The sequence below is a fragment of the Rhinatrema bivittatum genome, chromosome 2 (assembly GCF_901001135.1).
Source record: "Rhinatrema bivittatum chromosome 2, aRhiBiv1.1, whole genome shotgun sequence".
Taxonomy (NCBI): Eukaryota; Metazoa; Chordata; class Amphibia; order Gymnophiona; family Rhinatrematidae; genus Rhinatrema; species Rhinatrema bivittatum.
In genome coordinates this window covers 184,821,227-184,893,315 of record NC_042616.1, presented here as the reverse complement: position 1 = coordinate 184,893,315, position 72,089 = coordinate 184,821,227, and positions in this window count along the sequence as shown.

The following is a 72,089-nucleotide window of genomic DNA, read 5'->3' as shown; positions in this document are numbered from 1 at the left end:
AAAGAGCTGAGACATTTCTTTCTAAGAACTAACAAGGTCATTTATCAAAATGTGCTATGACATTATTGTGGGTGTTGGGGCCCTAATGCCTGTGATAATGCCATAACGCATGAGATATTTATTGCAATGTGCAGGGCAAATGCAAATTTTTTTAATTTATTCAAAGGGGTGGGAGCAATGAAAATGAGGGGCATTATCTCACTGTGTGATAGTGTAATGCATGCTATCTAATGTAATGTATGTAATGCAAGGCTGGAAATAACTGCACCATTTTTCCTGGTGTTAAGCTGTGTGATATGCCTGAAGTGTAATTTGTGATAAATATTGCAAATTCTGTTTTTGACATTTTCAGGCAGGGAGAAGAGAGGAGGGAATAGGGAAGGGGGGGGGGGAGAGGGAGGGGGAGAGGGAGAGAGACTCTGGGATACCCCTCATAGTACTCAACTCTTTATACCACTAAAGGAGGGAGAGCTAATAACGTGAGGTGAGGTGGTAGTCTAGGGTTTTGGGAACAGTTTTACATGCACAGTGAGATGTATGAACAGCACAATACACATCAGTGAAGATCTGACATGATTTGCAGTGAGGAAAGTCACACAAAGATCAGATTTCTAGAATGTTCTCTCGCCCTAGTTTGATAGTATCCTGGTAGAGAGTCCATCAAGCTAGAGTGAGAGAACATTGTAGAAATCTGATCTTTGTGTGACTTTCCTCACTCCAAATCATGTCAAATCTTCACTGATGTGTACTGTGCTGTTCGCACATCTCACTGTGCATGTAAAAGTGGCCCCTAAACCCTAGACCACCACCAAAACCTCACCTTGAATTACTAACTGGCACCCCTATAGTGCCGGCTAGTAATTCAGCTGGCACTATAGGAGTGTAACGGCTCTCTCCGTCTCTCTCTCTTCTTCACAACTTGTGAAGTACAAATATTACAGTGCACAATAACTTTAACACACAGTGCAATAAATTACCTATGCAAAGCACATGGTGTGATCTGACCAGCCAAACTAGGTGGAAAATGAATGCTATAGGCTGTAAAATAAACCTTTTGTAATGCTATTATTTTTTCCTATCATTTTGGTTCTGATATGAATGCCCATCCCTATTGACCACATAGCTAGAACTCAATAGTTTAATGGAATCACTACTTCCACTATAACCTGATAGCTCAGTGGAAAGGACTGTGCACTGCCATGTTCAGAGACTCTGGGGGGCGGGCGGAGGCGGGTGAAGGAATCTCAGTCATGGCTCAATGGTGACATCTAGTGGCTAGACATGCTCCACATTAAATGGGCTCAGGAGGCAGATGCAGCTGTTGTGGTGGCTCGCCAGAATTGTGTATGTGTGGGGGCAGGGGGTAGCAGGGGGAACAATGGGGATTGGGAGGTTGGGAGATATTAAAATAGAGAAAATTCTCAGATAGTTTTCAATGAATGCTTATGGTTTGGTAGCAAAATAGATCCTGGTTCTGATTGAACTGGTCTGGAAGCCAAAAATAGCTGCAGGAAACTGCTGGGGGCAAATATATATATATATATATATATATATATATATATATATATATATATATATATATATATATATATATATATATATATATATATATATACATATATCATATTACTCTTGATAGCTTCAACATTGTAGACCCTTATGTCACAGCTTGATGTATAAACTGTTTCATTTAATACACAGAAACTCCATTTACCAATTGGCAGTATACCGTAGTTTAAAAAAAAGTGTCATAATGCGGAGAAGAGTAGTTATGTTTTTAATCGTCTCAAGCTGTGCCCTGGTTACTGACTACAATACAAAAATAAAATGCTTGAAAACTAAGTTAAAAGTAATTAACGGTATGCATTCTTTTTAATTGAAAAAGAGAATGCAGTTCTGGTTCAGCAAACATGGCTCAGTAATGTAAAATTGCAGATTTTTTTTTTCCCCAGGAAAATCTCGGAGTATCAGGCAGAATCATTGGGGAATGCAGCTGGTCTCCTACAAGGTTTGAGATATTGGTAATGAGAAACAAAATCTTTGTTTTTCAACACTGAATTTTCTTTTAATTCAGATTAGATCATTGTGTCTCACTTATTTCTATAATGAGAATGTAAAATGTATGTGTGGTATGGGTCACTGCACTGGTTTCTTCTCTGTACATCCATCAAATAACCATAGATTTGTACTTTGTTAAGGTGATTGTTCCCCTGATCAGTGTTTAAATAGTACACTAGCACATGATTTAAAAAAGAAAAGGTACCTTTTATATTACGGCATCTACTTCTCTTTTTTTGTTCTTCTACCCGCCTCTCCAAAAAGAAAGAGCCATGCATGAAGGTCACCACTGAAGATTCATAAACCATTGTGAATAATGTCAGAACTATAATTTAATTAGTGGCCCATCTGTCACTTTCTGTTTGACGAGCACTAAATGTCCAATTATCATTTAATATCTGCTCTAATCAGTTCTGGCAAATTTTGCAGGCACAGAAGAGATGACATTAATAGATGAAAGGGAGGCTACTCTTCTGCACTATTAGAGAGAGACAGTGCAGTCCAGACATCTCAGGAGCAGAAAAGGTAGGAATTCATTGTAACTAGAGAAAACAAAAAAGGCATTTGAATGTTTGTGTCTTTCTCTCGCACTTTCTATATACATCTGCATAAATTGCTATGTACCTTTGTAAATGGCTTTAAAGACATAGGTTTCATATCAATCTATATAGATAGAAAGATAGATAGATAGAAAGATAGATAGACGGATAGACAGACAGACAGATAGATAGAAAGATAGATAGATAGATGTACATTAAAGAGAACCCTTAAATAGGGTAAGTAACACCACTAATGTTTTAAAAGATTTGACAAATGCTTAATGTGCAAGCTTTATTATTCAATGGCAAAGAATATCAAAACTATTCAAAATATAAAGTTGGTACAATAACACACACATATACTTATCACCTGCCCTAGTCAATCATTCTTCATTCACACCACTTCTAAAAACTCTCTTTGGTGTTATGCATTTATAGCATGTATAAAATCCACATAAAACATTGTTAAAATATATACAGAGTGCCTGTAATGAAGCAATAAAACACTTGCAATAGAGCTGGACTTCAAGAAAGATACTTTATGAATTGCAAATGAGTCACATGGATGACAGCTTCATTAAAAAGGCGATACCGTTGAACCACAATCCACAAGAAAGGATACTTTGCAATTGTTTCACAAGAATGTTGTCCCAATGATTTTCTGTATCCTGTGTAGTCTCTGTTATACTTCTGCTATATCCTGCATTCTCTCTGTTCCTACAAAGGCCTCTGTTTCGCCGTGCAGGCTTTTTCAGGGGAAAATATGGTTCATAATTATTCTTGCGTTGGTACCATGGATTGCATTTAGTGAAGAGAAATCAATCTCTTGTTGTTGATTCTACTTTATATTTCGATTTGCCAATTCAGTGTCTCAAGACGTCAACAGTTGTTAAATAACAGCTTGCTAAATGCAGCATAATCAACTGTGAATTTCCAATGTCTTCTTAGTGTGTTGGAAGCCTTTTCATGTTTCTTTGCTGGACGTGCATATATGGAGCAGACTTCAATGCCTCCTTGTAGTACAAATGCAGTGATGTTAGTGTCACATCAGGGCAATTTTCAAAGCTAGTTACACAAGTAAATCGTAGTTTATGCACATAAATGATCTGACTGAAAATTGCCTCCCTCAGTGCAGATGCATTGTTTGTGTAGTGTTAATTGCATTCAGAGGAGAGGTCCCAAAGGGCATATTTATGTTGGGAGAGGAAAATAGCATGTGTACATTGCTTTTTCACATTATTGTCCATGAAAACATACCCACTCATAAAGAAGGTGAAAATGTCTGTGGGTACATTTTACACACGACAACTTTCAGAGTATACGTGCACTTTTTCTTTGAAATATGGTGCAAAATCTGCAGGTAAAAAATGACATATTTATTTATATTCCACTTTTTCAGGTGCTTCAAATACTTGAAGTAAAGAATTTTCCTTATCCCCAATGGGCTCACAATCTAACAAGGTCATTTTCAAAATGCATTAGGGCATTATTGTGCATGTTAAGGCCCTAATGCCTGCAATAATGCAGTAACACATACGATAAATATCACATCGCAAAATGCATATGCACATTTAAAATTAGTATTTGAGTGGGAGGCGTAAGTAGAAATGAGGATCAGTTAACATGAAGTGTAATAAAGTAACATACACTATCGTGGGACTTAACACTTGAAATAACTACACCTTTTTCTGTGTGTTATTGGCCAAAACAGTATTTATTGCAAATGCTAGTTCATGAGAGCGAGCGAGCGAGCGAGCGAGAGAGAGAGAGAGCAAGAGAGAGAGAGAGAGAGCAAAAGAGAGAGAGAGAGAGAGAGAGAGAGTGCCTCTGTGGAGGCTCACTTATCTTTGAACTTTTTATACCATTCTAAGAGGGGGCATTATGAACTTGGGGTGAGGTTTGGGGGCTGGGGTAGTTTTGGGGGATAGTTTTACATGCACAGTCATATGTACGAACAGCACAGTAATCATCAGTGAAGATTTAATGCGATTTTGAGTGATGAAAGGTAAAAGAAGAGTAGATTTGTACCATTTAGTTTCTACCTAGCTTAATTACAGCTAGGTAGAGTGGATAAAGCTAGGTAGAGAGGTCATGGTACAAATCTACTCTTCTTTCACCTTTCATCACTCCAAATCACATTAAATCTTCACTGATGGTAACTGTGCTGTTCGTACATATGACTGTGCATGTAAAACTGCCTTGAAAACCCATCTCACCCCACAAACCTCACCCCCGAGTTAAATGTGCCCCCTCTTACAGTGATGTAAATAGTTAACTTTTAGTGAGCCCCTACAGAGATTCTCTCTCTCTCTCTCTATCTCTCTCATACACTCTCTCTCTCTAAAAAAAACACCTTTTCAGCAATGTGAAAATAACAGGCAGTGTAATAATGGTATTGCATATTACAGTACATACCTATGTGATGCAGTATCAGAAAATTAGCCTAACCATATCCCTTTTTTTTAAATCACAGGTGCTATTTTCACCATATTTATAGCAAAATGATGAATCTAAGTCTGTTTCTACCTGAGGCAGTACAGAATGTAGTGATTTGCCAAGATCTCAAGGAACAGCAACATGATTTGAACTCTGATTTCTCTAGTTCAAAGTCCACTGCTCTAGGATGCTCCTCCACTCTGTATATACAAAGGGCATTTACACTTTTAACCTGTGAGATTCTGCAATCTTTTAAATATGTAAAGTGCTATGCCATAAGTTTTACCCTGTGCTTATTAAATCAATGTAAATCTAATATGGCCCTAGAAGCAGCATGATTGGAAATTAAAAGAAAAAAAAAAAAAGAATTCCATACATAGTAGCTATTTGCCAAAATCCCCTGTGTGAACCAGTTCAAGGTGAAAGAACCAGTTAGTATAAGGATCATTGCCCTTCCCCCATCTCCACCAGAAAAAAAAAAAAAAATATATATATATATGGGATCTCATGCTCTGATCCCCTTTATCCCCCTGTGCCAAACATGTAAGGAGCCATATGCCTCAATCCCTTCACTCCAGAAGATAAAAAAAAAAAGGTCATACAAACTCAGATTCCAACTCCTACTCCCCCCCAGAGACAAGAAAAGGTCTGTCAAGGACTCAGATCACCACTGCCCTCTCCCATGTGGCAACGTACTGTGAGAGTTTAGTCAAATTCATTTTAAAAAAGCTTTGGAAGGACAACTCCCTCCTGCACTGATCGTCTCCTGCCCTATCTCAGATAATGTAGCAGGGACCTTATGGGGTGATAAGGAGTAGAGGATATGGCGGACAAGGAAGTCCCCTAGTTTTGGATGAAGGGATGGGAGGAGCTAGGCCTCTCTGCACTTTTTCTTGTCTTCTGTGAGAGAGCGGGAGCAGGATTGGACCTTTGCCAGACCTTTTCTGCTGGGAATTAAGTGAGAGGGAAATTGATGTTTCTAAGGCTCTTTCTTCGGTTCTAGGCCAGGGAAGGGGAGGGAGCTGGAGGGGACAGAATCTTGAATTGTCTTTTCTTGTCTTCCAGAGGAGGGTGAGAGCAGACTTGGGGTTTCACCAAACGTTTTCCAGGGGTTAGGGTACAAAAGGGGAAAGGGATTAGGGAATGCCAGGCCCTTTTTGTCTTCCAGAAGGTGAAAGAAGAGAATGGGATCCATTGTGGAACTGGTGCCCTTTTATTATATGTGCAGGGATCCTGTGCAAATTTGCCCTCCATAAAAGGGTAAGTTAGTATGAAGGACTGGAAGACTTTCTGTGTACAGTAAAAATTTAATAACTGGTCTGAGGCAGGTGTAAAATTTTAATCCTTTACCAAACCATGAAAAATAGCATGTGTTGGAACATACCATGGGTCTAATTTGCATATTGTACTCCCTCATTTACATACAAGTAATGGAGAATATTTTTGCTTACCCATTAATGTACTGAGAGATAGTTTAATATGCACATTAAGGTTTAGTGGGCAATTTTCAGTCCCAGCTTTTACGCCTGTCGGTCGCAGATGGCTGCGACCACTCTTGCTCACCTCCTTTACTTCAGTGACTCCGTGGGTAGGCTGGCAGCCTCTGCCAGCTGCCAACGGCCTGCCTACCACTCCCAGGCCTTCCAGGGTGGCACGGATGCCACTGACCATCATCTTGCCATCGGAAATCCTTAGGAGTGTGCGCGCGCACACTGGCCAGTCTTAAAGCCGTCATGGCAGGAACCTCGGGGGCGTCCCCTCCGGATGATGTCATCTCTCCAGGACATTTAAGCCTGCTTGTCCTGCCTACCGACAACTTGGCAAAGAGAACCCTTCTTCCTAAATCCACCTCATTCTCAGAGGACCTGTGTTCCAGTTCCTGCTTCCAGGCATAGACGTCTTGGGTACCAGCTCCTCGAGGGCTCTCTCCTCGTCTTGGCTATCTGCTCCTCAGAGGGCCTATCGCCTGCCTGCTCCATTCCCCGGAGCTTCCCTGGAACCTTAGCTACTCTTTCTGGGAGTTCCCTGCTCCGGGGACTACTTCCTGTTCTCCCGAGGATTCCTCTGGTGTACCCCGCTTCGCGGACCACTACCATCTTTACTGAGGACCTCACCGGTGCTCCTTGCTCTGCTGATCACTTTCATCTCTACTCTCCGGTGTACCCCGCTTCACGGACCATTACCATCTCTACTAAGGACATCATCAGTGTACCCTGCTCTGCGGACCACTACTGACTCAGCTGAGGACTTTCTTCTGTGTACCCCGCTCTGCGGGCCACTACCGTCTCTAATGAAGACATCATCTGTGTACCTCATTCTGCGGGTCATCATCTACTCTATGGAGGTATCCACTTGGAGGTATTCTCCTATCCACAGACCCTGTGTCTCTGGGTCTGTAAGACCTTCTCTCTGACACCCCCTGCTCCACGGGTTGTGTCACTCTTTCTCTTTAATAAAGACTCTAGACTGATACTGTGTCTGATGTTACTGAGACCTCGCCTCCCAACGGTGAGGCTCACAGGGCTCCTCCCTGTGTGCAGTACCATCTTTCATCTCGGCCCAGGGCCCACACACTAACTAATCATAACACCAGCTCAGATACTGCAAGCTCATTTTGAAAGAGAAGCACCTTTAAAGTTTTTCTTTTAAAATGTCTTGCCTTCAGGGAGAAATATTAAGAATCTCTGACAGGAGGAGAACCATTTTTGGCTAAGACTATGTGAAACATTGACTGAAAAAGCGATAACTCCATGATGTGGGGATAGGGTTGGGATTAAGGTACAGTAATGGTTTGTACAGGGAAACAAAAAGCCCATGCATTTTCAGAGAATACAGGTACCAGATAACTTGAAATATTTTTCTCACTAATGTGTTGTGTGTCTAACATGTTAGGCATTTCTATGGTTAAGATTAGTATAGTGAGAAGTTAGGTTGCGTTTAAACAATGACATTCCTTATTCTGTAATAATCTGGGCTTCTGCACCCTTTGTTAGACTTTTACTATAGCCACTGCATATTATGGACTTTAGTAATATGGAATCTATTCAATATTTGGGTACTTAACAGGTACTTGTAACTTGGATTGGCCATTGTTGGAAACGGGATGCTGGGCTTGATGGACCCTTGGTCTGACCCAGTATGGCAACATCTTATGCTCTTATGTGCATAGGGGACTACAGGTATATTAGTACCTGCAGAGTTTGCAAGTGCAAGGGCAAACTCCCTGCTGGGAAGTATACTTAGGAAGTTAAAAATTAACTTTTCATAGATACTTTTTTGGGGCAAACTTTCTTTGGGGGGAGAGGGCTTGGGTGAGGGGGGATCAGGCTGCCAGGTCCAAGCTTGGTCTGATTTGGGTGGGCAATTGGGCTGCCAGACCCTCTCCTCTTCTCCTTTTTTTATTTTTTTCCTGAGGCTGCTTAACCAACTATATTTACTTTTATTTATTTTTATATACCGACATTCGTGTACACACATCACATTGGTTTACAGTTGCTATCAAATGTACAAATTAAGAACATTTGCATTTCCAAAGAATAAAATAGTTGGAAATACATAAAATTCAAATAAAACTATAAAATAATTAAAATAACAATTCTAAAAAAAGTCTTTAAAAGTAGTAGGAAGAGATTTTCTTTAGGCCTGCTCTTGGGGTCAACTAGAGTTAGCTGAAAAACATATTTATTTATTTATTTATTTATTTAACACTTTTTTTATACCGGCATTCGTAGGACACATCATGTCGGTTTACAAGTAACTGAGAAAGGAAATTACAATGAACAAGGGAGGGGCTAACTGGGTAATATGCAAAATACAAAGGAAGAGAGTCAACAGCAGCATTACAAATTTTTGCATTCAAGTTAGGGTTAAATATGCAAAAGAACTTATAAACAAATTAAACGAGGCATGTACACTTGAGAAAATAGCATATGAGGGCTTATTTACAGTATGAGGAGGCAAGTGCACATATGTACAGTTAAAAGCTGACTCTATATATTGGAGTTATCCAGATAAAGTTCCTGGCTAACTGATCTCTACCCCAGAATGTTTCTGAAGCACCCCTGCTTATTCAGCTAAATTATAGCCAAATAATAACTTATCTGGCTAAATTTTAGCCAGTGACATTGAAAAGTTGGCATTTAGTCATACACTTACATAAGTCATATGGCTAAATGCCTTCACATATTAATATCACCATCTATTTCTGTCCTAATAGTTCACCCATATGTTTCAGTACATATTTGTAATAAAGGAATATGCATTGGAGATGCTGCTGAATGAAAGGAGAGTTAGCTGTCTACAATCTGGTGGGTTGCTGGATAAGAGGCAGCATGGATTCACAAGAGGAAGGTCCTGTCAGACAAATCTGATTGAATTTTTTGATAGGGTGGCTAGAGAATTGGATTGAGGAAGAGCGCTCGAAGTGGTCTAATTGGATTTCAGCAAAGCTTTTGATACAGTCTCGCATAGGAGGCTTGCAAATAAAATGAGTAGCTTGGGAGTGAGTGCCAAGGTGGTAGCATGGATTACAATCTGATTGACCAATAGAAAATAGCGTGTAACGGTAAATGGGACCTAGTCTGAAGAGAGAGCCATGTTAAGCAGAATGCCACAGGGATCAGTGTTTGGACCAGTTTGTTCAATATCTTTGTGAACGACATTGCGGGAAGGTTAGAAGGTAAAGTATGTCTATTTACGGATGTTACTAAGATCTGCAACAGAATGAACATGCCTGAAGGAGTAGAGAGAATAAAAAGAGATTTAAGAAAGCTTGAAGAGTGGTCAAATATCTGGCAGCTGGGAGTCAATGCCAAGAAGTGCAGAATCATGCATCTAGGATGCAGTGAACCAAAAGAGCTGTATGTGATGAGGGGGGGGGGGGGGGGGGGCAGGTAAAGACTGATGTGTACAGACCAAGAAAGACATATTGGGGTGATAGTGGCTGGGGATCTGAAGATGGCAAAGCAATAGCTAAAGCCAGAAGAATGCTGGGCTGCATAGAGAGAGGAATAACAGTAAGAAAAAGGAGGTGATGATGCCCTTGTACAGGTCTTTAATGAGGCCTCACATGGAGAATTATGCTCAGTTCTGGAGCTCATATCTCAAAAATGATAGAGACAGGATGGAGGTGGTCCAAAGAAGAGTGACGAAAATGGTGTGGGGTGTGTATCAGAAGATCTATGAGGAGAGGCTGAAGGATCTGAATACGTATACCCTGGAAGAGAGAAGGTGTAGGGGAGATATGATTCAGATCTTCAGATACCTAAAAGGTTTCAGTGATATATGGACTTCAAACCTTTTCCATTGGAAAGAAAACAATAGAACTAGGGGTCATAAAAAGAAACTCCAGGAGGAATGACTTAGAACCAATGTCAGGAAATATTTCTTCATAGTGAGAGTGGTGAAGGTTTGGAGTGCCTTTCCAGAGATGTTGGTGAAGAAGATAACAGTTAAAATATTCAAAAGAGCATGGGATAAACACTATATAGGCTAGAGGACAGAAATGAAATAGTGTGCAGAGGGGTAACTTGCTGGTACAGTGGTTACTACCCTTAGAAGAAGGTGTGGAGATTACTGCCCTTAACCAATAAGCTTTGAGGCTTTTAACGAAACTGCTTAGATGGCAGAGGTGAAAGAAGAATTGGATTTAGACAACAACAGAGGGCCCCAGCTTCCATGGTCTGGAAGACTGATATGCAGACGTAAGGGAAAACGTACAGGGCTGTTTCCTTGGCAATGTCTTAAAGGAAATGAAGAAAGTGCATGGGGGTAACTTGCTGGTGTGATGGCTACCACCCTTAATCAATAAGTGTTCATACTTTTGATGCAACATTGATCTCTGCTGCAAAGGCAGGGGAAAAGGGGTATTGGATTCAGACAGCAATAAAGACCCTGACTTTTACGGTCTAGAGAACTGATAAGCATGGGGGAAACTTGCAGAGATCAGCAGTTACTACCCTTAACAGAGTTGTGCTGGGAGGTGGACTCTTGGCCTAGTGCAGGATTGGTAGACAACCTGGTTGGACCTAGAGAGCACCTACCACCAGGAGGCGGAGCAAAAGAGGAGACAGAGGCTAGCTGGAGCTTCACCACTAGCTACCAGGGTTCCCTCAGGTTGAGCCTTTGATTACTCGGGCTGCCTGGTCATAGGTGGGCCTCACAGGATCTCCTTGAGAAAAAGTTCAGAGGTGTGCCCACCATGATCAAGGGGCGCGGTTGATGTTCAGGCTAGAAGTCTGGGGTGCCAGAGAAGGCCAGAAGAGAGTCTCTGAATGTGTGGCAAGGATCAAGGCCAGAGTCAAGGTAGTGTAGTCAGCTAAAGCAGGGGTCAATACTAGTGGTCAGTCTGTGGAGAGTCAGCCAAAGCAGGGGTCAATCCCAGTGGTCAGTCTATGGGTAGTCAGCCAAAGCAGGGGTCAGGTTCCAGGCAGCAGTCAGACGTGGTGAGAGGTCAGGCAGAGGTCAGTTCCAGACAGCCTACAGACATGGTCAGTGATCAGGCAGAGGTCGGTTCCAGTCAGCGTGCAGACATGGTCGAGGAAACAGGCAAAGGTCAAATCCAGGCTGCGATCAATGTAGTCAAGAACAGGCAGAGGTCAGTACCGAGAAGACAGTCCGAGAAGTACTACCTGGGGAGACGAAGGAACAGAAGGGTGCTGCAACAGAAGGACGCTGGAACAGGATTGGAACAAGGCTGGAACGAGTCTGGAACAAAGACTGGAAACGCAGAGGCAAACTAGAAATCATCAAGTGATCGACCCTATTGCCAAGGCAAGGAAGTACAGGCAGATACTTCCTTTTATACTGCATTCACTTAGGGCATGCTGCAGAGCTGGGATATGCCCCTGGCCCTTTAAGAGGTTGGGCGGTCCGCGCACACGTGCCTAGGGGCGGGGCTGATGCCACAGAGGACGCCAAGTCCCACCGTGAGGCCTGTCTGGAGGTGGAAGGCCCGGCGACTGCTACCACAGGATGCCGGGGCCTGACTGTGCTCACTGCTGCAGCTGGGGAGGGCGACCTGGGACCCGTGGAGGGCTTTGGGAGGTGAGCAGGCCTGGACACGGGCCGAGTGCAGACGGGACACACAACAGTACCCTCCCTTATAGGCCTCCCCCTCCTCAAGCGAGGCTTGTCTGGGTGCACCCTATGGATGGCCTATTCTGTGAGGGCTGTGAGGGCTCCTAGGAGTTTTCTTCGGCCCCATACCCTTCCCAGGAGAGAAGATATTCCCAGCGGCCTCATTGCTGACGGATGTTTAGGACCTCTCTTACCTGAAGGGTGTTGTCGGGTTCAGTGGAGACCTGTGGAGGAGGAGGATCTCTGCGAGAAGGCCATGAGAGCACTAGAGGTTTTAACAATGAAATGTGGAAGGTATTGTGGATACCCATGGATCGTGATAAATGGAGTTGGTAAGTTATTGCTCCAACACGACAGTGGATTAGGAATAGCCCAATATACTTTGGTGCTAGTCGATGAGAAGGAAGCCACAGTCTGATGTGTTTTGTACTTAACCATACCTTTTGACCGGGTCGGAAGTGTGGGGCTGACTGCCAATGAGGTCAGCAATTCTTCTAGAACATTCAGCAGCTTGGGTCAGACACTCCTTTACTTGGTTCCAAACATTGCAGATGGTCTGTGCAGTGAACTGCGCTGCTGGCGAAGGCACAGACAGTGGTACAGGCAAGGGTAGTCATGGTTGACGTCCAAACATCACCGAAAATGGGGAGACGTCCGTGGCGGCAGCAACATGCGTGTTGTGTGACAACTCGGCCCATGGTAGCAAGTCGACCCAATTGTCCTGTTGGTCATTTACATAAGGCCTTAGGAAGGTTTTCAGGGTACGATTAGTTCTTTCAGCTTGGCCGTTAGCCTGAGGGTGGTAAGCCGAGGTGAAACTTAAGTTGATATTGAATTTCTGGCATAATGATCGCCAGTATTTTGCAGTGAACTGTGGGCCTTGGTCTGACACTATTTCTTTTGGCAGGCCATGTAGGCGGAATATATGTCTCAGGAACAGTTTGGTGAGTTTGTGAGCCGATGGAAGGCTCTGCAGAGGAATGAAGTGTTCCATCTTAGAGAAGCGGTAGATGATGACCCAGATGACGGTGTTATCTTGAGACGGATGTAGGTCAGTGATAAAATCGGTTGATATGCCGGACCAGGGTTTGGTGGGTGCTGGAAGTGGTTGGAGAAGTCCCCATGGCCAACCCATAGGGGGCTTTTGTTGTGCACAGACAGGACATGAATCAACATAATTGCGGGAATCTGTTACCATGCTAGGCCACCAGTAGAAGTGTATTAACATTTCCAGGGTTCTGGCTCGACCAGGATATCCAGCTAGCTTTAAGTCATGGGCCCAGTGGCGAACATGTTCATGTAGTCGGCGTGGAATGACTGTTTTTACGTGGTGGTAACAGCAAGGGACACACAGGCTGAATCAATAATGTGTCTTGGGATGTCTGGTGTGTCCTCTGGCTTGAGGGAGGTTGGTCGGTAGCACAGCTTGAAACTGAATCTCGCAAAGAATAATGCCCATCGGGCTTGTCTAGGATTTAATAATTGTGCCTCTTTTAGGTGCTCCAGATTCTTGTGATCTGTGAATATAGTAAATTTGTGTTGGGCACCTTCTAGCCATGGGCACCACTCCTGGAGTACTAGTTTGAGGGCTAAGAGTTCACAGTCTCCAATTGTGTAATTTTGTTCTGCAGGTGAAAATTTGTGGGAATAGAAAGAGCACGGTACCAATGTACCTTTGGAGGAGTACTTACTCAACACCGCCCCAGCTCCGATGGTAGGTGCATTGACCTCAACAACAAAAGGGCAGTTTGGGTCAGGGTGTTATAAACAGGGACCAGAAAAAAAAGGTTCTTTTAATGCATGGAATGCAGCTTGAGCCTTGGGACTCCAAACCTGGAGATTGGTTCCTTTCTTGGTCATCGCAGTGAGTGGAGCAGCTAATGTGGATTAGTTGGTGATAAAACTCCTGTAGTAATTCGTGAATCCAAGGAATCTTTGTAAGGCACGGAGGCCTACTGGCTGGGGCCAGTCACGAATCCCTTGAAGCTTTTCAGGATCCATTGTAAATCCTTGATTGGAAATTATATATCCCAGGAAGGGTAGACAATTTTGCTCAAAGATGCATTTCTCTAGTTTTGCGTAAAGGTGATTCTCTTGGAGGCATTGAAGAACAGTTCTGACATGGGAGCGATGGGACTTCAGGTCTTTTGAGAATATCAAGATGTCATCTAGGTACACCACTATGAATGAATAAAGTAGATCTCGGAGGATTTCATTCATCAGGAACACCGTGGGGGCATTGCAAAGGCCAAAAGGCATCACTATGTACTCATAGTGGCCACCCTGGTGTTGAACGCAATCTTCCATATGTCCTCAGGCTGGATGCGTATGAGGTTGTACGCTCCTCATAGATCAAGTTTTGTGAAGATCTGGGCCCCTTGTAGAAGCGAGAGTGGATAGGTTCTACTTTTGGGAGGTGTGGTGTCAGGTAGAAGTTTGATAGGACAATTATACTTTCAGAGTGGAGGTAGTGTGTCTGCCTTTTGTTTCAAAAAGACATCCTCAAAGTCAGAGTACTGAGCCGGTAGGCCAGCGATGGTTGTAATCTTCAGGATGGTCATTGCTGGGAATACTTGTTTTCAGCAGTGTTTCTGGCATTGCGGGTCCCACTGGACCAGCTGGAGGGATTGCCAGTCAAATTGGGGTCCATGTGTTTGAAGCCAAAGAAGGCCCAGTATGACAGGGTGTGTGGAGTGTTTCAAGACATACAAGGATATTTGTTCCTCATGGAGGGTTCCCACAGTGAGGCAGAAGGCCAACGTGCGATGCGTGATGCGTCCGCGGAAATATTCCCCTTGAATAGATGCGATGCGTAGATGCACCTCTTGGAGTTGCACAGGAATTTTCAAAAGGTTGATGATTTCATCCATAATGAAACTGCCACATGCTCCAGTATCAATCAGAGCAGTGGTGGTGAAGGAATGGGATTCAATAGTAAGGGAGATTGGAAGTAATGGGGGCCGGTGACAGTAGTGCCCAAGCTCGGGTCCCCCTCCAGGCTTAGGCCTTGATGTTTTCCAGACAGACCAGACAGGACTGTCTCAGGTGTCCGGAAGCACTACAGTAAAGACAGAGGCCCTGCTTCTTCCGCCGAAGACGCTCTTCAGGAGACAACCTCCCACAGTTGACTTTCATAGGTTCCTCGGTAAAAGGAGGTGGTGCCGGTAGACCCTTCAACTGAGGGCTTGGGGCATGTGCTGGGAGTTAGCAGGAGGCCGGGATGCTTTCACTTCATAGTGCCGTTGCTGGAGGCGATGGTCAATTTTCCCAGCGAGGGAAATCAGGTCCTCTAGAGACATAGGAATCTTATGGACAGCGAGCTCATCTTTGAGAGCGGGAGATAGACCTTCTAGATAGAGTGCCCCGAGGCAGTCCTCTTGCCATCCCAGTTCCATGGCCAGTATCCGGAACGCTACCGTAAACTCAGAGAGAGATCTTGAGCCTTGACGGAGGTGGAGAAGGCAATGACCCGCAACCACCTGACAACCAGGATCGTCAAATGTCACTTGAAGGCAGTGATGAACTGGGACAGTTGTGTGAGGATGGGGTCAGAACACTCCCAAAGTGGAGAAGCCCATGCCAGGGCCTTCCCCTCTAGACGTGATTTTCGTTGATTCTTTCAGGAACAAGGATGGCTGAAGGGTAAATTGCATGAAGCACAGGTTGAGGAAGCCTCAGCAGAGACGTGGATCCCTATTGAAATGAGGAGGAGCTGGCAGCACCAGTGATGCTCTCAGTAGCAGGGTAGAAGTCAGGCCTGGGGGATTAGCCCTTACTGCATCCTGCATTTGAGAGTGGAGTTCTACTGATGCTAGAGTCTCTATGGCTCGTCGTTGCCCTTGGATAGTTGTGGCCAGACCCAGAATGGTCCATATGGCGGGACACTCTGCCAAGTCCATGGCCTTGGCAACCTGTTGCGGCGGGAGGTGGTCTCTTGGCCTAGTGCAGGATTGGTAGGCTCCCTGTTTGGACCCAGAGAGTGCCTGCCACCAGGAGGCGGAGCACAAGAGGAGACAGAGGCTAGCTGGAGCTTCACCACTAGCTAGCGGGGTTCCCTCAGGTTGAGCCCTTGGTTACCCGGGCTACCTGGTCTTAGGTGGGCCTTGCAGGATCTCCTTGAGAGAAAGTTCAGAGGTGTGCCCACCATGATCAAGGGTGCGCGGTCGATGTTCAGGCTAGAAATCCGGGATGCCAGATAAGGCCAGATGAGAGTCTCTGAATGTATGGCAAAGATCAAGGCCAGAGTCAAGGTAGCATAGTCAGCCAAAGCAGGGGTCAATACCAGTGGTCAATCCATGGGTAGTCAGCCAAAGCAGGGGTCAGGTTCCAGGCAGCAGTCTGACGTGGTCAGTGGTCAGGCAGAGGTTAGTTCCAGGCAGCGTGCGGACGTGGTCAGTGATCAGGCAGAAGTCAGTTCCAGGCAGCGTGTAGACGTGGTGGAGGAAACAGGCAAAGGTCAAATCCAGGCGGTGATCAACGTAGTCAAGAACAGGCAGAGGTCAGTACCGAGAAGACAGTCTGAGAGGTACTCCTTAGGGAGACGAAGGAACAGGAGGACGCAGGAACAGAAGGATGCTGGAACAGAAGAGCACCGGAACAGAAGGGCGCTCGAACAGGAATGGAACAAAGACTGGAAACGCAGAGGCAAACTAGAAATCACCAAGTAATCGACCCGATTGCCAAGGCAAGGAAGTGCAGGCAGACACTTCCTTTTCTACAGCGTTCACTTAGGGCATGCCACGGAGCTAGGATCTACCCCTGGCCCTTTAAGTGGCTGGGCGGTCTGGGTGAGTACGCCTAGGGGCAGGGCTGATGCCACGGAGGATGCCGAGCCCCGCCGTGAGGCCTGGTTGGAGGTGGAAGGCCCGGTGACTGCCACTGCGAGACGCCAGGGCCTGACTGTGCTCGCTGCTGCAGCTGAGGAGGACTACCCAGCACCCGTGGCGGGCTTAGGGAGGTGATCAGGCCTGGACGCGGGCCGAGTGCAGATGGGACGCACAACAAACATAAGGCATGGAATTACTACTCTTAACCAATAAGCCTTGATGCTTTTGATAAAAAAAAACTGCAACATTGCTCTCTGCTTGAAAGGAGGGGGTGGAGGTAGAAGGAAGAGGAATTTGGATTCAGAGACAACCAACATGAGCCATGACTTTTTTTACAGACTGGGGTACTGATGTGCAGACATTAAGGAAAAAAAAACACAGGTCTGCTTCTACGGCCAAGTCCATAAGCAAAGCACATCAAGCAGCATTGACTGATACATGGGGGTAACCTGTACAGCGTGACAGATACTGCCATGGAAGCTTGCTAGGCAGACTGGACAGACTATTGGTCCTTTTCTGCTGACATTTCTATGTTTCTATAAGAAAAATAACTATTGAAAATGAAAGTGTTGTTAAACAGATAGAAAATAAATAGGGCAAAAAAAGTGACAGAAACGCCAAAACCAGTGAGCATAAAGAAAAAATAAAACAGTATGATTGACTGTATCAACGAAGGCAGACAGGATGAAAATAACAAGAATAGTAGATAGCTGGGAGGTGAGAGGTGAAGATAGTTAAAAAAAAACAGAGCTGCAAAGCTTCTGTACAGTAGGGATGTGCAGAGGAAAAATGTTCATTATAATTCTTTTATTCATTTCATACATCACAATCATTCCTTTGGTTCATTTCAGATGAAAATATAATGTGTTTATTTGTTCTATTCATTCATTACTTTCCCATTAAAGTCATTGGGAGGAAGCACTGCAGCTAATTTTGGTTTCCCATACAGAAATGTTCTAATCTTTTCATATGAAAGCTGTGGTAAGTCATCATCATAAGTTTGAAGGGCACTGCAATATACCAAGACTATATCAACATGGCACCAAAAGTGGCATAAATAGCCCAAGGAATTATAATGGAGAAAACAGTATCAACAATGGAAAGAGTTCTCCAAAGCAACATGAAAGGAGAAAAGCAGCAGAAAGGGTAGCCAAAATACCTCAAGGCTCCATCAAAGGGGCAAAAGACACCAACAACAGTGGTATGAATGCCCCCCAAGGCAACTCAAGAGGGGCAAAATGGCACAAAGCATGGCACGAACATCTTAAGGCACAATGAAAAACTTCAAAACACCAAAAGCGGCAGGAAGAGCCCCAAGGCACCAATAGAGAGTTGAAGCAGCAGAAAGAATGGCATGAAGACCACAAAGCACCATGAGAAGTGCAAAGCAGCCACATTCAGTGGCAAGAACACGCTAAAATTCCAAATGAGGGACAAAGAGCCTCAACCAAATTGGTACAAAACCCTGGACAGGGAGAAGCCAGAGGAAATCCCTGGGGGAAGTCTGATGTAGTTTCTGTATGGCATCATTCAATACTACTACTACTACTACTTAACACTTCTATAGAATTACTCAACATATGTAACACTATACAAACAACATCTAAGAGAAAGTCCCTGCTAAGAAGAGCTTATAATCTAATCAAGACAAGCATACGGGGAAAAAGAGACTTTGGGAATTTCATTTATTTAGGCAATGGTTTATTTATTTATTTTACAATTCTTGCATACCACTTAATCAATGAGGGTTAGCCTAAGTGGTTCACATAAAAACATATATAATAAGTCACAGACTAATATAAATAAACTAAAGTAAAAACAATCAAAAAACAATGGAATACATTAAAAATAGAATAGGGATGGGAATGGTAGGAGAGAAAAGGGGAGGTGGGAGGTGGGAGATGGGAGGGTTTGATTTGCAGTGGATGTTTATATGCAATTGTAAATAGATAAGTCTTTAACTGTTACTTAAAATCTTTAGTGCTTGTTAGGAGTCTGAGATGGTCAGGGAGAGAGTTCCATATGGAGGGGACTGCTACAGAAAAAGTGTGATGTCCACTGAGGTCAAATCCGGATATTCATACAGTGGGAACTTCAAGCAAGCATTAGTTTGTGGAGCAAAGCTGTCTGGAAGATTGATATAACTGAAGAAAAGTACATTGCCAAATTGCTGAGGGATTGTAAATGAGATTGTGGATGATACAAGGGATTTTATCGTTTATACACAAAGAAACAGGGAGCCAATGTAGAGAGAAAAAGACAGGCATGATGTGGTCTCTGATTCTTGCTCCAGAGAGAATTTGAGCTGCAGCGTTCTGCACTAGCTGTAAAGGGTGAAGAGAAGAATCAGGTAAACCTTAGAATAAGGTGTTACAGTAGTCAAGACCAATAAATATCAAAGCTTGGAGAACTAAACAGAAGTCCTTATGAAATAGGAAAGGTTTTAGGCATTTTAAGATGAAGCTTATAGAAAGAAGTTTTTGCCACAGATGAAGTATGATGAGTCATAGAAAGTTCATAATCAGGAACACCACCTAAGTTACGTGCTTTGGTGGAGATGGCAATGGAATAGCTATCAAAAGTAAGATGGGATGGGGGGCGACAGGATGACAGAGGGATAGTAGAGAGGTGCAAGCTTTCAGTTTTTGGTTAAAACTTAATGAAGCTGTAAGTGGGACAATCAGGGCTTAAATTTGGAAAGTTGCCTAAAAATGTGGGTTTTTAGATGGGGCTTAAATAAGGCAAGAATGGGACCATGATGCACCAGCTCAGGATGTCTATTCCAAGCATATGGTACAGCCAAATGGAAAGCTTGGAGTTGGGAACTGGTAGTAGAGGAGAAGGGCATACACAGCAGTGACTTCCTGATGAGTAGAGAGCATAAGGAGGGGTACAGAAAGAGATAAGAAAGGAGAAGAGAAGGAAGAGGCTGGTAGTTCAGGCTTGGATAATTCTTCCGCTTTTCTGTGGTATAATCTCAATCCTGTCAGGATCATTTGCCTCCTCCACACTTTTACTGGAGGCTAAGATGTTGCTGCTGACTAGAAGGCCCACATTCTCTTCAGCCACTAGATGTTCAGTATTCAGGGAATCCAGGACACTAATTTTTTTCTAATCAGTGTTTGCAAATACTTCTGCTGCCAAATCCAAGAGGGCATGAAACTGTTAAAGGTAACTGGGTAAGGTCTGTATAAAGCATCAGATTGCCATGGAAAGACCTAGAGTCGGTAAGTACCATAAGGGAAAGAAATTTGGAAAGAGCTTCAAAAAGAGCTGGAGCAGTAGTGGGGAACAACCCAAAGGTACTAAGAATAGATTGGAGTAGCAGCAGTGTTGTAATCCGGAAGTGGATCCTTGGGCCGACCGACGATGGAGGACGGTCGCGAGGCAGACACACGCTGCTGGAGCTGAATCTTCACCTGGAAACCCGTGACCCCCCCAGAGGAGCTGTTGGGGTCCAGATCGCTAGGACTTAGGCGGCTTCGCCCTGGAAGTCCGCGGTCCCCCCAGGAGGAGCCTGTAGGGACCCGGACCGCTGGGACTTAGGAGATAAGGCGCTGTGGAAGAAGACCAGGAGCGGAGTAGAAGCTGGACTGGCCACCAGAGGCAGCGAAGACAGACGGACCGAGGTCTGGGCAGGCAGCAGAATATGGAGCAATGAGACAAGTCGGAGTCAGTTCAGGTAAGCAGGCAGGCAGGTATACTGGCAGGCAGGCAGGCAGGCTGGCAGGCAGTGGCAGGCAGGCAGGTAGACTGGCAGGCAGGCAGGCAGGCTGGCAGGCAGGCAGGTAGACTGGCAGGCAGGCAGGCAAACTGGCAGGCAGGCAGGTAGACTGGCAGGCAGGCAGACTGAGCAGGAACAGCAACTTTCTAGGTGACCGCGTTGCAAGGCAAGGGAACCTAGCAGACGCCGGGTTTACAACCCCCCAGCATCTGAGGTCACAGAAGGGGTCTGATGTCACAGAAGGAGGCGTGTCTGGCTGACGTCACAACAGTACCCCCCCTCTTACGCCCCCTCCTCAAGGGTCCGGGTTTATTGGGATAGTCGTGATGAAACTGGGTTCACAGGGACTTGTCAAGTATATTTCGAGCAGGTTCCCAAGAGTCCTCCTCAGATCCGCACCCCTCCCAAGCCAGGACATATTCCCAACGACGGTTGTGGAAGCGCATATCCAATACTTCTCATACCTGATACGTGGCTTCTTCGTTAGAGGGGGCCGGTACCGTATCAGCACTGGGTTGATGGAAGCGGGAAACTACCACAGGCTTCAACAGGGAGACGTGAAAAACATTGTGAATGCGAAAGGAGGAGGGAAGCCGGAGCCTGTAGGACACCAAGCCAATCCGTTCTGCCACCCGGAAAGGTCCACAATATCTGGAGGCTAATTTCTGTGAGGATGCAGGCAAGTTGAGGTTCTTGGTACTTAACCACACTTTGGTACCGGGCAGAAAAACCGGTGCCGGGCGCCGATGGCAATTGGTAACCCTTCGTGCTTTGATAGCAGCATGAGAGAGTCGTTGATGAATAACCTTCCACCACTGGTAAAGCTGGAGAGCCGATGTTTGCGCTGCAGGTGAGGGAACGGCCACAGGAATTGGTACTGGTGGTCTAAGGTTCGACCGAAGACCGACTGAAAGGGTGATAGCCCTGTAACCGAATGTGTGTGGTTATTGTATGCAAACTCGGCCCATGGTAGAAGGAAGACCCAGTTATCCCTTCTTTCGGAAATGAAGCTGTGGAGGAATGACTTTTTCCTCAAAGATAGTATTGCGGGATAAAGCGTCTGCCCGCACGTTCTTCGAGGCAGGCCGATATTTGAGGACGAAGTCGAATCGACTGAAAAATAATGACCAGCGAGCCTGCCTGGGATTGAGCCGTTGGGCTTGAGTGAGAAATTCCAAATTTTTATGGTCAGTATAAACAGTGACCGGGTGTTGAGCCCCCTCCAGCCATTGCCTCCATTCTTCAAAAGCTAACTTGATAGCTAACAATTCTTTGTCACCTATTCCATAGTTGGCCTCGGCAGGAGTGAATTTCTTTGAGAAATAAGAGCATGGTAGAAGGTGTCCAGTACTGGAGCATTGAGAGAGCACCGCTCCAACGGCGACACTGGAGGCATCAACTTCGACAATGAAAGGGCGCGATGGGTCGGGATGTCGCAAACAGATGTCCAGTAGAAAGGCCTCTTTCAAGTCCTTGAATGCTTTACAGGCCTCAGTGGACCAGTGTCGAGTATCCGCGCCCTTCTTAGTTAGGGCGGTCAGAGGAGCAACTAGTTGCGAATACCGTGGTATGAAGTGCCTGTAGAAATTCGCGAATCCTAAGATTCGCTGCAGTGCTTTTAGGCCCACGGGTTGGGGCCATTCCCTGATTGCAGATATCTTATTAGGGTCCGTGAAAAACCCCGTGGCAGAGATAACATACCCCAGAAAAGGTAAAGTGTCCTGTTCAAATAAGCACTTCTCAAGCTTTGCATAGAGATGATGATCGCGCAGGATCTGAAGTACTTGCCGGACGTGGTGCCAGTGGGAGTCCAGGTCTCGGGAAAAAACGAGGACATCGTCCAAATATACAATTACGCAGGAATATAGTAGTTCTCGAAGTATTTCGTTCATCAGATGTTGGAACACAGCAGGCGCATTACACAAGCCGAATGGCATGACCAAATACTCGTAATGTCCGTCCCGGGTGTTAAAAGCAGTCTTCCATTCATCCCCGGGACGGATCCGAACCAGGTTGTAGGCGCCTCTTAAGTCCAACTTGGAAAATACTTGTGCTCCCTGGAGTCTATCCAATAGTTCAGGAATTAGAGGTAACGGGTAGCGATTCTTTTTAGTAATGGCGTTCAACCCTCGGTAATCGATGCACGGCCTCAAAGTCCCATCTTTTTTGGCTACAAAGAAAAAGCCTGCCCCTGCAGGTGACTTAGAAGGGCGGATGAACCCCTTGGCGAGATTCTCGGTGATGTAGTCCGACATTGCTCGAGTCTCTGGCTGAGAGAGGGGGGTACACTCTTCCCCGAGGCGGAATTGCGCCGGGAAGCAGATCAATTGCGCATTCGAAGGGACGGTGTTGAGGCAAAAGTTCCGCTTTTTCTTTGGAAAACAAGTCGGCAAAGTCCGCATACTGAGACGGAAGCAGAGATCCAGTGTGAGCCAAAGGAATCTGATGAACCACACCTGATTTGATGCAGGACTGAAAGCAACGGGAGCTCCATTGGGTAATCTGCAAATCATCCCATTGAATCACCGGCGAATGTTGCTGAAGCCATGGTAGTCCGAGAACCACTGGGTGTACAGACTTTTCTAGGATCAGAAGTGAAATATTTTCTGAATGTAATAGCCCTGTCTGAAGGGTGATTGGGACCGTAGTAGTAGAAATACTTCCGGGTAAAGGAGTACCCCGAATTGAGGTAACCCGTAACGGTGGCTCCCGAGGTTGAGTGGCCAAACAGAGTTGTTGCACGAGTTTGCGGGTAATGAAGTTCCCTCCGGCGCCCGAGTCGATGAGGGCTCTCGTGTCAAAGGTACCCCCCGGGAACTTTAGAGTTATAGGAACTGTACATTGAGGAGTAGCGTTGAGGCAGCCTAGGAGACGCTCCTCCCTTACTCCTAGGCGCGAGAGTTTTCCGCTCGCTCCTTGCACTGCGAAAGGAAGTGTCCCTTTCCTCCGCAATAAAGGCATAGCCCTAGGTTGCGACGGCGTCGTTTCTCCTCTGGAGTCAAAGAGGCCCTTCCCAGTTGCATAGGCTCTTCCATGGAAGGTTCAGAAGGAGTACTGGTACTCCGGGGACTCGAAGGAAGTGGTCTCGAAAAGACCGGGGCCAGAGGAGCCATACGTCGAGGAGGTCGTCCTTCCTTCGCCCTTTGCTGCAGACAGCGATCAATGCATCCTGCGAGGTCAACCAGTGCGTTGAGATCCTCCGGAAGGTCCCGGGCGGCCAGTTCGTTTTTTATCCTGGCTGCTAGACCCTCCAAGAAGATTCCTCGGAGAGCGTCGTTGCGCCACCCTACCTCCAAAGGAAGCGTGCGGAACTCCAGAGCATAATCCGCCAGAGTCCGAGTTCCTTGTCGAAGCTGGAGCAACTCCGAGGTTGCCAAGGTTTGGCGCGCAGGCTCGTCAAAAGCCGCCTTGAAATTCTCTACAAAACTAATCAGATTGCTGAGGATGGCGTCGTTCTTTTCCCACATGGGTGATGCCCAGTTCAGGGCCTTATGGTCCAATAGGGAGAATATATATGCCACCTTGACGGCATCCGTCAGGAATTGATTGGGCAATAAAGCGAACCACACGAAGCACTGGTTCAAGAATCCCCTACATGCCTTGGGGTCCCCGGCGTAACGTGAGGGTGCCAGAAGTTGGGTAGAAGCGTGGAAAGGTACCACTGGTGGTGGTGGTAGTGGTGCGGACACAGGTACAGGAGGTTCCGCATCCATCCGAATAGCCAATCGCTCCACAGTGGCTGCCAAGGAGTCTAGGACTTGTTGCTGGTGCACCAGGCATTGAGCGAGTCCCGGAATGGCCTGAAGACCAGTGAGGTATGCCGGATCCATGGCCTTGCAAACTGTTGTAATCTGGAAGTGGATCCTTGGGCCGACTGACGATGGAGGACGGTCGGGAGGCAGACACACGCTGCTGGAGCTGAATCTTCACCTGGAAACCCGTGACCCCCCCAGAGGAGCTGTTGGGGTCCGGATCGCTAGGACTTAGGCGGCTTCGCCCTAGAAGTCCGCGGTCCCCCCAGGAGGAGCCTGTAGGGACCCGGACCACTGGGACTTAGGAGATAAGGCACTGTGGAAGAAGACCAGGAGCGGAGTAGAAGCTGGACTGGCCACCAGAGGCAGCAAAGACAGATGGACCGAGGTCTGGGCAGGCAGCAGAATACGGAGCGATGAGACAAGTCGGAGTCAGTTCAGGTAAGCAGGCAGGCAGGTAGACTGGCAGGCAGGCAGGCAGGCAGGCTGGCAGGCAGGCTGACTGGCAGGCAGGCAGGTAGACTGGCAGGCAGGCAGGCAGGCTGGCAGGCAGGCAGGCTGACTGGCAGGCAGGCAGGTAGACTGGCAGGCAGGCAGACTGAGCAGGAACAGCAACTTTCTAGGTGACCGCGTTGCAAGGCAAGGGAACCTAGCAGACGCCGGGTTTACAACCCCCCAGCATCTGAGGTCACAGAAGGGGTCTGACGTCACAGAAGGAGGCGTGTCCGGCTGACGTCACAACAAGCAGTGCTAGAATTTGAAATTACAAATAGAAGGTGCATAGCAATGTAGCAAGAAGAGTGGCATCAATGCCCTAATATATAGAGCAAGGGCATGGCAGGAAGATGAATGGCACTAAAAATCCAATGCACCAAGTTAGGGAAAGCAGAACTAGGAATAGCATAAATACTAGGGATGTGAATCATTTTTTGACGATTTAAAAAAATTGTCCGATATTTTTTAAATCGTCAAAAATCGTTAGAGTGCGCGATACAATAGAAATTCCCCCGATTTGTGAAAAATCATTAATGGGTTAGTGTCCACTAACGGGAGTTATTTGGGGGGAGGGCGGGAAAACCGGCACACCAAAACAACCCCTAAACCCACCCCGACCCTTTAAAACTAAACCCTTACCTTCCCCCACTCTCCTGAACCCCCCCAAAATGTTTTACGAGTACCTGGTGGTCCTGTGGAAGCACTGGGACTGATCTCCTGCTCTCGGGCCATCAGCGCCATTTTGGCTGCCACTACTAAAAATGGCGCCGATGGCCCGATTAAAAAAAAACCCACCGACCCTTTAAAAATGACCCCTTTGCTTCCCCCACCCTCCCGAACCCCCCCCCCCCCAAAAAAAAAAAACGTTTTAAAATTATCTGCTGGTCCAGTGGGGGCACGGGGCGTGATCTCCCGCTCTCGGGCTGTCGGCTGCCGCTAATCAAAATGGTGCAGATGGCCCTTTGCACTTACCATGTGACAGGGTATCCGTGCCATTGGCCGGATCCTGTCACATGGTAGGAGCACTGGATGGCCGGCGCCATCTTATGCTCCTACCATGTGACAGGGGCTGACCAATGGCACTGGTAGCCCCTGTAAGGGCAAAGGCTATCGGCGCCATTTTGAATACTGGCAGCTGACGGTCCGAGTGCAGGAGGTCGCTCCCGGACCCCTGCTGGACCACCAGGGGCTTTTGGCAAGTCTTGGGGGTCCCTCCTGACCCCCACAAGACTTGCCAAAAGTCCAGCGGGGGTCCGGGAGCAACCTCCTGCACTCAGACCGTCGGCTGCCAGTATTCAAAATGGCACCGATAGCCTTTGCCCTTACTATGTCACAGGGGCTACCGGTGCCATTGGTCAGCCCCTGTCACATGGTAAGAGCACAAGATGGTGCCATCCAGTGCTCCTACCATGTGACAGGATCCGGCCAATGGCACGGATACCCTGTCACATGGTAAGGGCAAAGTGCCATCAGCGCCATTTTGATTAGTGGCAGCTGACAGCCCGGGAGCGGGACAACGGCCCGGAGTGCGAGATCACTCCCGGGACCCCCACTGGACCACCAGGTACCTGTAAAAAGTTTTTGGGGGGGTCTGGAGTGTGGGGGAAGCTAAGGGTTTAGCTTTAAAGGGTCGGAGTGGGTTTTTTGTTTATTGGCTGGGGCGCAGCCGATAAAACCGTGATTGGGCCCGATGGAAAAAACCCCACATGTGAATCAGAACCGGAATCCGAACCGATTCCGGTTCCGATTCACATCTCTAATAAATATAGCTCAGGGGTCTATTGAGTGGTGCAGCAAGTATGTGAAGCATTGGGATGCCATGGCAAAACCAAAAATCAGCAGATACTGTAAGGAAAGGGAATTTGGAAAGAACCTCAAACAGCCAGAACAGAGGCAGAGCCAACCAAAGGTACTAAGAATGGATTGGAATAGCAGGAACAGTAGTGGCACTGGTGAATAAAATCACAAATGTTAGGTACCGAGAAATGCAACAAAAAGAATGGCACTTCTTAGCAAGCAGATTTACAATGCTAGGCAGTGGTATACTGTCTACTGGCTAGCAATGGCTATGTAGGATACTATAGCTATATAGTATAATATTACACCCAGCTGCTTTTACACTGTATGAAAAACTGTCTCAAAAACCCAGTGTATATGTGCTGACTCCTTTTGCACATACAGAAACTGTGAGATTGAAAAGGAACAGACAAGGCTCAGGCTGGTATTCACTGCTAACCACCTCTGATGCTAATAGTAGCTGAAGAGTAGAAGACAGGACTACAGTGTAGAGCAGGTGTGGGCAATTCCAGTCCTCGAGGGCTGCAAACCAGTTGGGTTTTCAGGATATCCTTAATGAATATGCATGAGAGAGACCTGCATACACACTGCCTCAGTTGTATGCAAACAGCCCAAGCCAGCAAAAAAGCAGCAAATGCAGCAACAACAGTAGAATGAATATCCAAAGGCACCACAAAGTAGCAAAACTGTACCCATAGTGGCAGTGTTCTCTAAGGCACAATGAGAGCCAGGAACAGGCCATGCAGTAACAGTGGCAGATTTATATAATATGGAGGATAACCATAAAGATGTGGGAAGGGATAAGAAACGTTTTTAAATCTTTTTTTTTTTTTTGCATTTTATTTTGGGGACAAAACACCAGAGTATATCAAAAAAAGAAGTAGGGTGAGGGAACTAGAAATGGATACAAACAACAAACACCAAAGAGGCATCAAAACCCCAAGTTGTAGCACCAGGGTTATGTCAGCAAGGCAGAATGGAAGCAAGTCACCAAGGTGCTATCAGCCTGCTTGCCACTCACTTGAAAATGATGGGAAACCCAGCAAAGGCAGATTGATTTTCTAGAAGACCAATTTTTCAACAATTCTGGCATCAGCTTTGAATGATGAAGGCTCATGATGTTCCATGACATTGAGAAGATACATTCACAGGAATATACATTCACAGGGTACATTTATTGGTGGGCAGAAATGAGAATCCTGAGATACTTTGTCCAGGTCTGGCCAAACCGCTGATTTCTGTGCCCAAAATGCCAGCAGAATTGTGGCCATATCCTCAATGGACTCTGTTAGATAGAATATCACATAAATTTATGCTGGGGTTTCCTTTGCAGGGGTATGGCAAGGGCATCTGTTACCAGCTGCTCCAGCTATGGCCTACGTCAAGAGGGAGAGTTCCATTGGGCAACATTGCTGTGGCATATTTGAAGGGGGGAAGTAATAGATGACAGGAGGATGCTAATGTTTACAATACTGTCTGGTGTGGCCACTCTTTCTTGCACTATATCCCTACTGCATCTCTACTTCTGATATTCCTCTTCATGAACCCTAGCTTTCAGTATCCTTCATGTAAGTAAGACAGTGGGACCAGAGAGTAAGACTCCCTTTTACCCCTGGGATACAAACCATGACAAGCATGTAAGAACTGTTTTCTCTTAGAGCTTTCCATCCATCTTGCACCTGCTGCTGCAATGAGTTTAAAAACTACAGCATCTCTGCTAATTATCCTTCAGAATATTTACTATGTGGATGACCTCGCCCAGAGTGCTGCTTTTGGAACTCAGATATTACATGGCATCTTTTAAGGGCTTTAGGGCTTGTATCAGCTGCAAGGAAAGATCCTTATTTATCTTCATTTCCAGAAACAGGTCATAAATGGCTGTCTGCTGCTGCACTATCCTCTGCAGCATCAGATAGGTGGAATTCCACCAATATCTTGAATCAGCCACTTATGAGTAATCTCAACTTCTTCCTGTTTCTCACAAAGATGCTACCCACCCTTCACTCTACAATGAAAATGCCACACTATTTTCTTGCACCTCTCAGGTCCTTCAGTACTGAAATATCTTGTTACTTGGGCCCAGGCCCAGGGCATCCCTTACTGCCAGTTGTGGTAAGAAAGGCATCAGATCCCCTAATAGCTCCTTTTGTCCACTGCTCTTATCATATTTGTACCATTGTCTGTCATAAGTACAGCTTCTGCCTCTCCAGTCAAACAGCTAGTCCTCTAGAAACTTTCGTATTGCTGCTAGGATATTGCATGAGTTGTGGGTGGTATCTATCACCTGGATAGAAAACACACAAGAGCTGCTGCCTGTCTGTGCCTCAGCTAGCTCCCTCCAGTGTGCTGTCAGGAAAAGGTAGGCATGCATAGTATTCACACTGGTCCAGATATTGCTGGAGAAGGGCATTCTACTTCCCTCTGCCTTGGTCCACTGAACCGCCATGCAATTATGGCACTGATTGTACAGGGTGGAGATAACCTGCCTACTGAATATAGTCCTGGAGGACACTTTGTAATTGAGGGCTAAGAGATGAAGTAGACATAAAAAAAACAATTTCTCCACTATCTGTAGGAGCTAGTCATTCAGGGCAATCATTTCCCCAATGCATCTCATATGATGTCTGCCTCTTGCCCTGAGACAGTGATATATAACATCATCCCATCTGCTCTATGGCAGCTTTCCACTTCAGACATGTAGCTGGGTGCTGCTAGCCTGCTACCTGACTAGTGGAAGGGCCATGGGGTAAACTTGGAAAAAAGTCTTCTCCTTTTCAACTTTTGCTATTGCTTCTGCTTTGAGTAGCAGAGAGGGTCCCCAGGTGAGTACTTCCACCCTTTCCTGATTCCAGTACTAGGGTGTGGTATCTATGTAGCTGATACTCTATGCTAGCATTTGTCAGATACCTCAGTACCTTACCTCAATAGATGGCCTTACTATGATGAATGCATTGAGAAAAACACGGGTCCTCCCCATACGATGGATTTCCACTATACTCTCCTCTCTGGATCCTTGAAGGCTACTGTTTCTGGCAAGGGCATTGAAGTTAACGGTTCACTCTGAGGGATATGGCCAGAAGCATCACCCACACTCTCTAATTATGCTGCCTGTTCTTGCTGGATGTTGCTCTCAGTACCATCAGTATCATCTACTTCCCCAAACTCCTCACTGGACGCTAAGACACTAGTAACTAGAAGTCTAAAATCCTACTTGGCTACTAGCTCTTCAATATCCTCTGATTCAGGAAATTCAAGACACAATTCTTCCTCAGAATCATTTTTTGAAAATTCTACCTCCATTACCTCAGAAGCAGTAACCATGGATGTTTATGCTGCTGGTTTTGTATATTGCACTTCTACTACCCCATTCCTTGCCTTTGTCCTACTAATGCCAGCCTTAGATGGCTTTTACCTTTTACCCCAGTTTCAAAACAAGAGGGAGAGAAACAGGTTGTGGTGGCACATATTCTCCCAATTTTAAATTGTTATGGTTTGAGTCAACTTCCACTCCTGACTTTTTGAGGTGAAAAAAGTTTTTTTAAGATTAGGGGCAGGATTCTTTTTTTCACACTGCTACTACTTGTAATTCTGACAAACTGGGCTGGCTCCATGCATTTCCAAAGCAGAATTAGCTACATTACAATTAGACGTCAACCAAATGTTCTCTTAAATTCTGGCCCCAGGTCTTAGCAAAAATAGGGAACAGATGAAAAATGTCATGTGATATAGAACACAAAAGACAGATGTTCCATTGGCACAACACTGGATAAATCAACATCATTCTATTGATCTGTTGTGATTTTGTATTATTCATCATGTTCCCATGACAAGGGGTAAGAATGCTTGCATCATAAAGAACAAGCCTATAAGTGGCAAACTGTTCACCCATCTGGCCTAAACCAAGCTATTCAGTGGGAATTTTTTTTTATTGATGGTTAAATAAAGCTGCACATTTCAAAAAGTCGAGGGAATAAAGTTGGTAATTTTGGTATGCATCTTTCTGGTATGATCTGCCATCATGCAGCAACTATATGATTGACTTGCTGCACCTATTCAGCTGAAAAAGTGAACAGGGTTTACAATATGTGCTTTTACAAAAGTATTAATAAGCTATTTAATATGTTCTAGAATCATTTAAAATTGTTAGTAAGGAGAAATATTGGTAGCTGGTTGAATGAGTAAAGCATATACTGGTGATATATCAGGGACAGAGAAGGTTGTTTAAATGGAATGATAAAAAAAAAGTATATGAAGAGTATTTTGAACTGGTCAGTATTTTTAAATAAGTCATTTGTATTTGTTTTCTGTTTATTGGTAGTGGCGGCACACATTACAATAACTAAAGCATTTAAGAAAAAACCATCTAAATAACTAAAGCATTTAAGAATAAACCATCCTCAAACCCTCTCTCACTAATTCCTGCTGAATATTTATCATACTATTACCATTCACAACTGTGTCATATTTATTCATTTGATTACCTATGTACCGTTTTATAGTCTTATTTTTTCACTTGCTATTCTAATGTATCAATAGGCTGAAATGTAAATATTGTGCTGTTCAATTTCTCCCCTTCCATCCCAAGTTTATTTTCCTTGTTTTTTGTAACTTTCCCTCTCCCTTTTTCTGATTCACTGTATTTAAAGTTCAAGGTTCTTATTGAAAATATTGTTTTTTACGTTACGTTATGCTTTACACTCCTTGTTATTTGTAAACCGGGTTGATGTGATGCCTATCATGAAACTCGGTATAACAAAAACAATAAATAAATAAATAAGATGTCATGCTGAGAAGGGAGCACTGCTTGTGTGATTTGCCACATTTTTGCCATTGAGAAGTGGTGGCATATATTGTGAATACCTGGTTCCAAGTTGGGCCCCCTGAGGAAGCCCATCTTAGGGAGAAACAGAGGCCTTTGTAGGGGCTTTTATGAACTGTGCACAACAATATGTAAAACGTCTGTGGACTCTAGCTTGTGAGGAATTGATCTTTGTTCTGAGATAAACTAGTGGAACATTAGAGGGACATTAAGAAACATTTTTAGAGAACATTTTTCTCTACGTTGGAAATAAACTTTGGAGGAAGTTCTTTATATAGATTTTTATATTCTGCTTTTTGGCACTTCAGAGTATACATCAACACGGATTACATTCAGGTACTATAGGTATTTCCCTATCCCCAGAGGACTTACAATCTAATTTTGTACCTGAGGCAAAAGAGGATAAAGTGATTTGCCCAAGGTCACAAGGAGCAAGAGTGGGATTTGAACCCCTACTTTTGTTCATCATAGTGATAAAATCAATGTAATGCTATGAACATTTATATATTAGCAAACTTTTGGAGGCAGTAATTTCTTTTCTTAAAGTGATAAAAATCAATGTTATGAACATTTGTTTAGTTAGTGCACCACTATAATTGGTTTTAATGTTGTTACATTGACTACATTGTTTCTTTGTTATTGAATGTGTGTGTGAGTATTTGTGAGTGAAAATTCTTGGGTTCTTTTAGATATTTGAATGCTTATAAGTGAGATCTATTTGATAAAGTATGTTGTTATATAAAAGAATAAATGATTTTTGAAATGTTATAAATATATTTGCATTAGATCAATGATGTTTTTTAACTGATTTATATAGAACATTTTTTTGAAGTAAGGGAATTGGACTATTATGCTTTTGGGGTTGTTTTTTTTTTTGCATTTGTGTACTGTAGATAAATACTAGATGAAATATAGGTAAGAAGCAGATAGCTTCATTAAATGTATTGAACTCATTTTGTCATAAAGACTATGCTCCATTTCAAATGTCTCCATGAGTAGGTGTTCAATATAATCTATTTGATTATAAGAAGTTTGCTACTAAAAATGTTAACTTCTATATTATCACATAAACATAAATACAAGTGCATTGTAGAGTTTGGAAGTCAACCCAAAAAAAAAAAAAACACCAGTCAAGTCATAGAATGCTCTTTATTAGTAATGAGCTAATAAATCAATTCACAGCTTACATTCTGGGTTAAGGTTAGGTCATCTCAAAACATTCAGACCTCAAATCAATATTACAATGGTGTCTGAAAGATTTCTGTCTTCATTAGGAGCATCCAATAATAAAAACATGCTTCTAACTGACATTTTGACCCTTAACTAATGCAAAATAAACTACCTCAATGCTCAACAAACAAAAAAAAAAAAAAGAAAAACCAAGATGTTTACAATGAGAATACATCAATTGGTTCCTCAAACACTCTCTTATTAGCTGCTAAAAAAAAATTATCCAGGCTATGATATAGCAATATAACAGCCAGCCATAAACATTTTTTTAAATAATGACCTTGATAATGTGGAGCAGAAGGTCAGGAAAAGAGACATCAAAATAGATGATGAAATAATAACAGATTATGTTGAGACAGATGGAAGAGAGGCTATGAGTAGGTAAAATTGACAGCAATGACCAGCATAAGAAGATATAAAAAGGAGAAAGGACAGGCCAGATCCTTGACTCAGACCATAGTGCTGCATGCTGAAGAGCAGGAAGCCTATGTTTAGATCCCAATTCATCAGGGTGGTTGAGCTTGGGCACGCTTTAGAGATAGTGTGATCAAGCCTGAGGAGTGGGGGAAGACAGCTGCCAGTACTATGGTAGACCCTGCTGGACAATGAGTAGTACAGAGAGTACACATCAGAGGTCTTTTAGCTAGAAAGATTTCCCTAAGCCATGTGAGCATGCTGTTTTGAGAGAAGGAAGTAGTAGAGACCAGTTGGAGAAAAAAGGATCAAATAACCAAAAAGAGAGAGAGCTATCAGAATCAAAATTATCAGGATAAAAGTTAAAATCACCCAAGGTAAGAAAGATATCAAAAATATTAAAGAAAAAATGGGGAGGCCCATAGGAAAACAAGGAATTGTGAAATTGAGAAATGATAGATGAACAACAGGTAGAGAAAGTAAGTAGAAGAAACTAAACCAACCACCACATCTGGTAATGTGGAAACTGTATGTAAAAATGGTTAAGAATAGCAGTAGTGATAGATCCATGAGGAGGAATGTAGGTTTTCATCAGACTGAAGACAGAAAGAAAAGCCTATTACTAACAGGTCAATACAGAATGGTGCGCTCAGCCGAGCGCACTGTTCAGTCCCCCTTTGGATGCGTGTTTTTGACGCATGGAAAACATGCGGCCAACCCCCCCCCCCCCCCTCCGAAACTAATAGCGCTCATCACATGCAAATATGGAACCTAACATTGTGTAACTATAGCATGGGTTATTTTTCCCTATATACATCACCTTGCACTTATCCACATTAAATTTCATCTGCCATTTCGATGCCCAATTTTCCAGTCTCATGCCCAATTTTCCAGTCTACTACCTGCTGATTACTACCCTTACTCAATAAGCCTTCACATGGTTAATGCAACTCCAACATTGCTCTCTGTTTCAACGGCAAGGAGAAATATGGAAAAGAGGATTTGCATTCAGACAACAACCAACAAGGACTGAACTACACAGTCTGGGTAAACAAATAAGGGTGGGGGTAACTTGCTTATTGCGGCAGTTACTACCCTAAACCAATTATGCCTGATACTTCACTTTGAATGCATATACAGCATTGCTCTCTGCTTCAACGGAAGGGGGAAATGTGGAAAAGAGGATTTACATTCAGACAATCTTCTTTTCTTCAGCCCCGCCGGCCTGCTCTCCGGCGGCAGCTGGCTGCGCCTGTCTTCATTTCTTCGGCCCAGCGCCCTCAAATATGAGCAGGAGCAGAGGAGGCCACGTGATCAGCTAGTCCAGCCCACCGGGGGAAGCCCAATCCCCGGATAGGCCAATCCGCTCCTGGTGGATACTCTCACATGGCCTTCTTTTTCAAATGACCACTAAAACACCGCGAACCAAAAGAATTAAACTAATGATATGTTGCATTTGTGGGGTTTGCAATGAAAAGGAACCTATTAGTTGTGGATTGCGCAATCGTTGCAAACAAATGCACATTCCTAGTAATGACTGTCACATGCACACTCTGGGACGGATTTTAAGAGCCCTGCTCGCCTAAATCCGCCTAAATCCGGGCGGATTTAGGCGAGCAGGGCCCTGCGCGCCGGTGCGCCTATTTTACATAGGCCTACCGGCGCGCGCATAGCCCCGGGACTCGGGCCCGATCCGCGCGGCGTTTTCGGGGCGTGTCGGGAGCGTTTCGGAGGCGGGCCCGGGGGCGTGGTTACGGCCCGGGGCGGTCCGGGGGTGTGGCCGCGCCCTCCGGACCCGTCCCCAGGTTGCACCCCGGCGCGCTAGCAGCCCGCTGGCGCACGGGGATTTACGTCTCCCTCCGGGAGGCATAAATCCCCCGACAAAGGTAAGGGGGGGGTTTAGACAGGGCCGGGCGGGTGGGTTAGGTAGAGGAAGGGAGGGGAAGGTGAGGGGAGGGCGTTAGAGAATTCCCTCCGAGGCCGCTCCGATTTCGGAGCGGCCTCGGAGGGAACGGAGGTAGGCTGCGCGGCTCGGCGCATGCCGGCTATACAGAATCGTTAGCCTTACGCGCGCCGATCCAGAAATTTTAGCGGATACGCGCGGCTATGCGCGTATCTACTAAAATCCAGCGTACTTTTGTTTGCGCCTGATGCGCCAACAAAAGTACGCCAAATTGCGCTTTCTGAAAATCTACCCCTCTGTGCATAACATAACCACTCCATTACAGTTATGCCAAACGTAATAGTTCACAATTGTGCTACACACAGTGTACAGTGTAAGTTCATGTAATTTGCTATAAAACTGCAATGGACCAAGGGAGAAATAATAGTGTGCTATCACACAGCAAGAAAGGTTACTGCACACCAAATGTGTGGCAATGACTTGCACATTTACCATTAGGAAGTAGGTACTGAGGCCCCCCAGGACAGACAGTACAGCATGGCCTACATTGCAGGTAACCTTGACAGTATATGAAAAAGAGGATTTCTCAGGTTATGGTTACATGTCAAGAGTTGCTGACACTCATTCCTCCACAAACAATGGGGTAGATTTTCAGAAAGCGTGATTTGGCGTACTTTTGTTGGCGCATCAGGCGCCAACAAAAGTACGCTGGATTTTAGTAGATACGCGCGTAGCCGCGCGTATCCGCTAAAATCCTGGATCGGCGCGCGCAAGGCTACCGATTCTGTATAGCCGGCGCGCGCCGAGCCGCGCAGCCTACCTCCGTTCCCTCCGAGGCCGCTCCGAAATCGGATTTAGGCGGATTTAGGTGAGCAGGGCTCTTAAAATCCGCCCCAATATGTATACCTCCCCATCTGATAAACTTCCCTAAATGACATATATCACCCCTACTTACTGGAAGTTTGTGACCTTAGCCCATGAATGGATTCCGTGCCAGTAAAAGAATATTTGTGAAGTTGCATAAAAGTAAAGGAAATAATAAAGCATGGGTAGCACATTAGATGTTAGCAAACAGGAGCCCTATATTATAAGTACATGGTGGCCTTTCCAATGGAGTATGCATGTACAGTCACAACCTGTTTAGCTCACTGTTCAATGTTTACCTCACTGTTCAATGTTTTCGGAAAAATTCCAGTCGTTTTTCGGTTCTCCCCAACTATTCCAAATTACGAAATTTCGTTAAAATTGCCTAATTCTGGAAAAACCAATGCACATCCCTAGTAACCATTGCCCTGTGGCTGTATTTACAGTTTTCAAAATGTACAGCCACAGGGCCCTAGAACTGAAAAACTGAAGGCAGGACAGTAGTATAACCACTTTCCTGCATTCATTCACCTGCGATTGCATAGTCTTGCACCTTTCAAAATAGATGGGCTGCCTGGAACATAACATAACAACAGGGAAGGCACTGATTTCTTCAACATCTGTTGAAGGGCTGCATGCATTCTGGAATGTTAAAAGTACATTGGAAGCAGCTGTGCACATAGGAAAAGGTTCCCCGCATAGCACTCTCCCTTACTCTCCCTTTTACCCAACCAGTACTGGACGATCTGATTCCAAAGTTGTGTGATGTGTGCAGTAATGTGGCTGGCTGTTCAGACTGAAAATTATGTACATGTTGTTTTTTAATGGCAATGGCAGCAACATGAACACTCTGTATACCTGCAGCCATGGGAGTTGCATGATGGCTGCTTGTCCATATGCAGCACACTGGTTTGCAGGTGTACCTTTCACTGTTAGCTCTGGGTTTTCATGATCTGCCATTGCTGAGTGACTGCTGTGCTAATGTGCTTTTCACATAAACCACAGCCATTATAGAGAAATGTCTGGTGCACACCTGTAAACAATGGGAAAAAAGTGTGTTATAGGTATGTATATTAGAACTTTCTATATGCTACTTTCTGCATTCACATGCACATAGGACCTTCCATTAAAAAGGAAAATGACTACATAGGTACTGCTGTCTATCTTCAGGGTGCAGGAGCATATGGGCCAGGAGCAGACTTATGACAGGGTTCCTTCCGCATGTGAGGGTGATAATGAGGGACACATTTGATGTTTTTAAGGCCACAAGGTGGTAGAGATGGCACAGAGTGTAATAGCAGACATTATAAAATGTCTGTTAATAGCTGGTACAACACATGATGGCAGCCACATGTGTAGCATGTCTTTATAACTGTCAGTACTTTATTAGAAGTACAATGTTCACCTCCAGCTGAAAAGAAAATCATCTGCATCCATATCTGTTACTATGGTACATGCTGACAGCTGACATGAGCCCAGAATTGACAGAAAGACAATGGAAATACACAACATCAGCAGCTAAATGCCCTAAGTCGCACACATACTTGAACAGTTATAGGAACGTGACCAATATCAGGTAAAGTGTGTCTGTATAAGGCGTTGACGAATCTTCCTATCACTGACCATGTTCTCCTGGCATCCAGCAGGGAGACAAGGGGGATCGCTTAGCAGATCAGGACGTATGTCCATAGGTAGTCCATGCCGTATAGCCACATTATGGAATACGCAGCAGAGCAAGTCAATCTTTGCTACTTTTGGTGGGGCATACTTTAAAGCTCCACCTGTCTTGTCCAAACAGAAAAAATTGACTTTTCAGAAGGCCGAAGGTGCACTCTATGACATTACGGATAGCATTTAAGGCCTTGTTGAATCTCAGCTCTGCCGGGGTGTTAGGCATGTGCATGGGGGTGAGTAGCCAGGGTCTGCAATTGTACCCTGAATCTCCTGCAACAATGATAGAAGTAAAGCATGAATGTTTGAGTTGTTACTAGCAGATATCACTGGCAAACCACAACATTCAGTAAATTTATATAAACTACCCAGACCCTTTGCTGTGGTGTGAAACGTGATATTGGGTGGTGGGCACCATGTTAGTATTACTGTTCTTTGGTACACGTGTTGCCAACATCTACACAAAGGGAGGTGTGATGTGTGCATTACAGCAGCATCTGATGTTAGCAATGCAGGTATTGTATAACAGGGCCTTGCAGCCCAGCAAAGGGTACAGATGTGTAGGTGCCTGCCAACCTTTAACACATGCATAAGAGAACCAAAACGTGTTGTACCAGCTAATGGGTTTCTTCAGGTAGTGGCTGTTATTTGCCATCATGGTAATGCAGTGTGCGCTGCATTGAAAAACATTAGACAACCCAGACACAGAAAATAGAGCACCACTGCAACATGCACTGCAGACTGCTTGTGATAAATGTGTGTGACGCAGTACAGAAAGTATAGGACACAATGTTCCGGAGCCATCAACAACAGGCCACATGTGAATGTGCTCTGCCAGTAGTGTACATAGTCCACAGTTCGCATGCACATGCAAGTTCTTATAGCTTTGAAGGGGAGGATAGGAACGAGGCCTTGTAAGTTATAAATACATGCAATGCATACAGTGCATTCATTCATACTTTACTGCATGTGCCTTCTGCTCTCACAAAAATTTGCCAGCATTTACAAATTTAGAATAAGAAAGGCATAACCCTGGACAATGTGGGGCATACATAGCAGAAAACCGGATGTGTTATGCCACCAGTCGCATCCTACACCACAGCTCGCAACTGTCTGTTTGTTGACATGACCCACATAAGGAAAAACATTGATGCACATGATAAAGGAAACAGTGTCTTACTTACAAGCCAAGCATCACCATACAGGCCAGCCTCAAAATTGTCAAATAGGCCTGATTGGCTAAGTATATAGGAACCATGGGTGGCTCCCGGGTACCTTGGCACCACATCCCGGATGCGCATTTGATCATCGCACACTACTTGTATGTTGATAGAGTGGAACATTTTTCTGTTGCCAAACATTGCCTCTCCCCGACGGGGTGCTATGATGGCCACGTGAGTGCAGTCGATAGCTCCAAAGACATTGGGAGTGCATGCAAAGGCATATAAACCTCTTTTCAAGTACATCAAGTTCTGCCTCTCACGAGAAAAATGTATGTATCGATCTATGTGGTCACTTACAGCTGCACTGACCCAGTCAATACAGTGTGGGAAGGTTGTTTGGGACATTCCCCCCACTACCCCTATGGTGGTTTGGAAGGAGCCACTTGCCTGGGAATGGAAGACGGCCAACAGTTTGGTGAGGCCTGGACAGCATGTGACCTTGCCATCACGGGATCCAGATCCCCTCGGTGGTCTTCATAAAACTCCAGGATTGCCAGAGAGCTGAGATGATACCTGCTAACCTCAACATCCTCAGGCATGCCCAGCAAGGATGTTCATGGTGGAAAATATGCTCCCTGTATCTCCTTGTAGGTAGCTGGGCACATAGATTTTGCTGCCAAGGACCCAGACCCCTCAGCTGCGCTGCCTTTCTATGCACTGCTGGTACTTCCTTGGGACATCTTGGTAGTGGCCCAGGATCCTGTTCTGGTTCTGCATCTTGCACATGTTCTCGCGGGCATCGATGCTGCTGAGGAATGAAGAATGCCCATACTAGTACTACTGACAGTCACGAAAATCAGTCAGGAAGCAGGACCTGCTAAAAAACAGCAGATTTGATTGGTCAAGGAATGCTTGGTAGGTGTGTTTGTATATATTGTTGTCTTTATCACGCATGATGCACGCCACGATAATACCACACACCGCGATAGCGCTTGCAATACCGACTTAATGCCAAGAAAAAAGCTGTAGTTATTATCTGCATTAGCAACCTTTGATATTATGCGTTCCTTATCACGCAGCATGCTACTACCCCCTATTTTACATTAACTCCACCCAAACTCCTCCTATCTGAATACTAAATTAACTGTTTGACTTTGCATTTCGCATCTTGAAGAATGAAGCGGTCAGTTGGCTAAGTCTGAACAGATCAAAGAGCTGTCCTAAAGTTAGCCAGCTATAGTTAACCAACTACCTACTTAAGATATCCGGCTATATTCAATTCTATGACTGCCCTACTGTATATACCTCCAAAGTTAGCCAGATAAGTTTATCTGGCTAACTTTCCTATCCAGACTGTGTCTGAATGTAGATCTCTAGATGATTTATTGAAAATTACATAGAAAGATACTATAAAAATATTCCTATGGTACAAACCTAATGTTTAAAATTAACAATTCTTTATTTTTTTTGGTCTGAGTGGCAATGACAGATCATATGGGCATTGAATAGGTATTAAAATGAAAAGATGTTATGACTTACCAGAGTTAAGATTGAAATTTAAGTTAGTAAGTCCTCAAAAATATAAGTAGTTTCAACTAAGGCACTCTATATTAACAGGGAAACTTGCTATCCCTTCATTGTAAGGTGTACCAGAGATTTTGAAAACTTGTGAAAAGGTGGTGACATCCTCTAAAGAGACTTTGTTGTTCTATCAATATTTGCAGAATTTATTTCTTGCATTTATATGTCACCTGTTGCCAGAGCATTAGGTGGCATACAAAAAAAAATAATCATAATCAATAAAAACAACCCAAAAGAAAGCAAAAGCAGTATCATAAAGAATCGTCTGCAATTAAAAGTGTAACTATGTTGAATGACACCAGCTCCCATCCAAAAATCCGCTGAAGGCCTGCTGAAACAGAATTGATTTTAACATGGATTTGGAAGTCTTTCATCAAGAAGTCAATCGTAGATGTTCAGGTAAAGAGTTTGAAAGGTCAGAGAAGCTACTGAAAATGCTCTCGCCTTAGTGTCTGCAAGGTGTACCTATTGGAGTGAGGTCACATCCCAGTGGAATGGCATCCACTCTTGATTGCTGCAGCAGGATTATCTCTGTTTCAGAAAGAGTCAATGACAGCTTGTTGCGCATTAGCAAATGCCTGACAACAGATAGTAAACATTTCAGAATGTTCTTGCTAGGAGCTCCTAAGGGATAGAAAAAGTGTGGGAAAATGAATCATAGGTCTATATAGAATGTGTATAACAGCTATTTTCTGGAGCAAATCATTATGGTTTTCAGTGTAAGCATCCCTCACTCACATGGAGTATTTTATAACTCATAAGGTAGTTTGACTCTGTAAAAATCTCCAAACCCAATACCAAAGAAGATAATAAATGTTGGTTTTGCCACACAAGCATAGGGATATTCTCATATGTTTTATTTGTATAATGGTGTAAAGAAATTTTAGACTGAGTTATAGGGAAGGAGTAAGTAATAGTCCATAAACTTGCATGCTTAGTATCTACCTGCTCAATGGATGGTGCAACACTCTTAAAAAATGCAAAGAGACGCAACATTAAACTACGATTAATAGAAATTCACATTAAAACATATAAAACAAGAAAATATGTAATTAACATTATTACCTGACGAAGGGATATATCCTAACTAAAAATAATATAAGATTACAAAAAATAATCATAACCACAGGAAAAAAAGCTAGTAATAAACCTATGGATTAATAAAAAAAACTGAATTAGCTATCCAATTAGAAAGGCTACTAAAACTAATAAAAGCTGGGTCTATAAAATTCCTTAATGAACAACATAAACTGGATCTTTAGCCTTTTCCAGATTAAATGTATTAAAGCTGTAATAATTTATTTGATAAAAACCTGATTAAGAAGACAAATTTATTTTAGGATCATATGAAATAATAACTAATCTCCAATCTTTTGTCATTCCCCAGGACGAAAGTTCCAAATGAAAAGACTCCTTTACGTGCTCTTACTAGGCCTGTGTCATTCATCAAGGCCACAGATAAAAATATTCACTAGCTGATTCCCGTTGCACTGGAGGTGGACCCTTGACCTGGTGCAGGATTGGTACGGCCCTCCATCTGGACCTGAGGAGCGCCTGTCACCAGGAGGCAGAGTGCAGGAGGAGACAGAGGTTAACTGGAGCTTCACCAATAGCAACCCGGGGTTCCCTCAGGTTGAGCCCTGGTCTTAGGTGGGCCTCGCAGGATCTCCTGGAGAGGAAGTGCAGAGGAGTGCCCGCCACCAACAAGGGTGCGCGGTCGATGTCCAAACCAGAATGTCTAGCAGTCACAAGAGGTCAGAACAGAGAGTCCGGATGGATAGCAAGGATCAAGGCCAGAGTAGTAGTTCAGCATGGTCAGCCGAAGCAGGGGTCAGTACCTGTAGTCAATCTGGAAGTAGTCAGTGTCCAGGCAGAGGATGGTTCCAGGCAGCGGTCAAGAGTCATCAGTGTTCAGGCAGAGGTCGGTTCCAGGCAGCGATCAGGAGTAGTCAGGAGTAAGCAATGGTCAGAACCGTGAGATCAGTCCAGAGGGTACAACCAGAGATGGAGAGATGAAGGAACAGGAGATGCTGGAACAAGAGACACAGGAAATACTAGAGATGTGAATCGTGTGCCTGATCGTTTTAACGATCAGGTTCGGATGGTGGGAGAAAAAAATCGGATCGTTAGATATGTGAATTGGAATCGGTTCCGATTCCAATTCACATTGTTAATTTTTTAGTGAGACCTGAGCAGATAAAAAAAAACCCCACCCCGACCCTTTACAAATGACCCTTTTGCTCTCCCACCCTCCCGAACCCCCCCAAAATGTTAAATTACCTGGTGGTCCAGTGGGGGGGGGGGGGTGTCCCGGCGCGATCTCATGCTCTCGGGCCATCGGCGACATTTTGGCTACCACTGATAAAAATGGCGCCGATGGCCCGATAAAAAAAACCCCACCCCGACCCTTTACAAATTACCCCTTTGCTTCTCCCATCCTCCCAACCCCCCAAAAAACCTTTTACATGTACATGGTGGTCTAGGGGGGGGGGGGTCCGGGAGCCATCCCTTCAATCATACCCTCGGTGCTGGTGCCGGTCCTGGAGGTTTCAAAATGGCGCCGATCACCTTTGCCCTCACTGTGTCACAGGGAGTGATGGTCGCTCCCTGTGACAAAGTGAGGGCAAAGGTGATCGGCGCCATACTGGCAGTCGATCGCCTTTGCCCTTACTATGTCACAGGGAGCGATGGTCGCTCCCTATGACAAAGTGAGGGCAAAGGCGATTGGCGCCATTTTGAAACCTCCAGCACTGGCACCGGCACCGAGGGTATGATGAAGGGATGGCTCCTGGACCCCCCGCTAGACCACCAGGTACATGTAAAAGGTTTTTGGGGGGTCGGGAGGGTGGGAGAAGCAAAGGGGTAATTTGTAAAGGGTCGGGGTGGGTTTTTTATCGGGCCATCGGCGCCATTTTTATCAGTGGTAGCCAAAATGGCGCCGATGGCCCGAGAGCGGGAGATCGCGCTGGGACCCCCCCCCCCCCACTGGACCACCAGGTAACTTAACATTTTGGGGGGGTTCGGGAGGGTGGGGGAGGGTAAGGAATTGGTTTTAAAGGGTCGGGGTGGGTTTAGGGGTTGTTTTGGTGTTCCGGTTTTCCCGCCCTCCCACAAATAATTCTCGTGCCCTATTTAACGATACAATACAAATGCCCCTGACGATAAATCGAGGGCATTTGTATTGTATCGTGCACTCTAACGATTTAGAATGATTCTAAAATTATCTGATGATAATTTTAATCGTTCAAAAATGATTCACATCCCTAGGAAATGCTGGAACAGGAGACGCTGGAACAGGAGACACAGTAGACGCTGGAACAGGAGATGCTGGAACAAGAGACACAGGAAATGCTGGAACAGGAGACGCTGGAACAGGAGACACAGGAGACGCTGGAACAGGAGACACTGGAACAAGAGACAATGGAACAGGAAACACTGGAAGGCAAACTAGACACACCGGAGTGTACGACCCGATTATCAAGGCAATGAGCTAGGGGTTGAGCTGTAGTTTAAATACCCTGCTCAAGTGACGTCCGACTCGGGCGCTGCCTGAGGTTTTCCCGTGCTTGGCCCTATAATTTGGGAAGAAATCTGCCCGCGCGCTAGGGGGCAAGGTCGACACCAAAGAGGACGCTGAGCCCTGGCGCGAGGACAGCTGTGATGAGGAAGGCCGTGAAGGAGCCGGGGATGCCCGTGGAAGCCGCAGCCAAGCAGTGCAGGGATTCAGGGCGGAGCTGGTGGATGGTCGGGCCAGGTGAGCAGGCCCGGCTGCGGTGTGGACTCGGCCGGGAAGTGCAACAATCACAAGGCACATAAGCGGAAATAAGTCACTTAAAGGGTCATTTATCATTTTGAATTAGGGTCTTAATGCTAGCTTTAAGGCCCTAACGCACATGATAATGCTAAAATAGCAGTTCGAGGAGAGAGGGAGGAGAGAGGGAACACTATGTAAATGAAGTTAGCATGGGGCACATTTAAAACTAATCGGAGAAAATTATTTTTTACTCAACGCACAATTAAACTCTGGAATTTGTTGCCAGCGAATGTGGTTAGTGCAGTTAGTTTAGCTGTGTTTAAAAAAGGATTGGATAAGTTCTTGGGGGAGAAGTCCATTACCTGCTATTAAGTTCACTTAGAGAATAGCCACTGCCATTAGCAATGGTTACATGGAATAGACTTAGTTTTTGGGTACTTGCCAGGTTCTTATGGCCTTGATTGGCCACTGTTGGAAACAGGATGCTGGGCTTGATGGACCCTTGGTCTGACCCAGTATGGCATTTTCTTATGTTCTTATTTACTATTTATACTATTGTAAGAAGGGGCAAATAACTCAGGGTGAGGCTTGGGGGGGGGGCAGTTTTACATACACAGTCAGAGGTATGAACAGCAAAGTTGACATCAGTTAAGAATTTTCTGTCATTTAGAGTGAAGAAAGGTAAAAGAGGAGTTGATTTGTACAATGCACTCTCTACCTAACTTGATGCACTCTCTACCTAGCTGTGGTGGATTAATCAGGTTGTGATGCGAAAAATAGCCCAGGCACAATAAATATATTGTGTGTTGCGTAATTACTGATGCAGGAGCAGGGAAATTATCCTAACTACACTTCCTTTTTTGTCGCAGGTGCTATTTCCACTATATTTTCAACAATTTGATGAATATAGGCCTAAGAAATAGGTTCATTCATAAAAATACATTATGGCATTAATGCACGTGATAACGCATTAACAGTACTATCGCATGGTGTGAATGCAAATGTTTGGAAGGGGTGAGATTAATAAAAATGAGGAGCAATATCACACAGTTTTAACCCCAGAAATAACTACACCTTTTCATGGTGTTAAGCTGTGCAATATGCCTGAAATGCAATAAATGGGAGGGAGGAGGAGAGAGAGGGAGGGAGGGAGAGAGAGAGAGAGAGAGAGAGAGAGAGAGAGAGAGAGAGAGAGAGAGAGAGAGAGAGAGAGAGAGAGAGAGAGAGAGAGAGAGAGAGAGAGAGAGAGAGAGAGAGAGAGAGAGAGAGAGAGAGATACTATTTATAAGTCAAGCATAACTATAGGAGGGCCAGCTAATAGCTCAAGGTGAGATGTTGGTGGTGGTTTAGGGTTTAGGGGCCAGTTTTACATGCAGCGTGAGATGTACAAACTGAACAGTATACCTCGGTGAAGATTTGACATCATTTGGAGTGAAAAAAGTCTCACAAAGATGAGATTTCTACTTTGTTATCTCACCCTAGCTTGACAGTACCTTGTTATAGATTCCATCTGATAAATAGTTGACTACGATGAGGACATCAAAAATACTCTCTCTCTCTCTCACTCTCCTCACTGTTAGCCTGCGTTTGGCCGCGCGTTTTTGACGCACTATTTTTACCCCTTATACAGTAAGGGGTAATAGCATGTCGAAAACATGCAGCCAATCCCCCTGAAACTAAGCCGTACATTTTACTTTCAGAAATTAACGCCTGCCTTTGGGAAAGTGTACAGAACTGCTTTTCTGTACACCCTCCAACTTAATATCATAACGATATTAAGTCGGAGGCCCCAAAAATTAAAAAAAAATTAAAAATTAAAAAAAAATGTAAAATGTGCCCACGGGTCGGAAGACGGACGCTCAATTATGCCGGCATCCATTTTCTGAACCCGTAGCTTTCAGCGGGCTCGAGAACCAACACCAGAAAAATTAAGCGTCGGCTGTCAAACCCGCTGACAGCCGCTGCTCCTGTCAAAAAGGAGGCGCTAGGGACACGCTAGTGTCCCTAGCACCTCTTTTTACTGTGGGCCCTCATTTAAATACTTGATTGCGCGCCCAGGAGAATGGCCTGGGGGCGTGTTGGGAGAGCGGGCACTCGCCTCGGAGCTCTGGCTCTCCTGCGGGATTTACTGTATCGGCCCGTATGTGAGCTGTGAAATAGAAGTATTGTGTGGTGTGATACTAGACACACCCCTTTCTCTTACCATGGGCATTTTGATGAATCTAGGGTAAGTTTGAGATATTTAGAACCCAACCTTAAAAACCAGGGCCAGGGATTTAAATTGTGTTCCAAAAGAAACTTGGAGCCAACGCAGATTCTTTAATACTAGACTAATCTGGTCCCGTGTCCTAGCTCCCATGAGATCTCTGACAGCACAATTCTGGAAAAGCTGCTTTCCAGGGGAGTCCTATGTACTGATGTTGCCCTGCCCACTCTCATTGTTTCTGCTGCTACTTGTCTGAAAGTTTCATAAAAATCAGAATGGAACCCTTACCAGCTCCTACCGGATCGTGGTCCCATTTGGCCACTGATTTCATAGTGGACCTGCCCCCTTCCAAGGGGAAGACTGTCATATGGATCATCATTGTCTGTTTCTCAAAAATGGCCCATTTTGTTCCACTACCAAGCCTACCCTCAGCACCAGAACTGGCCTGACTCTTCCTGTTACATATCTTCTGCCTCTACGGCCTGCCTCAGGAGATAGTCTCCGACCGGGGTCCACAATTCACCACCCGCTATTGGAGAGTTTTATGCAAAAAGTTCAACCTCACTTCGGCCAACCACACTCAGGCCAACGGGCAGGCTGAAAGGACCAACCAGTCCTTAAAGACATTCCTTAGGTCTTATGTAAATGACCAACAGGATAATTGGGCGGATCTACTCCCATGGGCCGAGTTTTCCCACAACATTCATTTGTCAGCAGCTACTGGAACCTCTCCGTTTGCCATGGTTTTTGGATGACAGCCCCGTCTACCGTTATCTGTTCATCTTCAGGTTCCTTCCACGGCTCAAGCCACGGCCCAGGAGATCTAATTCATATTGGACCAGGTGACCAAACGCATTCGCCAAGCAGCCAAGCGGGCCAAGAAGACCACAAATGCCCATCAGCGTGCAATCCCCACATTCCTGCCTGGTCAAAAGGTATGGCTCATCAGTCGCCATATTTAGCTCCAACTTCCGTCACAATGGTTTGCACCCAGGTATGTGGGTCCTTTCCCTATCCTACGTCATATCGGGGCTGTCACTTACCAGTTACACTTACCACCTAGCATGGGCATTCACAACACATTCCATGTATCCCTCCTCAAACCACTTGTTCTTTCCTGGCCGTCCCATCAGCCACCTCTGCCTGCACAAGTGGCCACTGAATCCAACAACATTCTTCAAGTAAAAGAAGTTTTAGATGTCCATTGCTGCCGGGGCTTATGGGAGTACCTCCTTGCATGGGAAGGATTCGGACCCGAGGAGAACTCGTGGAAGCCGTCACAGCACATCTAGATAAAGAGCTCCTCATAGCATTCCACTGGGCTCACCCTGAGAAACCCCGACCGATGAGGGGGAGGCCTAGGGGGGGGGGGGGGGTACAGTTGCACATCCCGGCCACGCTAGGCCCACGCCCGGGCCTGCTTACCTCACTCGGGCTCCAGCGGGGCCTGGTCCGACCTCTACCGCCGCAGCAACCAGCTCCCTGTGCCCGTGGCGCCTCGTGGCGGTATCCCCAGGCCCTTCCGGACCTTCAACCTCCCAGCGCTCCTCCCGGCATGGTGTGACATCCTCCTCAGCATCAGGCCCGCCCCTAGGTGCGCATGCGCGGACTGACAAGTCTTTTAAAGGCTCCAGGGCGGGAATGCGCTCCGTGGCGCGTCAAGATGACATCACATAGCTCTGGTATTTAAGCAAGGGCCTGCTCCTCAGTCCCTTGCCTTGGCAATCGGGCATCACCTCTGTGTGAGCTAGTTTGCCATCCTTGCTCCTGTGCTTGTTCCACTGTTCCTGCATTCCTTGTTCTTGTGTTTGTTCCAATGTTCCTGCATTCCTTATTCCTGTGCTTGTTCCAGTGTTCCTGCCTTGCTCCTGTGTTCCCGTGGTCCTTCCTGTGTTCCAGCGTCTATTCCTGAGTTCCTGCATTCCTGAGTCCTGTTCCTCGTCTTGCTACCCAGGTAGTACCTCCTTGGACTGATACCCGGTACTGACCTCAGCTTGTCTTGACCACGCTCAGACTGATCCTCGGAACTGACCTCTGCTTGCCTGTGAACACACCCAGACTGATCCTTGGAACTGACCTCTGCTTGCCTTTGACCACGCTCGGACTGATACCTGGAACTGACCTCTGCTTGCCTTTGACTATGCTCGTACTGATACCTGGAATTGACCTCTGATCGCTTTTGACTATGCTTGGACTGATATCTGGAACTGGCCCTTGCTTTGGCTGACCATTTTCAGTTGAATACCCTGGCTCTGACCCTTGCGCTCCATTCAGACACTCTCTTCTTTCATCCTGTGACCACCAGGCCTGCCTGCCTCAACACCACCCTCGGCCTTCTTCGAGCTGGACCACTAGGCGCTGCCTATCCTACCAGAAGGACCTTCAGTTCCTGTCTTGTTCCAGTGGTCTCCGGTACTCTTAGTTCAGGTCTAGCTCGCCTGTTCGCTGATAGCCGTGCACCTCTCCGCTTGGTGGGCACACCTCTCCGTCATCTCTCCGGGAGAACCCCAGAGGCCCACCTAAGCCCAGAGCTCTTTGATGACAATTTTCAGTCATTTACAAAGGACAATTATGTCTAAAAATTAACTTGCCTCAATACAGCTAAATATATGATCAGTATTATACAATGTGTATATTTTTGGCCAGATTTAGGTGAGATATTCTACTGGGCTTGTTTTGGACAGGGTCAGAAAATAATAACATACATAGACTGTATTTTTAAACCTACATGCATTATATTCCATATCCATAGAAGATCTACTAGCATAAAAAAAAAAAAAGGTATAAAAGTCCATGGGTATTTTATACCTGTGACATAGTTCAAAGGGAAAATATATCTGTACTTTCTCTTTGACATTTGATACAAAGTATACAGATAAAAGGAATCCACAGATTATGGCCCAAAGCAGACAATGTAAAAATTTGCCCCATGTTGTAAGGCAGATAAATTTTGCCATTTAAAAAACTGGTATATGAAAGGATATTCGACGTTAATGTTCATGGAAAAGGTGTCTAACTGTAATACATTTCCAATTTCATCTACAGGCCAATAGTTAGTCGCCAGTCACATTATATTATCATTATCCATTTATTTTTCCCTAAAAGCATTTCAGCCCTGCCTGTTCTGTGAATTGCTTCCTACTGTAATGAGGGCATAACTGAACAAATCAATAAAAAGTTATAGGATATCGTTCAACAATGCAGCAGAACTTTAAAGTGAAATTCTTAAAATGGAGACATAAAGACCTTTCCTGACACAAAAAAATGAGGTGACCGCAAGTGATTCACCTTTCATGAAAAGACTATTTCAAATTTGGTGAATGTTCTTACAAAATATTTTAAAATTTTCTAAGAAAATTACAACGCATTTACATGCTACCAGCATTATTGAAAAAGTAATTAAAGTTAATAATCCATTGCACCACAATAATTCTTGGTCTAGTGGCATAAAAACATAGAGCCTGATATTCAGAGGATGCTCAGTGCCAAAATGTATGTTCCTTGCTTAGGTGCCTTCTTTAGGAACCTTTATTCGGTGAATATGAGAACCTAAATGAAACTATAGAGGCATAAACTTGAGGCTCCTAAACTTATGTTTGCCATTTAATTAATTTAATTTAGGAGCCTAAAAGGTGAATTGTAAAAGCCCAGCGCACGCATCAGTTATTGCATGCTGAGCGTATTTTAAAAGCCACCCGCGTACACATGCATCTTCCGCTGCACGCACAAATGAAAAGTTCCAAAAAAAGGGGTAGTGCCTGGGCCTGGTATGGGCATTCTTGGATTTCAACTTTACATTAGCACATAAATAGTTTTGCGCATAGTTGTGTGCCGGGGTGCTCTGCCACGCAGCTTTATTTCTGCTATGGATGATGTGTAAGTTAGAAAATCAAGACAAATAGATGGATCAGCAGAGTTTTAAGGGTCGGGGTTAACAGGAGAGAAGGGAGGCTATTAAACTAGGGTGGATTAGAAGTCCTATCCCTTACCTGGGGTGAACTGGGAATGAACTGGAATAATTGGAAATGGCGTCGGCGTGCGTGTCTATTATAATTCCCCCGCTTCCACAGTAGAAGCGGCATTTCCTCGCATAGGCACGCATCCACTTAAAAATGTGCGCACATGTGCACGCGGTCAGGCTATTTTATAATGTGCCTGCATATAGGTGCGCATATTTTAAAATGACTGTGTCCCTGGGTGCAGGCTGACAAACGTGAGCACATGTGCCCTGTTAGGAACCCAGCTTTGGAATTTAGCACTGTGTCCCTAACGTCACTTCCTTGACTTGACCCCTGCTTTAGCCCATTCACTTTTATGGAACTTCAATTGAGGCACAAAGCAAGGGATAATTTTTCTATTGGCCAGATCTAGGTGCCTAACGATAGGTATTTGAAGGCTGATATAAAAAAAAAGCTGAGTACCTAAACTAAGAGGTTAATTTATCAAAATGTGTTATGGCAATATTGCATGCATCAGGGCTCTAATGCCCACGATAACGCCGTAACACATGCAATAAATACCACATCACAAATTATGTGTGCACATTTTTCATTTGTATTCAAGTGGGAGGAGTTTGGGTTGATTAAATGGAACTGAGGGTCAGTTAGCATAGTGTGCAATAGAATAATGCACAGCAGTTCAGGATTCAATGCCAGAAATAACTACACCTTTTTCTTGTGCGTTGTGCCTGCATTAGGTGCCATTGTGTGCTCCTACCAAGTGACAGGGACAAACCAATGTGACCGGTAGCCCCTGTGACATAGTAAGGGCAAAGGCTATCGGCGCCATTTTGAATACCGGCAGCCAACAGCCCGAGTGCAGGAGATCGCCCCCGGACCCCCACTGGACCACCAGGGACTTTTGGCAAGTCTTGGGGGGTCAGGAGGGTGGGGGTTTATTCGTTAGTGATATGTTGTATTTGTAGGGGTTCGTCATCTGTTTCGTGACCCCCACGAATACAACGAATATGGCATATACGTTGCGGATTGCCAATAGGTTGCAAATGAACGCACACCCCTCTCTCTCTCTCACTCCCTCCCCTACCCCCCCCCCCCCCCCCCATCACCCCAGCAGTACCTCAAAAGCCTGTCTGGTCTGTAACACAGCATGCAATGGACCTTTCAGCTTGCGATGTAAAAGTAACATGGGTACAAGTGGTAAAAATACCTATGTGGTACCAGGAAAATTAGCCTAACCATAGGGCCGATGCAATAATTTTCACGGAACGTGGGTGCTGACTTTTCAGCGCCTGCTTTCTTAACGCACGCATGGTGCCCACAAGGGGGGGCGCCTTGCAATAGGCAAATTAGGTGGTCGTGCTAGAAAGGGGGTGCTAGGGTCACTTGCGTCCATTTTCATTACTTGCAGATGGCCGGTTATGAAAACCGATGCCGAATTTACCAGCATTGGGCTTCAAAACTTGGCGGTCTGCTGAGATTTTTTTGTTTGTTTTTTTACTGAAGAAGTACAGAAAAGCAGTTTTTTCTTTTACATGCGCTCAGCTATTAACGCCTGCTCCAGGCAAGCGTTAATAGCTGAGCGATAAATGTGCATCTGAGAAGCACATTTATTTTTTTGCATTTGGAGTGAATGAGTAATAGCCTCATTCACATGCATTTGCATGTGATGAGTGCTATCTCATTCACTCAACGTCGGATGCGCATTAAATAGGCGCTAATCCCCCTATTGCATTAGGGGGTGGATTAGTGCCTATTTAAACTGCGTCTGACTGCAGGTTATAAAGTGAGCTCGGCTGAGCACACTGTATTGCATCGGCCCCCATGCCCCTTTTATCTCGAGTGCTATTTTTTGCTGTATTTATAGCAAAATGATAAATCTAAGCCTAAGTTAGTAGCCTACTGTATTTTCAGTTAAGCAGAGGGCCCAACATTTTCAACTGAATATTTTCCTAAATGTTGGGCCTAAAATGTAGGCTGCAGAATTTAGGTCTGCTATTCATTTGCCTAGATTTTGACACCTAATTCTGGTGCCTAGTGCTGAAAATCAATGCTAAGCTCCTAATTTTTTTCCATGCCCTAGCTCCACCTCTGTAGTCACCTACATTTTAGGTTCCTAAATTCAGAAATCTTGTGAAACTTGGGTCTGAAATTTAGGAACTCAAATCTACTGCATTTATCTAAAGCAGTGGTCCCCAACCCTGTCCTGGTGGCCCACTAGCCAGTCGGGTTTTCAGGATATCTACAATGAATATGCATGAGAGAAAATTTGCATGCACTGCCTCCATAACATGCAAATTTTCTCTCATGCATATTCATTGTGGATATCTTGAAAACCCGACTGGCTGGTGGGCCCCCAGGACAGAGTTGGGGACCACTGATCTAAAGGGCCAATTTTGGAGTTTAACTCCCAACGTTAGGCACCTAAACTTTTTGATAATTGAACACTTGGCTCATAGTATCATAGAAGATGTTGACAGAAATGCTTCACTGAATCGACCCTATTTGTCCATTTGTGCCTGCCTACTGTGCTGTCACAGGTGTCAATCTATGATCTTCTGCCTCCATTCACAGCCATGGTCCCTTTGGATACATATATTTTCTAAAGTCTGATGAATGGGTAGCATCACTGGATAATTTTTAGGGATGTGAATCGTTTTAGGACGATTAAAATTATCGTCCGATAATTTTAATATCGTCTTAAACCGTTATGGAACACAATACAATAGAGATTCTAACGATTTATCGTTATAAATCGTTAGAATCGTGAGCCGGCACACTAAAACCCCCTAAAACCCACCCCCGACCCTTTAAATTAAATCCCCCACCCTCCCGAACCCCCCCCCAATGACTTAAATAACCTGCGGGTCCAGCGGCGGTCCGGAACGGCAGCGGTCCGGAACGGGCTCCTGCTACTGAATCTTGTTGTCTTCAGCCGGCGCCATTTTCCAAAATGGCGCCGAAAAATGGCGGCAGCCATAGACGAACACGATTGGAAGGCAGGAGGTCCTTCCGGACCCCCGCTGGACTTTTGGCAAGTCTTGTGGGGGTCAGGAGGCCCCCCCCAAGCTGGCCAAAAGTTCCTGGAGGTCCAGCGGGGGTCAGGGAGCGATTTCCCGCCGCGAATCGTTTTCGTACGGAAAATGGCGCCGGCAGGAGATCGACTGCAGGTCGTTCAGCGAGGGTTCCGGCGCCTCGCTGAACGACCTCCTGCAGTCGATCTCCTGCCGGCGCCATTTTCCGTACGAAAACGATTCGCGGCGGGAAATCGCTCCCTGACCCCCGCTGGACCTCCAGGAACTTTTGGCCAGCTTGGGGGGGGCCTCCTGACCCCCACAAGACTTGCCAAAAGTCCAGCGGGGGTCCGGAAGGACCTCCTGCCGTCCAATCGTGTTCGTCTATGGCCGCCGCCATTTTTCGGCGCCATTTTGGAAAATGGCGCCGGCTGAAGACAACAAGATTCAGTAGCAGGAGCCTGTTCTGGACCGCTGCCGTTCCGGACCGCCGCTGGACCCGCAGGTTATTTAAGTCATTTGGGGGGGGGGTTCGGGAGGGTGGGGGATTTAATTTAAAGGGTCGGGGGTGGGTTTTAGGGGGTTTTAATGTGCCGGTTTTGCGATTTTACGTTTTTTTGATTTTTCACGATTTTTCACGATTTTTCACGATATTTTACCCCCCCAAACGGCAACAATACGATTCCCTCCCCCTCCCAGCCGAAATTGATCGTTAAGACGATCGAGGACACGATTCACATCCCTAATAATTTTATCTAGTTATCTTGAGCTGAATTTTCAGCTAGACCTAACCAGTTAAGGTTATGGCCGAAAATTCTCTTAAATTTAGCTGAACAAAATTTGTCCAGCTAGATTTTAGGCATGTGTGAGTCTAAATAATTGTTTCAGTTTGTTAATTTAATTCATAGGTCACAGTTATTCATTGGCTATGAATCAATTATACTTAGGGAATAGCCACTGCTATTAATTGCATCAGTAGCATGGGTTCTTCTTAGTGTTTGGGTAATTGCCAGGTTCTTGTGGCCTGGTTTTTGGCCTCTGTTGGAAACAGGATGCTGGGCTTGATGGACCCTTGGTCTGTCCCAGCATGGCAATTTCTTATGTTCTTATGTTCTTAAAATAAAAAAAAATGTATTTGTTTTTTCATTTCATTAATTTTTTCATTTTAAATTAAAGTCAATGGGGAAGGCCCAGTGATGGTAATGTAAAAGAGGAAAATGGGATGGAGCCAAGGCCTGACACCAGGGCCCAACCCAAGGCTGGATCCCATTGCTAAGGCTCGGGCCTAGGTTTAGGCACAAGCCTAAAGCCTGAGACTTGCCTGAGGTCTTGTTACATTGTCAAGACCGAGGTTTCATTGCCGAGACTCAGGTCTAGGTCACATCACTGAGATCCAGGTCTTGGCCCAGGCCTGAAACAAGGGCTCGATGAGGGGCCTGGATGAGGTTAGCTTGCATTGTTGGAGCATGAGCCTAGGCTAAGCATAGGGCATAGGTCAGGAGGCCCAGTAACTAAAGCTTAGTCACTGAATCAAGAAAGAAGACATTGGAAGTTCAACTCCTGGGCCTCCACACCTATGCCCTATGCCTAGCCTAGGCCTTGGTTCCAGTGATGGGACCCAGCTTAGGTTGTTTCCCAGTATTTGACCCATGCATAGGTCATGGGCCTGGGCTACAGTCCTGGTCTCAGAGAAATGATCCAGCTTCAGCTGGGCCTCGGCATTGGGCCCAGGTCTAAGTAATAGCTTTAAGCCAAGGCCTAGGAAACCAGAACCGAGCCTCAGGCTAAGCCCCAGTGTCAGGCATAGATTTAGGCCTGGGCTTGGGCCCCTGTGACAGGACACAGCCTTGTCTGGGCCCCAACATCAGGCCCAGCCTTACCTTTGGGCCTGGGCATAGGCTTGGGTCTCAGTGATCATGCCCAGCCTCTGCCAGACAATGGCATTGAAGCTCAGCCTAGGCCTCAGATTTTGGCCTGGGTTTCAGTGATCATGACCCATCTTAGGCCAGGCCCAGTGTCAGGCCTAGGAATAGGCCCAGGCCTAGGGCTCTGCCATGGGACCCAGCCTTGGTCAGACCCCAGTTTCTGACCTGAACCTAGGTCTGGCGTTTGGCAACTGGGTCCCAGCATGCCCAGACCTCAGCAATGGGACCAGGACTTTTGCCTAGGCCTCAGTGACTGGGACCCAGACTTGGGCTGGACCCTGCTTTTAATCGCAGGCCTAGACCCAGGCTTGACTTCGATGATGGAACGTGGGCTCAGACCTTGGCCTTGGTAACTAGGTCCCTGTTTCATGCCAAGTCCCAACATTTGGCCTAGGTTTATGCCCATGCCCGGTCCTCAATGAAGAGATCAGGCCTCAACCTCAAATCTCAGACCTCAATGACTGGAGCCATCATCTGCCCTGCCAAGGGCATCAGACCCTTCCTACACTTTGGTCCCATACCTGAGCCTTGGATATGGGACCTGGCTTTAGTCTGGGTCATGTGACAAACACCCAGGCCAAAGCTTGTTCTCATTCTAACCCTTTTTATTTTTAATGCATGAATACAAAAAGACCCCAAAATTTTTTATTTTTTTTTCCAAGGCTAATTTTTTGTTCAAATCATTTCTATGAACCTAAAATTCATTCATTTGTTGCATTTTGCCATTTGTTCTAAACAACTGCCTCTCCCTACTATATTTAGGCCTTCAGAAAAAAGACATTGTCAGATTTACTTTCAGTATCAATAAAAAATAAGCTATTCGATTGCAACCATGCTAATGCATCCACAGCATTTGACGCCTAGAATAAAATGGTCAAAGAAATTGCTGATAACCTAAGTCCTAACCACACAAAAACAATCTAATGTGAACAACATACCCGTAAACAAAATACACTTTGGTGCAATGAAGAATTAAGATGTTCTAAACAATCACTGAGAAAATCCAAGAAATTTTGGCGGAAATGCCCAACTTCAGAATCACTTGAAAAATACAGACCACTCCTTTCTCAATACCGAAAGTTAAATTACAAAGCAAAAAAAAAAAAAGAATTCTATGTGAAACAGATTCATGGGGTAATTTTTAACTCTAAATTATTTTTTGATGTTGTTAAACACCTAATCAAGGACCCGTCTTCATTATTCTCAAACAATAACTACTTCTCAAAGAATGCCTGCAATGAATACACCAACCATTTGTTAGGAAAAACTAAATAAGCTGAAAATTTAATTCTCTAGATGCTCACCAACAATAGAACAAGAAGAAAAATATGAACCAGCTGAATGTACCACCTTTGACAGAGTATCTAAACTTCAAATCACTCAAATCATTACTAAAATAAAACCTGCTAATTACCCACATGACCCCATTCCAACCATCTACTTAAAATAATACACAGCATTATCACGCCATTTTTCATACCCTTAATCAATCTATTTCTCTCAGAAGGTTTAGTCCGACAGGGTGAAACAAGCCAAGCCATGATAAAACCATTACTAAGAAATAATTCCAGCAGTTCTGACATTTGGGAGTATTATCGACCAATATCCAACTTGCCCTTCCTCTCAAATATTCTTGAAAAAGCAGTACTATCACAACTAGAAGTCTATCTAGATGATCATCACATTCTTCATCCAAACTAATTTGGGTTCAGAAAAAAATTACTCAACTGAGACCTTACTCGTATCCTTAATGGGTTTTTAACAATGATGAATCCTACATCATAGTACTAATTGACCTAACAGCAGCCTTTACACAGTTGACCATACCATACTATGCCATCAACTGAGAAAAATCAGAATTGATGGCAATGTTATTAAGTGGTTCACCTCCTTCTTATAAAAAAGGTCATTCCAAGTCAAACTGGGCAATCATATGTCTGACACTTTCCAGATCAAGGCTGGTGTCCCCCAGGGATCATCACTCTCCGCAACTCTATTCAACATTTATATGCTTCTTCTATGTTAACTACTTTCTGATCTAGGAATCACCTTCTACCTATATGCCAATGATATTTAGTTCTACATAGCATGCACCAAATCCCCTGGAATTACAACACTGTCTCTCGTAACACACCTGAAGGCTATACAACATGAATTATCTAACTAACCTTAAACACACACACAAAAAAAATCCCTGAAATCATTCGGTTAAGAAGAAATCTACCTATAGTGACATTGAAGACACTTGACCTGGTTAACTTTGATATTATACCCACAGACCAAGTTCAGGACTTAGGAATACAGATTGATGAGAACCTAAGAATGGAAAACCACATAAATAAATTAATCAAATCAGGCTATGTCAAACTGCGCTTACTACACAGACTGAAACCATTACTGACTCATGAAGACATCCGCATGGTCTGAAAACCCTCATTATCTCAAACGTAGACTACTGTAACTTACTTCTACTTGGAGTACCTGTCTACTAAAAAAACTACAACTACTTCAAAATGCTACAGCAAGACTCTTAAAAGGTTCAAGAAAATTTGATCACATAATGCAATCTCTGATAGATCTACATTGGTTACTAGGGGTGTGCATTTGTTTTCACCGTATTGGCGATCCTCAAAGTATATTGCACTATTCATAGTATTCGTGGGGAAGCGAAATGTATCACGATTGCCCACGAATACACGAATCTTCGCCAAATTATACAGCCACCTAAATAAAAATTTAAACAAACCCCCCACCCTCCTGAACCCCCCCCCCCAAGACTTACCAAAACTCCCTGGTGGTCCAGCGGGGGGTCCGGGAGCCATCCCCTGCACTCACACCCTCGGTGCCGGTTTCATCATGGCGCCGTAAACCTTTGTCACAGGAGCTGCCGGAGCCATTGGTCAGCCCCTGTCACATGGCCATCGGCGCCATCTTGTGCTCCTACAATGTGACAGGAGCTGACCAATGGCACCGGTAGCCCCTGTGACATAGTATGGGCAAAGGCTATCGGTGCCATTTTGAGTACTGGCACCGGACGGCCGGAGTGCAGGAGGTCGCTCCGGGACCCCCGTTGGACCCCCAGGGACTTTTGGCCAGCTTGGGGGGGGGCCTCCTGACCCCCACAAGACTTGCCAAAAGTCCAGCGGGGTCCGGGAGTGACCTCCTGCACGCCGGCCAGCAGATGCCAGTATTCAAAATGGTGCCGATCGCCTTTGCCCTCACTATGTCACAGGTACCGACGGTCGGCCTCTGTGACATAGTGAGGGCAAAGGCGATCGGTGCCATTTTGAATACTGGCAGCAGATCTCCTTTGCTCTCACTATGTCACAGGGGCTGACCGTCGGTACCTGTGACATAAGTGAGGGCAAAGGCGATTGGCGCCATTTTGAGTACTGGCATCGGACGGCCAGTGTGCAGGAGGTCCCTCCTGGACCCCCGCTGGACTTTTGGAAAGTCTTGTGGGGGTCAGGAGGCCCCCCCAAGCTGGCCAAAAGTCCCTGGGGGTCCAACGGGGGTCCTGGAGTGACCTCCTACACTCCAGCCATCCGATGCCAGTACTCAAAATGGTGCCGATAGCCTTTGCCCATACTATGTCACAGGGGCTACCGGTGCCATTGGTCAGCCCCTGTCACATGGTAGGAACACAAGATGGCGCCGATGACCATGTGACAGGGGCTGACCAATGGCACCGGTAGCCCCTGTGACAAAGGCTATCAGCACCATGATGAAACCAGCACCGAGGGTGTGAGAGTGCAGGGGATGGCTCCCGGACTCCCCGCTGGACCACCAGGGAGTTTTGGTAAGTATTGGGGGGGTCAGGAGGGTGGGGGTTGTAGTTAATTTTAATTTTAGCTGGGACACAAATAGAAATTGCCGTATTAACGCATCGGGGCGCCATACGGCCGAATGCAACGTATCTGCTCCCCGACGAATCTGAATCACGAATGCAACGTATGGCGTCCCTCTGCACATCCCTATTGGTTACCTGTATAATTTCGAATCAACTACAAAGTATTAAGTTTAATATATACCACCATCCATTCTAACAATTCTGGACTGGTGGGTGTTGAACTACAACCATAAAAGCCTCAGAGATCACTAAGATCTCACAACAAAGGATTAATAGCTGTGCCATCATTACAGAATACTCATCTAACAAAAGTAAGACACCGTATGTTCTCCATAGCAGGCCCTATCCTATGGAACTCCCTACCTAAGACACTACGATTGACTCCAGATAGAAAAATATTCAAACATGATCTAAAAAACACGGTTATTTAAAAATGCCTAGAACCTAACTTAAAATTACATGAACACAGAGCAAGCACCTACAAGGACTAACTCATTAATAACCTAACAATGATCAATATATCCCATCAAATCCCAACAGCTTCCAAATAAATAAAAATGTAACATGTTTTACAAACCACCAACCTTAAATCACGGTACCTTTCAGTTAAAAAATACTAGATCATCCCTGTAGATCTTTATCATCCCTGATTAATTTAGTCAACGTATGTGTTGATCTTTAAAATCTTTGTTATATGACTACATCAAGTCAATGTACATGTCGATTTATAATATGTAAGTCATGTTGTAAACTGTTGTGATCTTCTTTTGGAATGACGGTAGTTGTCTATGGGTACACGATCAATCAAATTGATTGACAGGTGAGATAAGGATGACAGCAGCCAATCAGCATTCACTTCCGGTCTAAGCCCTGCCCACACCCAGCCCACTCCCCATAGAAGTGAATGGGGGTGTAGCCATGCCCCTCCTGCCTCCTCCCACCCTCGCACCCTGGCACATCGTGGTGAGGTGTACAAACCTCTGGATCGTAGTTTGTTCTCGCTACTTGGAGGCCGGACCAGCCCATCTTCAGTAATTTGGAAATATATAATATACCTCCTTAGCCTGCATGATATCAGATGTCAAAAACTACAGAAGAAAAGTTCTGCTCACTTGGCAATTGCGCTAAATTACCACCCCTGCAATTCTCCCGATATCAGCAGCTTTGTTGACCTCTCCGGAGTTTATCACCTACTCCAGCTGCGATGCCTCCAGCAATCTGAGCTCTGAGTTATGAGCCAACCCCAACAACCCAAGTTCTCTCTCAAGTTACCTCGTAAGCTGATTCAGCGGGTTCTCCAACATTTAAAATCATCTAATTTACAAAACACATAGACATTTTGACAAACTTCGGTCCCCCTGACGCAGCTAGAAGCGAAACACGGCCGTGTCAGGGCCCTGTCACTCTTACAACACTGTAAATCATGTATTGAATACCTTGCACATTTTTCAGTGTGCAAATGTAAAATAAATAATTGTTTGGTTGTTATATTATTATTGTCCAGTACATTGTATGCCGCACATCTTCTTGTTGTGCTTTTTTAATGATGCCAGAATTAATGGACTCTGGCTGTTTTTGATGATCTCACCGGAAGTACAATACAAACCCCCCCAAAAATGTGCTCTTAGAACATCCTGATGCCTTTTAATGATGACAGAGCCGGAAGTATGCTTTTAAAATGCACCCCTAGAACATCCTGATGTCTTTTAATGATGACAGAGCTGGAAGTATGCTTTTAAAATGTGCCCCTAGAACATCCTGACATCTTTTAATGATGACAGAGCAGGAAGTATGATTTTTTCTAGCCCCCTCTGTTCTTAAAAAATTACAAGCGGTTAGGTGGCAGGAAAACTGTGGCTCATTCTGTAGACAAGGATTTGGTTTTTAAACAAGTGATTGCTTGGAACTACATGTAGTGAACTGCATGAACTGCAGGCAATGTAATTTTTTCACACAGGCACGATCAAACTTGCAAGACAGGTTTTTGCAAGCCCAGGTAGTATAATGGGTACGCTGTCACTCAAACCCCCAAGCCAAACCCCCAATGATGTCACCATAAGTCTACTCCTCCCCTCCTACCCCTCACTGTAGATACACATGCCCCAATAAAAGTTACCAGTGCAGTGGCAGGAAGCTGTGACTCATTCTGTACACAGAGGGCCGGATTTTATAAGGGTTACGCACATAGGTATGTGCGTAACCCTTTTAAAACCCCCCTGCGTGCGCCGAGCCTTTTTTGCATAGGCTCGGTGATGCGCACAAGCCCCGGGACGTGTGTAAGTCCCGGGGCTTGCAAAAAGGGGCGGTCAGGGGCGTGGTTTTCGTTTGGGGGCATGTTCAGGGGCGTGTGGGTGGTCCAGGGGCATGGCTGAGTGCCCCAACACAGCGGCCTCTGTCGGGGCCTGCCGCGCTGGCGCGCATAAGTTACTACTGCCCGGAGGCAGTAGTAACTGTTCTGATAAAGGTAGGGGGAAAGGTTAGATAGGGCCGGGAGGGTGGATTAGGTAGGGGAAGGGAGGGGAAGGTGCGGGGGGGGTGGAAGGAAAGTTCCCTTGGAGGCCGCTCCGATTTCAGAGCGGCCTCGGAGGGAACGGGCAGCGCACACAGGGCTCGGCACGCGCAAGTTACACAAATGTGCACCCCCTTGTGCGCGCCGACCCCGGATTTTATAAGATACACATGGCTACACGCGTATCTTATAAAATCCAGCGTACTTTTGTTCACGCCTGATGTGCGAACAAAAGTACGCGCGTGCGCTCTCTTTTAAAATGTACCCCAGAAATAGGGAGAATCTTCCCCACACCTCTTCCCTCCTCCACTCACTGTAGATATGCATGGCTCAACCCTCCCTGCCCAGCCCTAAACCTGAGCAGAGGATAATTGACAGCAGTGGGGGGTGTTGGGTGTGGGTCTGCAAAGGTAAAACACAAGGCTTTAGTTTTGTTTTTAAAAAACAGACCTCTGTATTTACAGCCATATAAAAAACAAGAATGCACCAGCGGATCTTAAAGAAAATGTATTATGACCCAGGCTCTATAGGTAGCTTTGCCAGTATAACGCCTCTTTGGCAGACGGCTAAAACATGTACGTCGGCTGTGACCAAGAAACAAGTGATTGCTGGCTTACAGAGCAAGATGCTTATTCTTTACAAAAGCCTGCTAGGGTACGATTTAAAAGAAATAAAACCATAGTGTCTGATGTGGATGCGCAATGGCAAGCAGATCTGGTTGACCTGATCACCTTGTCTGGTTTTAGCAGAGGCTACAAATACATTTTGATGGTGATAGATGTTTTGTCAAAATACGCATGGGCTGTGAGCATAAAAACAAAAACAGGTCGTGAAGTGGCCGAGGCCTTTGAAAATATATTTAAGGGTTGCCGTGTTTCCAACAAAATACAAACAGACAGAGGTAAAGAGTTTTTAAAACAAAAAACAGTGATTAAAAAATAAAAAAAGTAACTCAAGAAACATAAAAAAGGAGCTCAGAAAAATAGTGATGATGGAAATTTGTGCTAAGGTCTCCTTTGCTGGGGGGGGGGGGGGGGGGGGGGGGTTGGGGGAATCTTCTCTGCTGCCAACTACTGTAGCTATGCTTTGTTTCAGGAAAGCCCATTCTGTCCTGGCTGCAGGAGGCGGTGGATAAAGGTGGTATATAGTAAGTAGTAACTGGCAGAGTGTTGCAGTTACTGACAGTATTGTATGGGTTGCTTATACTTTCCTCTGCTGCATTCTCAGTGTTCCTCTGCCTCTGGCAAACCTATTCCCATCCCCTAGCCACCAGAATCTCCTCCCAGTAAAATAAATTGTTGGGCCAGAGGGAAGTACTATTTTTTACCTGTATGGGTCATACAGCGTAGCTAGCAAGTAACCTTCATAGTTAGAGGTTTCAGAAAAGTAGTGATATTCGCTCTTATTTGGTTAAGTTAATCTATCCGGTTAAGTTAACCGGTTAAGTAATGCCACTCTGATCCGCCCACTGCTCATTCACTTTTTATGTGGCTAAAAGAGATCTGGATAAGTGCCTTTTCTGGGTATCTAGAGGTTGCTGAATAGACCCAGATAATCAGCGGCCTGCTAGATAGCGGGATAAAACCTACAAAACTGAACACACTGTCAATATGCCACCCAGTGTACCTTTCTCCTGTGTGCAGTATTCTTACAGTGCAGACTGCAGAAGCAGAGAGAGAGAGAAAGAGAGAGAAAGATCTGATTTGTTTTTTAATAGCTGCACTGTCTCTGATCAGTGGCCACTGCACTGACCAGACAGAGCACCATCATTTCTTTTTTTTTATTCTTTCAGATTTTAGGTGATAGAAAAAGGAGTCTGTATATACCTACAACAGTGTGATGTGACTATTTTTTCACAAGGTGGGAGTCTACATAGTCAGTTAGAAAAGTAGTGTATGGCATGTTATTTAACAAGAGACTGTGGGGCAGATTTTAAAAGCCCTGCGCGTGTAAATCCAGCTGGATTTATGCGTGCAGAGGACATGCGTGCCGGCGCGCCTATGTTGCATAGGCCGCCAGTGCACGCAAAGCCCCGGGACGCGCGTAAGTCCTGGGGCTTTGCTTGGGGGGGGTGTCGGGGGCGTGTTGGGGTGTGTTGGGGCATGTCAGGGCGGCACGGCATTTGGGGGTGTTCCGGGGGCGGGGCTGTGGACATGGTGCCAGCCCATGGGTATTCCAGGGGCATGGCCGAGGCCTCTGAACCAGCCCATGGGCCAGGGAATGGCGTGCCAGCAGCCAGCCGGCCGGCGCGCGCAAGTTACGCCTGCCTCGGGCAGGTGTAACTTTCTGAACAAAGGTGGAAGGGATTTAGTTAGGGCTGGGGGGTGGGTTAGGTAGGGGAAGGGAGGGGAAGGTGGGGGGAGCAGAAAAAAGTTCCCTCCGAGGCCGCTCTGATTTCGGAGCAGCCTCAGAGGGAACAGAGGCAGGCTGCTCAGCTCAGCGTGTGCAGGTTGCACAAATTGTGCACCCACTTGTGCGCGCCGACCCTGGATTTTATAACATGCGCGCGGCAGTGTGCGCATGTTATAAAATCGGGTGGAGATTTGTTCGCGCCGGGTTTCGTGAACAAATCTTGCCCGCGCATAACTTTAAAAATCTACCCCTAAGTGTGCTATCCATTGTGCTCTCTGGCTGTGTGTGTCTGCAGACTTTCCACACGCCACACAACACTAATGCTGGTGTGTACAGTACTAGAGTACACTATATTTATTGTTGGAATAAAAACCCCTAGACACTTGTAGAGACTGAGAGAATGGGTGAAATTCTATCTTGCCATAGAGCTGGTCTAAGTTAGCTGGATATAACTTATCCGGCTAACTAGCAATTTGTGCACGGATATTCAACGACATAGCCATACCGCTGATTATTATTCCTTGTAATTTAGCCAGATATGTTATATCAGCAGAATATTGGGCCAATCATCTCTTACTTTTATGTGTTGAATGATAATTGCAGTTTATCCTGTTTCACAATGCTACTGTGTGACAAGAAGAAACAGCACTGCTCAATATACTTTAATTTTCTCCTTCTTTTCCTTTCTATATCTGTTTTCAACTTTTTCTTCGGCTCTGACAGAGCTTCAGAAGTACAACCTCTCTGTCTGAAATCTAGCAGACAAATGAGGAAACAAAATGCTGATTGCTCAAAGGTGCATGTTGTTTTCAGTTTCAAGTTGAAAAAAATGAACACATTTCAAATCCATTCAAATGTCAACAAGAATAGGAGGGTTAAAAAAAAATGAAACAAAACATTAATGTCCTGGGTTTTTTTTTTCAGATTACCCATTCATTTCAAATTAATGTACATCCTTACATGCCAATAATATCTCTATATATGCTAGCTGTGATGGAGATAGTTGTATCCTACTGCAGGGTACTTTAGCTGGTGAGGAAATCATCAGTAACAACTAACAGGACAAGGATAACCCAGGCACAAAGTCTGTTGATTAAAGCTAAGAAGAGAAAAGCCTGCAAGCAAACAAAGGGTCTCCCTGGATGGATTTCAGGGAGCAGGAAGGACCAAGCTCCTCCGCAACTCAGGGTAGGCCTTTAAAACAGGCAACAGAAAGGAAGAAGTGGGAAGAAATCTGAGAGTCACAGGAGAGTTGCAGATTGTTAAAGGCAAGGAGAGCCTAGATAGAAGGAATAGTCAGAGGCCAGGACCCCAATAGAGATAGAAGGACTAATTCCATGCCGAAGTACATATCTGTAGGACACAACACAGATGAAGTTCTAATATAAGAATAGAGTATGTTGAACTAGTGAGCCTTGAGCCAAAGTGCAGATAGAATTCTGACAGTCAAGTTTTTGGTTTATGTATGTATTTTTTCATAACGGACCACAGGGATCCTGGGGATGAAATACAGATCTTAATTTACTGCAGCTGAGCCTTGCAGTATACTTGCTGGTAAATGTCCAGAACAGCAGGAGAGAATCAATGGGCCATGACTCTCTCATGACCCAGTAACACTAACCAAAAATCACAGAAAGGGAAATGTGACAAGCAACAATGAGACCTACCTATCACTGCAAGCTGAGGGGACCAGAGGGGATAAGGATAACTGGAACATGTAAGACTAATCTATAGAATTTGACCATGGAATTCCCTGCTATATGATGCAAAATATAGATGTCAACCCTATCTCTTAATTTCTGTCTCGCAAGAAGTTCTGGCAGAGAGTAAGTACAGTTAATCTGATGCATTGTAAAGGCAAAACAAAACAAAACTCTGGCTGACCTTAAATTGACAATAAGCTGGGATAAGATACTGGTGCTTTGCCTTTGCATCACTGGGTGACTGTAGTTAGTTCAAGGTCCAAGAGTGTTTGCATAGAGTCTGAGGCTAAATCTGAAGTCCTGCCCATGAAGAACAATATTATATTGGTCGTCAGGGCTTACAAAAAGGATATCTGTGAACAATACCTTATTCCAAGCAAACCGAGGTCTCTTGACCTGCAAGGGAACCCAGTGGGAGATCCATAAAGTCTTATTATTGAAGTAAATTAAATATATGTTTGTTGAAGTGGAGGTACTGAGTATCTGGCAATTATGAACTTGGAGCAGATCTGTATGAATATATGGTATATGTTTACTTTGAACTGACACTCCTGTTATGTAAAGTGCTTTGAAGATATCAGCCCTGTGTTTATGTTGAAACCTGCTATGTATAAGCCATGACATCACTGTTATATTGCTTGTTTTGAATAAAGTCAGGCTTGAAACTCTAAAAAGTTGTGGTTTGTATTAACAGAAGCTCAAAACATGATAACATCTCACTATTTCCCACCAGAAAGGAAAGATTACTTGAAACAACATTTTCACTGGAAATTTTGATTTTTCCAGGCTATGGCTGCTCTCAGGTGCTCTACCCTGGTGTGACCTGTTACTTTCCCTACATCTGCCTAGTAAGCATCACTCTCCTTGTGAAATAGGCAGCTTGTAGTGAATATGAGACAGTACATAAGGAAAGCATGTCATTGGGAGGAAGTAGAAAGTAAGACCTGTCAATCATGGACAATGAGAAGGTACAAAAGACACAGTCCTTCAGCAGGTAAGCATTACTGGGCACTCTCAGCTCTATTTCCTGTTCAAAAACAGGGTGCAGTAAGTGTCCTTTTTCCCACCATACAAAGGATGTCCAGCTCAATGTTCAATCAATATTTTCCAATACCATTCATGAAAATTTTTTAACATACTCATCCCATCCCATTTTTTAACATACCCATCCCATCCCATTTTTTAACATACTCATCCCATCCCATCCCATTCTCCTACAGCGGTTGACTGAAATAGGCATTACAGGTGTTGCCCACAACTGGTTCAATTCATATCTCAGCAATAGAGATTACAAAATTCAGCTAGGCAATCATGTTTCCAAGGCTATCCCCCTTAATCAAGGTGTCCCTCAAGGTTCATCCCTCTCTTCAACCCTCTTCAGTATTTACATTCTACCCCTCTGTCACTTCCTATCCAGCCTAAATCTCCCACACTACATATATGCTGACGATGTTCAGCTCCTCATACCCATCACTGACTCTATTTCTAAAACCATGGATTTCTGGAACGATACTCTCCAATCCATAAACAATCTCCTTTCTTCCATCCACCTAGCTCTCAACACTACTAAAACTGAAATCATGCTCATCTCACCCCTTAACCACTCGATCCTTCCCCCTCTTTCACAGTTCCAATTTGCACAACAAGTCCGTGATCTGGGTATCATTCTCGATGGGCATTTCACACTGAAGAAATTTATCAACAACATACTAAAAGATGGCTTCTTTAAACTTCATACACTAAAAAAACTAAAACCCTTACTACACCCCCCCCCCCCCCCGATTTCCAAACAGTGCTCCAAACCACCATCTTCGCCAAAACCGACTACTGCAACTCCCTTCTCCTCGGCCTTCCTAACAACGCCATTCACCCCATTCAAATTTTACAAAACACAACAGCCTGAATCTTGACCAACTTACGCAGACACGACCATATTACACCTGTTCTAAAAGATCTACATTGGCTCCCAATAGCTTCCCGTATACAATATAAGACTCTCTCTCTCATCCACAAGGCTTTATACAATCCTGAAATGAACTGGTTTAATGAATCCTTCCGCTTACACCAGTCTAATAAGCCTACTAGACATGCACATCTTGCAACTATGCCCATCCCTTCCCCTAAACTCTACAAACTAACATCTACCAGAGCCCGTGCAATATCGATAGCCGGGCCGACCCTTTGGAACACAATGCCAGTTGAACTACGGCAAGAGGAATGCCTCAAATCGTTCAAGCGGAAACTCAAGACCTGGCTCTTCGCCAAGGCATACACCTAATTTCTCCCTTCCTCTCCACTGCCCATCCTTCCTCTCCTCTGCCCCCCTCTTCTGGCCCTCTTTCCCCTCACTTCGCCCTTCTCCTACCTTTTTCTCCCCCCCTCACCTCATACACTTTTTCTCCCCCCCTCACCTCATACCTTTTTCTCCCCCCCTCACCTCGTTCCCTTCCCTCTGCTCGCCACTCCCCCCCCTCCTCCTAGCACCCCTAAGCTGCTTATCTCTTAATGTCTTCCTTTTGAACATATGTATATATTTACAAACCTCGTTGATTATTTAATGCAAATTTCCCCTTGTTATTCACACCCTCATTTATTCATTTGTTAACTTGTTTTATTTGTTCAATGTAAAGCGCCATGCCTGGCGTTTTGTTTGTGTTACACTGTAAACCGATATGATATCCTGGATGAATGTCGGTATATAAAAAATTTTAAATAAATAAATAAATACTCACTAATATTTTGTTCAAAATTTTAGCAATTACATACACTGCATATCATTAAATTAGTGAACCAGATGCAAAATGTATAAAACCATTCATCATTTCAGTTATAGGGAAAGTGGGTCCCATTAAAGGGTCTAGTAGATTTTTAATTTGACCTTTGATGGCAAAATCCCCTTTAATGGGACCCATTTTCCCTATAACTGACATGATGAATGGTTTTATACAAGTTTTCAGCAAGTGGTTTGAGCCATGAGGAAATAGGGATTACATATGCTCAGTTTAACATGTACATGCTAAATGGTTCACCGGTTACAAAAAAAAAAAAACACATGGGGAGGGACAGATCTAAACCATCATCATTCTGCACAAAAAGTTTGAACGCAGACAAATCATATGAGAAAGCCCAATGCTTTATCTGATCTACAGGATGCAATACGGGCAACTGGAAGGTAAGAGCAACTGAAATGTAAGAACAACTGTATTAGCTGCAGGAGAATTAGCATAGCTTTACTTTCTGTACATATCTCAAGTAAATTTAGGTATCTAAATATCTGCACAAAAATATATTATGAAGTAGACAAACCACCTGTGTTCTGGTAAATTCTGCATGTGTTTTGCCACAATAATGAAAGCAAAAGTGCATGTATAATTTTGCTTTTATGTTTGCATCCTGAAAAATGACATCCAAAGGACTGTGCCTGCTTTCTTTGTGAGCAATTTTTCTGCCTGAAACAGCATGCCTAGTTTTGATTATACAAAATTAGGCATGACGTTACATCCCCCACCCTCGCACCATCTCTGGGAATACCTCTTAATAATCATAGCAAAATTACCCATGTTGTAGAACAATGCACATAAATTTGCCAACATTGAAGGTGGATGGTAATCAAAGCCCTTTTTTTTCAGATAAAACAGTGCTTTATCTGCAGAAATATCTTTCATCATTGTTCTCCATAATCTGAATGGTATTGTCATTGTAGCAACTACAATAAAGCATGAATTTGTTTGGGTTACTTTCTAGTCTCCAAGAATTATTTGATTTTATGCAGTTCTTATTCCCTAGTCCTCTGTCAAGCCTAACTATATATCATTTTTAAATTACCTTTATGCACACCTCTGAACCTCCCCTCCCCTGTTCTCCTCCCCCTCCTCCAGAATTCCTCTTTTCTCCGTGGTTGAAAGTATGAACCTTGTGGAAATAATTCCAAAAAACGAGGAAAAATGCCAACAATATTTTTTCACACTCGCTCGACCCCACTCAAAAAACTCTACACAATATTTAAACTGTATTTATACCGCATCAGCAAGCCTGACGACGTGCTTCCTTATTCATTTATAAATGGAAGCCGTCCGGTCTGATACGTTTTGCTGTGTTGCTGATACCTTTTGCTGTGTTGCTGAAGTTTTGGGATTCACATATTTTTTGAAAAAAATTCAATATATATAAAAATTGAAAAACATCGATTTGAAAAATAACATTGCAAATGACCTTGCACCGCAGATGATTAAAAGACCGGACGGCTTCCATTTATAAATGATTAAGGAAGCACGTCGTCAGGCTTGCTGATGCGGTATAAATACAGTTTAAATACTGTGTAGAGTTTTTTGAGTGGGGTCGAGCGAGTGTGAAAAAATATTGTTGGCATTTTTCCTCGTTTTTTGGATACATGCGTAATTGGATGGAGAAAGATTAAGCTCTTCTTTTTTCCTTGTGGAAATACCACATACTTTAAATTGGTTAAAAAAAAATCCCCTTAGCCTGATAGGAATAATTGGGATGGGGAAAATGTTGTTTTACCCATATAAAAGGCATGGATGACTGTGAGAATGTACACTTAATTTTTTCAAATACTTTCCTAGTAAACAAATTTGCAGTAGCATGAAATGGTATGAACTGTTCTGCTCCAGCACAACATGACTGAAATAAAATTCAGCACAACCATAGCATAAGTTCTTTTTGACTCATTTATGCAAGTTGGAGATAATAAGGCAGTATTCTGAACTCGGGTCAATCTACTTCACTTAACATTCCCTCCATGCCCTAGGCTTCGAGACCACAGAGATTATTAGCAAAACAGTTTGTAACTTGCCATAAATTGCACAATAACAATATTTTCTTAATATATTAATCAGGAAATTATCTGGTCAAGAAGGGTAAGTGTATTTCAAGTCTGCATTATGAGCTCCTGGCTTTAATTAATACAAGTCTAAATACAAAATGTTTCCTGCAAGACAGCGATGAAAAGATTAAAGTTGAAATAGCAACCAGAATGCAGTCATGCACAGGTAAAAAAAAAACTAAACAGTCCTACTCGGGTAAATTTCCAGAGCTATTTACCTGGGTAAATATGTATTTGCTTGAGTAAAAGGTTTGGCTATAAATTTCCTTCTTCTGTCTCTACCAAAAGTATGCACAGGCCTTTACAGCATATGCACTTTTAGCTGTGTTAAAATGGGTTGTCTCTGTTGTGAGTGAACTGTTTAGTGGACCCTTGGCCCGACCTGTGAGAGACTGGGGAGAAGTGTACTATAGTCTCTGGTAACTGACAGGTTGGGAGGCAGATACCAGGCAGGAGTTGGACGTGAGCTTCACCCTGGAAGCCGTTACTCCCCCGGGAGGAGCCTGTAGCAGTCCAGCCGCTGGGACTCAGGAGATCACGGAAGCTGGAGACAGGCAGTAGCTGAAGCAGGCTAGGACTGAAGCAAGCAGGAACTGAAGCAGAACTGGTTACTGGAACCAGACAGGAACTGAAGCAAGACTGGCTACTGGAACCAGACAGGAACTGAAGCAGGACTGGCAACTGGAACCAGACAGGAGCAGGAGCAGGACTGGCTACTGGAACCAGACAGGAGCTGAAGCAGGACTGCCTACTGGAACCAGACAGGAGCAGGAGCAGGACTGGCTACTAGAACCTGGAATCAAGCTGGAACTGAAGCAGAACAGGTTACTAGAAGCAAGCCAGACAAAAGCAAGACTTGGGCACAGAGCGAAACAAGTCTAAGGAAGGAACAGAGTCGCTAACGCAATAGCGCACTCCGGGGCATGGAGCAACAGAGGACCGCAAGGAAACCCATTGCAAGACAAAGTCCTGGGCTCTGCCGTGGCCTTACATAGGCCGCGGCGTCTGACATCATCAATAGGGCGGAGCTTCCAATGGCGGGAAACGGCCTTCATAAGCGCGGGTTGCACGCGTGCGCTCGCCTAGGGAGAAGGTGTCCAGGCAGGGCTTCTTGGTGGCGTCCCCCCCGCGGGGATGCCACAAAACAGGCCGCAGACCCTCGGAGATGGGCCGGGACCAAGGAGGTAAGGGCCTAGTCGCGGCTGCTGCGACTGGGACCACAACAGTACCCCCCTCTTATGCCCCCTCTTAGCAGGCCCAGGTTTACCTGGGTGGTCTTGATGGAAGGCTTTCAATAAGTCCTTATCAAGGATGTTGCGGGCTGGCTCCCATGTGTTGTCCTCGGATCCACAACCTTCCCAGACAATGAGGTACTCCCAGCGACGTTGATGGAATCTGACATCTAGAACCTCCCGGACTTGGTAGGTGGTGTCTCCAGGCACGGAAGGATCTCCCGAATCAGGTACTCGGGGATGGTACCTGGAGAGGATGAGAGGCTTCAAAAGCGACACACGGAAGACACTGTGCACATGCATCGAGGAGGGTAAGCGCAAGCGATAGGAAACGGCTCCTACGCGCTTGGCAATGCAGAATGGTCTACAGAATCTGGGGGCAAGTCTGCTGGAAGC